The sequence below is a fragment of the Pinus tabuliformis genome, chromosome 8, assembly GCF_031772625.1.
Source record: "Pinus tabuliformis cultivar Carrire ecotype Pingquan chromosome 8, CPIR1, whole genome shotgun sequence".
Taxonomy (NCBI): Eukaryota; Viridiplantae; Streptophyta; class Pinopsida; order Pinales; family Pinaceae; genus Pinus; species Pinus tabuliformis.
The window spans coordinates 1,284,645,285-1,284,717,373 of record NC_142294.1 but is presented as its reverse complement, the minus strand read 5'-3'; the positions used below and the strand labels follow the sequence as shown (position 1 = coordinate 1,284,717,373).

Genomic DNA, 72,089 nt, shown 5'->3' with positions numbered 1-72,089 from the left:
TACATACATACATGTATACATATAAACATCAACATAAAAAAATCATGATCCCTGATGACCCTGTCAGATAACAATGTACATACATACATATATACATATAAATATTAGCATAAAGCATTCATGATCACAACATAATTACTAGATCTCAAGGTCAAGGTTAAGAGAACTTCCTTTATTCATGCACCACATGCAAAATATTGAGAATAGTTGTTCCCAACATAGCCAAGGAATCATATGCCTCACATCCATTCACTTTACCTTTCTTGTTAGCTTTCTCATGATTTTCCTATCACTGTCCATTTACCTCAATGGACCAAACCAATCTAACTAGGTGTCATACGCTTGCCTTTAATATCTCTTATACATGCACTGAGCTTCAACCAAGCCTTACATCACCTATTGGGTACTGCATAGCTCTCCCCGAACTCTGTTAACTTCCTTTTTCCCAAACTAGTTCCCAAGATTCAAAACATAAAAGTCAATACAAGAAACAAACAAGAAGTAAACCATGAAAATCAATAACACTATGACACCGCAAACAAAGTGGCAAGGCCTTGGATTAGATGCAATCAAAACCCATAAATCAAGCTCAACACATCACAAAAGACCAAAATCACAAGACTCTCAACAGGTTTCATGACTCAATCCCCTTGGGTTCCTAATGCTTCAAAGGGAAAGCTCAACCTGAAACTTCTTCAAGATTCCATGGAAATTTCCTTGCCATGCAATTCCATGTATCATACTGCCACAACACATAATTGTCACTGCATAGATAGATGTAACAATATAGAAATTATTTTACCTTTTTGTGCCAATCACATTGCCTTGCAAATTCTCACACATGCCAACCACATGTTCCAAATATCAAGACAATCACATCTTATCAATTTGAAATCAACCTTTATCAAGACTAAAAATCATGTCATTATCCATAGTCAACTCATAGTCATTAGACATAATGCTAAAATTTTCACTTACTTACACTCAAGTACATATCACCTATCTCAACACATATGTGTTACTACAATATACATGGCTGAACCAAATATTTATTTCATCCAATCACGCTTGTGCCATATTCCAAGCATGAATATGGGATCTCATGGACAAAACAATCCAAAAACAATCAAGGGAATCCAGAGGTTAAACCACCTCCACCTTCACCAAACCGTGATCTCACCAAAACCGACACCGAGATCACAAAACCAAACCAAGCTAGGAATGCCTCCGGACTCCATCACTATCCTTGAGGAATTTTTCATTTCCTTGTCTCTCAAGCTTTACCACAATCCACACTGGATCACTAGGCCCTAAATCAAGACACCTGTCTCTTAGGCTTTACCATAATCCACACCATATCACTAGGCCCTAAACCACCACAAGAGTCTCTCAAGATTTATCGCAATCCACACTAGATCACTAGGCCCTAAACTGAGACTCCAGCATCAGGCTTTAACGTGTATCCTGCCAAAATCGTTTAGGGATTCCTAGGCCTTTGGGAATTTTCTAGAGACCATGTCCACCCCAAATTCTGAAACCATCCGACAATTCCAAAGCTCAAAACTGAGAAGAAAATCCCATCACACCATGGTTATCCAGAAAAAGGAATGGAAAGGCTGAAAACCACTCTCATAACTCGACAAAACCATGCCACTGATAAAAAAGGAAACATATACCAACATGTAAAGCCATGCATGTCAAAACTGGCTAGGAAATCACACATGCAATGTGTTACCTGCAAGTATTCCTACTGAAGTTGCTTGATCCTGCTCCTCCTTGCTTGAGCTTTTCTTTCCTTTCCTTTCCTTGTCCTTCATTTACTTTCTTTTCCTTTCCTTGCTCCAAAGCAAACTTGAGAAAAAGCTTGAGCCAAGCCTTCGAACTGATCCTCAGAAGCTGTTTTATCAACGAGGCCTCTATTTTCTTCATTTTCCATTATTTTCTTTCAATTTGCTCCTCACATGCAATATGTGACCTTTCACCTTCCTTTTCTCCTGTTTTCCTTTATTGTCATAAATAAATGTGCCAAAATACATTTTTTCCTTTTTAATTCCTTTGGAATTTGTTGGAAACAATGATAATATTGTGGGAGGGGGGGGGGGTGTGAATCAATATTCAGGGTAATTTTAAACTTTTTATGCTAAGTTTCTTTTCTTATTAAAACTTGGCGAACACCCATATAATCAACAGAAACATGTAATATGGAAACAATATCAAATCAACATACAAGCACACACCATCAACATCATACACATGAGACACAAGGATTTACGTGGAAACCCTTTCAGGAAAAAAACCACTAGATATTTTTGTTATTATTGATGTAAAATAAGAGCACCTACTCTATTACATCAATCTGTTTTTATGAGCCACCACTCACTGGAAGCACCAAATCCCTTTGATTGTTTGCTAGAACCCACTAACAAGAAGCACCAACTCCCTCTTTTTGTAGATCCATGTCCAGTTTACCAGAAGCACCATGTGAAGCACCAACTTCACAGATTTTTTGCAAGTACCAACTTACAGCTCCTTGGAATTATGCAAGCACCAACTTGAAGGAGGCACCAACCCCCAAACATTCTCAAGCACCCACTAAATATGGAAGCAACAACTTCCTGTATATAGGCTCCAACCTACAGTCAAATAGGAACTAAATGTTCTCTGTAATTTGGCACCCACTCTGCTTGATTTCAACTCTGTTCTCTTCATAGCCTTCAGCCCACACAACACTCTCTACACCTCTACTTGCTCTGCTCACTCTCTAGTAGCACACTTATCTGCTCAACAACAGTCACTCATCGCAACTCCTTGCAAAAATCTAATTTTCTTGGCCCTTTGCATGATCTGCAACAACACGATGTTTCACTCACAACACTCACAAGCTCAATCAGGCAACACAATCCTCTCTTCTCTCTTCTCTTCAACTACATACAGTCATCTATAGGCCTTCTTTTTCTACATAGGAACCTTTAGCCTTACTCACAGCAACACAACTTCTCTCGGGGTATCTTACCTCTACATAGGCACTCTCGACCTTTCTCTGCATAACTGGCTATGTCAGCCTTACACAACAACACACACACACGGATTTTCCCACTTAGCTCTCTAGCAACAATGTTGCTTCCCCCACACATTGCTCATCTGAGCTTTTGGGTTTTGTTCCTCTATTGCCCACTAATCGATGTTGTCACTCTTGTCCTGTATTCACACTGCCCAAGTGTACTTCAGCATGGCTTTTCCATTCTGTTGTTGTGTCTAACTTGGTCTCTGCCAATGGATTAAACATGAGAATGGCCACTTGACTATTTTCTCCATAATGAGAATTAATTCTTATTCCACCTCCACACTCCAACCAGGTTCAATCCTCTATGTGAACAACTCTCCTGTCACTCAGGCTCTCCATGCTTTAATCATGTTTTCACACATATTAGTTTTACTTCGGGATGACTTCTTTGTGGACTATTTTTTCCTCATTTCCTTGTCTTAGAGTTTTCTGCAGATCCATCTGACTCCATGAACCAACTCTGTTGATCTGCATTTTCTCTTCGGTAGCCAACCCATTCATGTACCTAACTCAATGAGACGTGAATCAGAGCACAGAGACAACTTGTCTCACCTCAAAGCAAACTTAACATTCTTTCCTGAAGATCATGGTCCTTGTTGCCTTGAACCAACAATCTTTGACAATTTCCATTAATATTGAGACCAACTCCTCTGCTTCTGCATTCAATCTTGTAGCTACCAACCCATATGCCTTTAACTCTGTATACTGTCCTATCAAAGAAATTCCACATTGTTACTCCATATTGGTACAATGTTCTGATACTCCTCAGTCCTTTGGCGCTTGGCTCCCTTGGCATTTACTCTCATATGTCTAGGCTAGTGTCTATCCGCTTAATGCCGTATCGGAGCCCCCTTTGTATTGTAACTTCTGCGAAGTTCTGATTTCATCTTGGCTCCTTCTGCTTAGCCCTCACAAAATTTCTCATCATACGACCGAGAGCTATGACCTGCCACTTAGCTTCAAGGTGCTAGGCCTTTAGACTCATGTCGAGGGACCATTCTCCCTTTTCTAACTACTCTGCACCCTTGGTTCTTTGAACTCTTGTGACCATGTGCTAGCCCAAATATTAGAAGCCCCCTTTATCAAAACTTTTCCAGACTCCAACTATTCTAGAGTTCTGATATCTTAATCCTCTGATTGTCGAGCTCTGGTATGACTTCATCACTTTCCACGTGGCGAATCCTTAGATGTGACACATGTCACTTAGTTCTCGTCTATTATACTGCCCAATATGGTTAAATATGCCTGCTACGTCTCCTGTTGTACTACCACGCCATGCTGACATCAACTACCATTGTAGCTTATCGGAACCACTCATACGCTGCCATGTGTCCTACTGGAGGAGAGAGAAGAGGGCCCATCAACCTTTGGTTTTGCACCAAAATCCTTCATTAATCTTCATTTGGCATTCCTCAATGTTTTTTAATACTTTCGGCACTTTATCGTTATTGCAACTTTTAAAGGTTCCTCACTTCAAGATGTTTCGATACTACGATACCCGATATGTTGATGTTCTGATGTGTTGATCTTTGGGTTTGCGATATCCTCCAACCTCTGATACAACTTGCTCTGATGTATCGATCCTACGATATTTCGATATCATGATGTGTCAATGCACCGATACATTGACCTCTGATATTCCGATGCGTCGATATGTTGAACCTCCGACATTTCGATCTCCGATATGCCGATATTCCTTCCTTCCTAAGGCTTAAAATCCATGAACTTTAGCAAACTAGACATTTGATCCAGGAGTCCACCTTTGGAATTCCAAGTCTTTGGAAATCTTGTTCATAACACTTTCTAATGGAGATGGTCTGATGTAGGCTTTGAGTCCTTCTATTGCCTATAAAATGATCGCAAACTCTCAACCACTCTTTTCTCCTTCACGCTTATTCGTGCCTCTAGAATCCTGAACTTTTAATCACCATAGTCATCATTTTATGGCTTCTCTAGTAAGCCTACTACTCTGATGATTCTCTACATGAAGCCTGCAGTTACCATGGGATTCCATCTTGACCATCACAATAGTCGTCATTTTATGTCTTTTCCAATAAGACTGCTACTATGATGATTCTCTACATGATGTCTGCAACTACCATGGGATTCCATCCTAACCATCACTGTGATCATCATTTTCTGGCTTCTTCAGTAAGCCTGCTACTGTGATGATTTTCTACAAGAAGCCTGCAGCTACCATGGAGTTCCATCTAGCCAATCATTGTAATCATCTGTTATGACAATTATCTATGCTAGTCTGGTTGACATCAATGCCAACAGTTAGGCAATGCTAACTACCCAACACATCTCCCCAACATGATTGTTGACATAAATTCCAACACACTTGCAAATATCTTCACTAGCCCATTGACCATCCAGATAATGCCAACTTTCCAACACCATTACCTTTTCCAATTTCCCTTAGCCATAAAAACATCTAGTGATGCCCACTAGGATATCTTTTCCAAACATTCAGCTTGGAATACATGTCTCTTAACTGTGGTCTTATTTTACCTTTATTAACTTTTATTACATGAACTTTTAACCACGAGTTGTTGCATATATGGATGATTTTCTATATATGGTGATTCATTTCCCAAATCCCTACAAAATTTAGAAAAGGTTTTAATTATATGCCAAGAATATAACCTTTCCCTAAGTAATATTAAATGTCATATAATGCAAAATGCAGGGATTGTTCTTGGCCATGTCATTTCTGATGTAGGGATACAAGTTGATCCTACAAATATTGAAGTTATCCTACAACTTCCAGTTCCAAAATCCCAAAAAAAGGTAAGAAATGTTTTACGTTATGTTATTCATTATAGGATATTCATAGAAAATTTTGCTAAGATAGTTGCTCCCTTATATAAATTACGTCCAAAGATGCCATTTTTTCCTGGGATGATTATTAAAATAGTTTTTAAATGCTCAATGATAGGCTTAGCATGACACCTATCTTAAGGGGAAATATTATTCCCTTCCCTTTCATATCTCCATGGATGTGTTTAACAAAACCATTAGGGAAGTTCTAGGAAAACATGATGATCAATCATCTTATGCTGCCTACATTATCAGTAAAAGTATAACACCTACCAAATTAAATTACATAGTTACTAGAAAATATTTCTTAGCAATATTCTACATGATCAATAAATTCATACATTACGTTACTGAATATGAGATCTATATTCATACAATTCACTCCACCACTAAATACTTAATTAACAATCATATAACCAATGGTATGGTGGTTAGGTGGATATTGTTACTACAAGAGTTTAATATTACCATTCTAGATAAACTTTCCAAGCCAACCTTGTAGCAAATTCCCTTTCCATAATTTATAATGAAAAACAAGGAACTTCTATACATGACACTTTTCCTGATGAAAAATATCTTTTGTCTACTAACTCTCCATGGTTTGCAGATATAGGCAATTATTTAGCCACAACTAAGCTACCAAAACATCACTCTTTTTAGGACTCATCATATTCATTTCCTCCTACTCTTGGATTGGAGGAGTCCTCTTTTGTACTTGACCTAACTTGATCATAAAAAAATTCATATATGAAGATAATATGTTTAATGTATTAAAAGCCTCCCATGATGAGCCATGCAGGGAAAGGTAGGTTAGTAGTACCTTGAATGAAGGAATTTATAAATTGTCCTTTTGTGAGTGAAATTCCAAAGAGTACATCCAAAAGTGTGATAGTTGTAAGAAAATGGGCTTCCCAGTATAGTTCGATGAAATCCATTTGCAACCCTAGGTACTTATTGAGTCATTTGAAAAATGGGCACTTCATTTCATGGGAGCTATCACAACAACACCTAAAAGGAAAAGGTATATCTTGGTTTGCACAAATTATGTAACTAAATCGATATAGGCTAAGGATGATTTTCATGCTATTGAACAAGCAATTGTTGATTTTTTATTTGATGATATTTTCACTCAATTTGGTGTCCCACGGGAGATTGTAATAGATAAAGGAGTTTAGTTCACCTTAAATCATATGCATACCATCACACAAGAAGAAAAAAAATTACACCATAATTATTCACATTACCATCAATGTAGTTGCATCATAAAAACTGGGAAAATAAGATTTATGAGGTCCTTTAATCCTATAGTACCACATGGAGGAACACAACTGGGCATACTCCATATGAGCTAGTGTATGGAAAACATGTTATTTTTCCAATAGAATTCCAAGTGATGACATACCAAAATTACAACTCACCTAGGTATGAAGCTCTCTAAGGCACAACATATACTACTCCAACTCAATGAATTGGATGAAATGTGACAAAATACTATCCAAAAAATCATTATTTTCCAACACCAGAGAAGAAGATTGCATTATAAATTTGTTAGAAGGAAGCATTTCTAGCCAGGTGACTAGGTTCTCCTCTTCGATTCCAAGTTCAAGCATTTTAAGGAGAAGTTCCATATATGATGACTAGGCCCTTATGAATTTGAGAATGTCTTTAAAAATGGATATATAAAAATAAAAAAAAATGATGGGTAGGGAACTTCATTTCTAGTCAATGGGAATAGATTAACATTATATCAATAGCCTATTAGCTGTGAAGAATTTGTTCAATGAATTTTGCAGCAATCTAGATTAAAAGTGCTAGGTAGGGAAAACTACCAACCTTATACAAAATCATAACCTTTTTTTCTTCCTTTACCCACACACACATAAAAATGTAAAAAAAAAAAGTTCAATTGAGAAAACCTGTTCTTTGGCACAATTGAACCAGAATTATACTTGAAAACTAAGCGATTGGTGGGTAGACATTCCTAGACCCTTTTCCATTTATTTTTCTTAATAAAAGGGAGGCCATTAACTATTAGAGAGGTAGATGGCGTGTTTCAAAAATGGGTAGATTTTATATCATTGACATTTCTTGACAATAATTGATCAACAACAAGACAAGTCCATGAAAAGCTTCCCCTATACAGAGCTTGAAACAACCACTCTACCAATATTTCCATAACAATTGACATAAGCCTCCATTGCAAGTATTTTTTGACCTCCATCGACATCAACATCAACATAATTATCAACATCATCATCAAGATCCTTATCAACATCAACATCATTATCAATACCAATATTGAAATCATCATCAACGGGAACACCAATATCATCAATACTAATATGATCATCAACACCAATAAACATAAGTATGAGGATTTTATTTTCTATCTTTCTCCTTTTGATTTTCTAGTTTCCTTAGGACTGACAAGTTCCTGAATATTCAGGTTTGCATTCAACCATGTGACAATTGTTACACGATCTAAATATTGATTACATGACTATCCTTTTTTTTCAAGAGATCACTTTGAAAATCCATGTTCAATTGGAAACAAAATCTTATAGGTAGGGATTTGGATTTGTTAAACATCTCTAACTTCCTTTTCTTTTCCTAACTCTTAGGAATTCATCAAGCAATCAAATCATTCAAATTCCAAGCTGCCAAGTCCAAGTCAACATAAAATTTTTCAGGTTCACAAATTCACTAATTACTTGTACCATCATTTTGGGTCTCAAGTTTGTTTTAAAATGACGTTACAAGAACAATTTAGTATAATGATCAAGATGAGGTGAGCAAGTTATTTTTAAATTTCCTTTAATAAATTTGAAACATGGGCTTATATATATATATATATATATATATATATATATATATATATATATATATATATATATATAGATATATAGATGTATATAGATATATACATACATATATGTATACATATATATATATATATATATATATATATACATACATATATATATACATATATATATAGATATACACACACACACACACACACACACACACACACACACACACACACACACACACACACATATATATATATATGTATATATATATACATATATATAGATATAACCTTAATACTATATGCATATAAAAAGTTTGGTTTTCCCTTAAGATTCATTTTTTCACAACCTTGCGCAATAATTAAACCATGGAAATTTTCTTCTACATCATTTTGATATCATGACACCCCCCACTACTCCAGTAAGCACTGACTGTTATTGATTAATGAGGCCCATGTCTATGTTGATTAGTCGTATCATAGTTTAATCCAATCAACCCACTCTCTATAGTTTGATCCATGACCTTGTCCTCCATTCGAGAATATCCCTTTCTTATTTATAACCCTAACTCATAGTAGGATTTTACAGAGACATAAGCCCTAATATTAGCTCTTGTGAGAAATAGGGAAGCTTGAATGAGTGCGATAGGAAACCTAGTCTTTGTCAGCCCTGGAAGGATATCCTGAGTATAATGCAAGTAAGCTAATCCTCTAGCAACATGTTGGATTCCACTCCTTTGGAAGCTCCAAGGATATGACAATATTATGGAAATGGAACTTGCACAAGGTTTTAAAATTAATGTGGTTCGAATTGGCAATTTCATAACGACAATGACAAAGGATTCGATGGCTCAAGCCACAAGGCTTCCATAATTAGGTGATTATTGGTTCAAGAATAAACAACTAGAAAAGGGGGCTTGGACTAGATTCCTTAACTCTCCAAAAATGGAACCAGACTAGGGTCGATGTATAGCATGCTCCATATTGTGGATAAGTGGAAAACCTATTTTTTGTTTTACAAAAGTTTGTAACTTTTGAAGGAAATTATGCTATCATGTTCCTCTATCATATTCAACTGCTCTTGCATTTTGAAGTTGGTAAACACATCAACTTTCTCGATTTACTTTACAAAAGTATAATTCGTATAGAAAAAGGTGTTAAGTGAAACCCTAGAATTGTTAAACATAGTCTCTACCACCATGGTATTATCAAAATTATGATTGTGGATGGAATACAAAAAGGATAATATAATTGAGACACTTTCTTAGCTAGGAATCGATTTGGTGACCCCTTCCTAGTGCCACAGGAAGTGACACTAGAGGAACTCATTGGGGAAACCCCTAAAGGAATTCCTAATATGGAAGGAGAAAATTATAGGGACATTGATAATGGTGGAAAGGGTAGTGCTTAGGAGGCCGAATATTTTAACCCCAATAAGGAAGATCCCAAGAAGGCTAGAAAATTGAATAAATGGCCTTTTATTGAATCAAGGAAGGCAACTAGAATCATGGTAAGGAGGAAATTTCTTGAACAAGTTCCCTTATATTCTCATGCACCCTCTATCACACTCCATGATACTCCCGATGAATTAACTCCTTTGCCTTTTGCGAGCCTTGTGTATCTTTCCTTCTCCTAATTTTTCTAATGAGCCATTGAACCCATGCAAATCCTTCTATTCTAGGCATATGACTACTATGCATAGTCTTATTAAAGGAAAGGGGTCGGTCACCTCTTCACTTAAAAAGACAGGAAGGTAATTTTCAACAGCAAGGGTTCCCAATTATCACAACTCTACTAGTCACTCAGCCTAGGATAACTTTGAGTATGTCACTAATGTTTATGAGCCGTAAACCCCACCATGTCTTTTTTTGTACCTAGAAGACCTTTCACTGAGGAGCCGAGGAAAAAAAAATAAGAAAAATGAGAAATTGAGGATTAAAATAGAAGAATTTAAAGCCTTGATCGATAGTTTAAAAATGAGAATACTATTTTGAAGATAAATAATGAAGAATTGGATGAGGAAGTTGTTAATCTAGAAAAAGAAGATAGAAATATCCTTAATATAACTAGGAAACAATATATGGAAAGTTTTTACATGTAGATATGGAACCTCTATAAAAGAAATTATGAGCAAAACAAAAGAAAGATGGGGCCAATGCAAATATCAACATTGGAAATTAGTGAAGTTACAAAATTATAATGTTGCAATTTTAATTAATTTTGCTAAAGGAAGTGCTCAATATTGATTTGGTCATATCAATACATTTTTGTTGTGTGAGGACACACAAATATAAGATTTGGGGAGATGTTGGGGTCCAGAATTGAAGTTGCCTTTGTTATCAGTTGAATTCCTTATACCCTCCATATACCCCCATTTTTTTTCCATAATATACCTTTTCATTGTGTCTACTAAAGGAAAATCATGCCAGATGTAAAAAACATTGTTAATCATTAACTATCCATAGTTTTGAATGTGTTAAAAGGGCATAATTTATATTGTTTGCACTAGCGAAGGTTGATGGTGACAGGTCTTGTAACCCATTTAACTTCCTACAACCACACTCCATGGTTACCTAGGCATGCACTCTCGAGATTAAAAAAAACACATGGGTTCTTTTCTGAACATCCTTGAGAAGCTCTCTCATCCATGTGGACTGATTGTCATCCATGGAAGCATAAGCTAACAATTAAACTAGCTCACATATTCAAGAAAGATAAATAAAGAAGAGTATAAATATACTAGATAGAGTTGAATTTAAAGAATACGAGTTATTGTTGTTTTCCTCTATATTATTCACTACATTACATGCTTTGGTTTTGATTTCTAACATCAATTTAACTATAAATGTGTTATTAGTATTGACTCTATCTTATTTTTAATATATAATATTAATAATAAATTTGTGCATGTGCGAATTGTTTGCGAGAGAAATGAAAAAAATTCAAGTTAACCAATAAAAAAATTAATCTTCATAACATAATTTTTTTTGTATTTTAATATTTGGAAATGGTTGTTTTACTTCTTTTGACTAGATTTCTTAAAAAACACATAATAATATACATTAATTTTGTCTTACTCGTTTTCACTAAATTTCTCTCCCAAAAATATAAAACATAATGTTATACTTGGTTGCAAATTAAAATGTTTGAGTAAGAATTTCATTGGCCCAAATGAAATGTCGCTACTTAAGAGCAATGAGGAACTTTTGAAAAAACAAAGTAATATAGAGTAATTTAACTTAGCTCAATGATAAAAATTGAAAAAGTTCTATCTATCTTTTGAATATCTTTTGAAAATTTTGTGCATTTCTTAAAAGAAAATAAAAATATTATCGAGAAAAAAGTTTAAATTAAAATCTACATTTTATAGATTATCCAAAAAAACACTCTTCTTTAATCATATGTGTATGTTAATTTTAACCGTATTATAATTTATTATTATTATTATAAAATTTTAATTTAATCGTAAATTTTATGTATATTATTATTATAAAATATTAATTAAATTGTGATTGAGTATGTTAATTTTAACCGTATTATAATGTATTATTATAAAATTTTAATTTAATTGTAAATTTTATGTATATTATTATTATAAAATATTAATTAAATTGTGATTCAGAGATCATTTAAATTTGATTATTATACTTTTCCAAAAACTATATAAAGGGGTAACTAATTTAACTATAAAGTTTTTAAAACTCAAAACAGTATTATGTACATCTTTGTTGAATTTCTATTCATACATTTAAAAAATATATTAATATAGATATAATTGCTCCATAATAATAAATATTTTATTTTTAAAATATGAGTTTTAGTATATTTTGTTAAAATTTAAATTCATGTTATTGAACAACTCAGTATGAGGAGATGTGTAAATTTGTTTGTCTATTGGTGCTTGTTTATTGAGCCGAGTGGTTCATTCTACAACCCAGTATGAGGGGATGTGTAAGTTTGTCCGTCCGCCCATGGCCATTTAAATTTAAAATAAAATTAAAAATTATGTTCTAATAGAAAAATAATGTCCATTATAATTTTTTAAAAATGAATGTTCTAAAGCCAGCATAGATCCATCTTAAGTATGAATCTAACATGCTGAGAGGGATCAAATTTTTTCACATGCAAACTTCTTTAGAGTGCAAAATACGATGTGTTGATTTTCATTGTTTAACTTATATTTTCGAATGCTAAATAGAGTATATATAGAACAAAATAAAAGTTTTAACCATAAAAACTAATTTTTTCATGATATATACATATTTTACATAACATGTACATCCATACATTTTATTAGGGAAATTAAAATGATTTTTTTATTATTAATATATTTTTAAGTATATGTTAATATTAATTCATATTAAAATATTTTATTGAGAATCTACATTAAATATTTTGTTAGATGCTATATATATATATATGAAGTTCATATGGACATAAATTAATTAATATAGATCTTCAAATAGTTTATTTAAGTATTTTGTTGAGATATTTTGAAAAGTGTAAGATTTAAACAATTTACTCACATATTTTTTTTACTTCTAATTACTTTACAACATATTTATTTTTTTATTATTATGAAGGACATTGTTTTTCTATTTAAAACACAATTTTTATTTTTTATATTTATTTTAAATAGTGATGGATGGACATACATACTTACACATCATGTCATATTGCAATGTAGAATGAGCCTCTAGGCTCAATAATTAGAAGTAAAAATAATGTGTTAATCATATGTTTAAATCTTATACTTTTCAAAAATATTTCAGCAAGAGATTTAAATAAACTATTTGAAGCTCTATGTCTAGTTTATGTCGATATCAAATTCATATATATCTATATATAGAACAAAATTAAGTTTTTATGGTTAAATTTTTTCTTTGGTCTTATATTTAGTCTATTTAGCATTTAAAAATACAATTTAAATAATTAAAAATAACACATTGTATTTTAATTTTTAAAAAAAGTTTACACCTAAAAAAATTTAATCTCTCACCATATTTTAAATACATACTTAAAATAAATATATACTAATAAATAATACAAATTTAAATATTCACGTTACAAATAATATCAATGAAAAATAATATTGATGAAAAGACTGATTTCACTTTACACCTAGATTAATAGTACTGACGATTTACACTGTTTGATATTTGATGTCGGGTACAGATATCGCCCTTTCCCTTTTATTATGGATGAGTCTTATATTTATGTACTCTGATTTGTTCCAAATGAATCATCTAGCGACCCTTACAAAAACAACCAGACTAAAACTCATAATTCTAACATAATCCCAAATAAAACTCATAATTCTAACATAATCCCAAATTCCAATTAAATTTGTGACCAAAGTTGTGTGTAAAAAAACTGTCGATGCGTGATATCCGACGCTATCATTCATACACTTAGTTAGCTCTGCAAGTATGTGAGTGATAATCTGTTGTTTTCAGTCCGATTGAAACAGGGGATAGTGAGGTTGCCTCAGTCTTAGAGTGTTTGGTTGGTGAAATTTCAATATTTGGCATCCATAATTCCAGTTGCCTCAGTCTACATTGTTTGGTTGGTGCAATACATAGAGACGATATTGGTAATCAATAATTAGAAAAATAATGTTTTTACTAATTAATAAACAAAATAAGTTATTATGGTAAGTAAGGAAAAAATTTAAAACATAAATTATAGCATTGTTGTCATACTTCCATAACACATATATAAATAAAAAAATTTCTTACCATAGTAAATGCCATCATAGCAAGTATACATTATACGGATGAATATAACCTTAGTCATTTCAAGAAATTCTAGTTTTATGTTAAATGTCTTATGGTAGTTAGGCTCTAATGTGCCGTGCAACAAAGGACCATATCTCAATGGTCTCTGACAGGCTCAATTACTCCCACGATAAGATTTACCATGGCTACACTTCTGGTTTAACTTACAATTGGATTTAGTATTTATTATGTGCTCTGCCATGGTAACGTGGCACAAGCAAGCTTGTCCTCCTGCAGCTGCCCGCCTCGAGACTCTCATCTCATCGATGGTGGAAGGTTTGAGTCCTTGATCCAATGGTTGGGCTTTCTTCAGAAAGTTATACCGTCTCGTTCACAATAGACATTCCTCATTTCACCCCTTCACTCCTTGGCGCTCACCCCTGCTTCTTGAACTCCCTCTCTGGTAGGTTTGGCTTGTAGTCTTAGGGTTTCGTTTCTTGGGGCTTTGATGCAGTCGAATGACTCTAGCGCCAGAGCTATTGGTTTTGCCTGATCCGAGTGATATGTTTTACGGTGAGTTGTTTTTCTTTTTTTTCTTTGTTTAAGATTCGACTCTACAAATATTTTCGTTGTTTCTTCAAAATTTAAACCCCAGCTTTAATGAAGTTTGCTATTATACGCTATTTGCAGGTGTAATGGAAGTTGGACAGATGGGCTCAGGAGGTTTTCAGGGGGAAACCATGGATCCCCTTACTGCTTCCATCGCTCGAGGGTTATCAAGTAAGCTTAACAAGCTGCTTAGTTGTTTTATCGACTATATGGGTACACCAGTAGATGATTTGTGGCTTGATGCACCAGGCTTGAGAGATTTACTAAACATTTCACAATTTTGAAGTCGGATGGGGTTTTTTTTGTTAAGTTCATGACAGTTCTTTTCTATGCAGTTCCCTCCAGAAATATGATCCACTTCCACCTAATCAAAGGCTTTCTTAGTTGGGCTGCGAGGCCTGTAACTAAGACTATACCAGCATAGTTTTTTTTTTTAAGTTATAGGAATCACAAGAAATTCTTAACCATTGCTCTTGGCCTGATGGCTCGGTTTGGCTGACCTCTCGGGGTCTGAAGCTATTTAAGTTTCTCTGGTTTCTATGTAAAAACTGGTTTTCATTTTATGTAATTAAAGACTCTCTAGTCTCTATGTGTATATGGGGGTTCGATTTTTTTTAAAAAACACAATGCTACATTTATGTTCAAATAGTTTTGCATTGAATTGTGCAGTGCTTGTATGCTGTGTGAACATTAAGATGTGGATTCCATATATTTAATATATTGTTGCCTCTTGTTAATTTGCTGCTCTGTTCTAAAGTAATGTTGAAATTCGTTGCTCACATGGTGTAGGCTTACTTCTAGTCTTCCAATGTCGGATAAATCATAATGCTCAGTTTTGGTAGAACGAATATCTGAGTTTCTCCGATGATATATCAAAATTCTTTTATTTAACTCTTCAAGGCTACAGTAAGAATCCTTCTAGGTTTTCTAGATTTTATATATATTTGTTTAATAGTTTCGGTGCCCAGCTAATATTAATTTTTTTCTAACTCTGTTGGCGCTCTTCTTTTTGTGTGATATCATCTCTGTAAAGGGTTTCCGGGAAAGATCTTACAGAGCTCCTTGAACTATATTAAAGCAATCTTTTTTTAATGTCCTAGCTCAGTTTTGTTCTTATATATATATATATATATATATATATATATATATATATATATATATATATATATATATATATATATATTTGTTGCGAGAACCATTTGTTTCATTCATTCTTACTACGGTTCTCTGAGGTATAAAACTATGCTACTTTCCCTATGAATTTAGTTTTTCCTTTATTCTTGGTACTAGCATCTTTTAGTTTCTTTCTCTTCTTAATAAAGAACTTGAACAGGTCCTTTTCTAAGTCTAAATTATATCACAGTTTTTAAGATAATACTGATCCGATTAAGTAAATAAAATAACCAGTTCTGCACAGTTAAAACCATACTATTAATGATTTCCAATTATTAACTTTTCAGTATCAACTGTTCCAGTTCAGTGTTTTCCAAATTACATTTAATGACACATATTATAGATTATTCAACAGATTAGTTTCAGGAAGATACCACCTACGTGAGTTGTCTTAAGAAGGAAAAACCTCAGTGGTAGGAATCACCTTTGCTACCTGTTGTTTTCATCCACCCGACCATGAGATTTGCCTTCAGGACCAAATCTCCCCCCAAGCTTGCTCACAAGACCACTATCTTCTGCAAGTTTTGCACTGAGTGTTGTAGCTATCTGGTCATCACCAAACTTAGCTTTCCCTTTTTCCGTCTGACTTTTCAGCACGGTTTTTCCTCCCCTACTCCTTTTTCTTTGGAGCATTCACAACTAGGGGAGGTAGTTAGGGTTTTTGGCAACTGCCTTTTCTAACTTCCTTGTTATGAGAAGTTACAAGATCTGTTAATATTCAAACCATTTCCTTCTTCAATAATTAACAATATTAATCACCTCAAACAAATAATAACAATAATATCCAGTTTTGTTTCTTATTGTGGTAAAATAAAATATTTACAGTTTTCTAGGGACATTACATCTCCCCTCCCTGAAATCAAACATCGTCCCGATGTTTTCCGGCCACAAACAACCCTAGATATGCTTCTTTCATGAGCTGTTCATCCTCCCAGGTGGCCTCATCCGGCCCAAAGTGCTGCCATTGCACTTTAACCTGGGTGATAGCTCGTTTCCGCAGCATTACTTCTCTCTGATCGAGTATATTCAGCGGCTCGACCAAGAATTCTCCTTCCGGCTCGACCTGAAACAAACAATAATTAAATCAATTTTTCTTAATCATAGAAATTAATTGGCCTACCTAAGATACTTTCTTACCTATATGTCTTGCCAACTAACTATGTGCTTAGGATCATAAACGTATCTTTTTAATACCGACACATGGAAGACATTGTGGACCCAAATATGGCTTGGTAAGGCGAGCTGGTATGCCACTGGCCCAACCCTTGCTAAAATTTGAAATGGTCCACAAAACCGGGGTGCCAGCTTAGCACACCCACTCCATTGTAACGTACTCTTTTTAGCTTATATCCTCACATATACATGGTCCTCTACCTGGTATTCTTTGAAATTCCTCTTCCGATCGGCGAAATTCTTTTGCCTATCTTGGGCCGCCTTTAAGTTGGAACGTACCTTCTCAACCATTTCCTTCATCTCTTTTAACATCTCGGGTGCCAGCATCAACTTGTCCTCTGGTCCCCCCCAACTGGATAGTGTGCAGCATTTACGTCCATACAACACTTCAAACAAGTTCATCTGTAAGGAAGTATGATAGCCATTATTATAAGCAAATTCGACCAAGTGCAGGTAGTCTTCCCATTTAGATGGTTGCTGCATTACATATGATCTTAGCATATCTTCTACTACCTGATTCACCCATTCTGTTTGTCCGTCTGTTTGAGGATGATAGGTGGTACTGAAATTTAATTGAGTACCTAACCCTTCAAATAGGGTTCTCCAGAAGGCTGATGTAAACTTTACATCGTGGTCAAAAATTATAGTTTTTGGTAACCCATGCAGCCTAAAAATGTTTTGCATAAAAATATTGGCAATCTGTACCGCTCTAAAGGTGGACTGTACTGGTATAAAATGGGTTGATTTGCTTAATTTGTCTACCACCACCATGATTGAGTCGTTGTTTTTTTTGGATTTGGGTAATCCTGTGATAAAATCCATAGAGATGGTCTCCCACTTCCATTCCAAGATTGGTAGTGGATGTAATAACCCAGCAGGGTGTTGATGTTCTATTTTAACTTGCTAACATTCCAAGCAACGTGTCAAATATTCTGCTACATCTTTTTTCATGCTGGGCCAATAGTACTCCTTTTGGAGTGTGGTAATTAGCTTTTGGTACCCTGGGTGTCCTGCATAGGGACTTTTATGAAATTCATCTAAAATCAAACTTTTAATATTATTTTGGTTAGGTACATATAGTATTTTCTTATAACTCAGCATACCTGTGGCATCCATCGCATATCCTTGCTGATATTCATAACTGGTTGAATTTTGAACTTGTTGTCCTATTTGCTGATATTTTTGATCTTTCTCTGTTGCTTTTTTAATCAACTTGTCGAAAGTAGTCTGCCCTTCGCTGTAAGAAATTTCATAGAGACAATGTACCTTTCGACTTAAAGCGTCAGCTACCCGGTTCTCTTTCCCCTTCAGATGTTTAATCTCGAAATCGAATCCACTTAGGAAATCTACCCACCAAGCCTGCCTAGCATTTAAAGTAGGCTGATTGAAGTAACTAGTCAAACTGTGATGGTCTGTCATTAACATAAACTTTTTACCCATCAAATAGTGACGCCACATCTTCAGGGCATGAATGACGACTGCCAACTCCAAATTGTAAGCAGAATATTTGTGCTCGCGTTCTTTTAATTTCCTAGACTCATAGGCGATTACCTTTCCATCCTGTATTAGTACTCCACCTACCCCTTCCTTGCTCACATATGTGCACACCACATAGTCCTTACTTGGATTTGCTATGCTTAAAATAGGCACGGTGGTGAGCAGATGCTTGAGCTGCTCAAAACTTTTTTGACATTCTACAGTCCATTTAAAAGTTTTTCCCTTTTTCTATAGGGAGGTGATAGGATAGGCCACTCTAGAGAATCCTTCCACAAACTGTTTATAGTATCCTGCCAATCCCATGAAAGATCTTATGTCCACTACATCCTTTGGCACTGGCCATTCCATTATGGTCCTTATCTTCTCGGGATCTACCGTGATTCCATATTTAGTAATAATGTGGCCTAAGTACTGAATTTGTTCCTTAAAGAAATCACACTTGCTGTATTTAGCATACAATTGATGTTCCCGGAGAGTTTGCAATACTAGCCTGAGGTGTTCCTTGTGTTCCTCAATATTCCAGGAATATATTAGTATATCATCAATAAAAATTAACACAAATTTATCTAAATACTGATGAAATATACTGTTCATGAAACACATAAAGATGGCAGGGGCCTTGGTTAACCCAAAGGGTAATAATACAAACTCTAGTGTCCACAACGAGTCCTAAAGGTAGTTTTAGCTATATCTTCCTCCTTGATCTTGATCTGGTGGTATCCCGATCGTAAATCAATTTTTGAAAATACGGTTGCCCCTTTTACTTGGTCAAGAAGTTCATATATACGGGGTAAAGGGTACTTGTTTTTAATTGTCAACTTATTCAACTGACGATAGTCCTTGCACATACGAAGGGTTCCATCCTTGTTTTTGACGAAAAGCACGAGGGCTCCCCAAGGCGACACACCGGGGCAGATGTAATTTTTATCCAGCTGCTCCTGCAATTACATTTTCAGTTTTGTCAGTTCTGGTGTGCTCATACGATAAGGAGCTCGGGACACCGGGGCTGCTCCTGGCACCAGTTCAATAGTGAAATCTATGTCTCTCTTGGGTGGCAGTCCTAGTATTTCTTTAGGGAACACATCTGTAAATTTTTGAACCACTGGAATACTTTCTAGGGTGGCAGTCTTGTCTTTTGAGTTGGCATATCCAACTTGAATAGCATAAACCTGACATATTTTCCTCATGCACTTTGCCAATTGAGAGGCGGTTATTGGCCAAATCTGTAACGGTCTCAGGATGCCTTACATCTCCTGCTTTTCTCCTTGTTCATTCTTATAACAGATAGTTTTTGTTTTACAGTTTATAATGGACCAGCGTTTTTCCAACCAGTCCATGCTTATCAACACATCATACGATCTAAGGGGAAGTATGCTTAGATCTACCATCAAAGGCTAACCTACTATTTTCAAAGGACAGTTATCGACCTTGGCCAACACACATCTCTTTGCCCCTGTTGCTAGCTATACTAACCAAGGTTTTTTTAAACTTGACAGTCTATAATTTACATTGTTCCACAATTTTAGGACTAACATAACTTAATGTATCTCCAGGATCAATTAAAACAAATACAATATGATCAAATATTTTACCTTCAAAATCCAACATAGTCGGCTAGTATTCTGCCTGATGATCTTCAAGAGTAGCATTAATTTTCGGAATACTCCGGGCTACGTCGCCTACCATATATGCTTCGTGGATTTGCAAAATCTGTTCAGTGCCTTTTCGATTAGGACAGTTTTTAACGTAATGTGGCCCTCCACATCCCCAGCATTGTACTGGAGGTCTTGCTATCACTTCGTTTTCAATTTTACCTGATTTCTCACTGGATCTGGGTTCTTCAGGAGGTCTAGATCTAGACTAATTTCTATGCAGATTTCTGTTGATTTGTCCTTTGGGAAATCCTTTGCTGATATTGCCACGATTTCCCTTATTGCCCACAGAAACCTTATTACCTTTCTTGTCAGCCCATTTCTTTCCCATAATTTCTCCTTTCTACTTGCTTTGCTGATAGCATATCCTGGCCTTTCGTATAACCTCATCCATCGTTTTTGGGTTATCAAATTCAATTCGCTCTCTCATAGACAAGGGTAAACTACTGACAAACCACTGTACCTTTGCCTTTTCCTCTCGTATGTAAGGTACATATCGAAGTAAAGAGGTAAATCGGGTAATAAACTCATCCATTGTTTGTTGTCCAAGCCGCAGGTCATGGAATTCTTTTGCCTTCTCGTCGTAAAATCGTTCAGTCAAATATCTTTCCTTAAAATATCTTTGGAACTTTTCCCAAGTTATATTTTGTTCACTTACCCCTCGTACAGTCTTGACCTCCTCCCACCACAGGGTGGCCTTCCCTTGTAGCTGAAAAATGGCCAGACGAGCTTTTAAGTTGTGATCATATTCATATAATTGGAAATATTTATTCATGTTAATAAGCCAGGCTTTAGCTGCCTCCTCCAGCTCTCCATCGAAGAGTGGCAGTTTTATTTTTCGAAACTCCCCTTGTAATTTTGTCCGCTGCCTTTTTGATGTTGGGTGCTCAGAGGCATTATCCGACTTCTCCTCTTGATTTTCTTCCCCTCCTTCTGTTCCCACATATTCCATGTGGTAGTCTTGTTCTCCTGACATACGTTCTTGCTCAAGACTGGGAATCGGCTGGTGTTGATTTTGCGTATCAGACAGGCTTTTCATAATTTTTTCCTATTCCAGCGTTAATCTTTCATTGTCTGCCCATAATTGGGCCATCTCGTTTTTTAATTCTTAGACCGTTTCCAATATCGTAAGATTGGTGTTGCGAGGTTCTTCTCCTAACTGCACCCATACTTCAGGATTGTTTTCAGAAAATGTTGCAGGTCCTAGGCCTGCCAAATTTCTGTGTGGAAGGCTGTCCGTTCTTCTCATAATCCACTATTGTTATGTTTCCTGAACTGAACCTTAATGAGTTATGGGTTAACAATAAAAAAACCAAAAAAAAGTTAAAAGTTCTCACTAGTATAATGCCAGAGGCTACAGTTTGGTAACCTTGGATCTGATACCACTTGTCATACCTCCATAACACATATATGTAAAGAAATAAATGTTTTTCTTACCATAGTAAATACCATCATAGCAAGTATACATTATACGAATGAATATAACCTTAGTCATTTCCAGAAATTCTAGTTTTATGTTAAAAGTCTCATGGTAGTTAGGTTCTAATGTGCTGTGCAACAAAGGACCATATCCCAATGGTCTCTGACAGTCTAAATTGCTCCAGCAATAAGATTTACCATGGCTACACTTCTGGTTTAACTTACAATTAGATTTAGTATTTATTATGTGCTCTGCAATGGTAACGTGGCACGAGTAGGCTTGTCCTTCTGCAGATGTCTGCCTCGAGACTCTAGTCTCATCGACGGTGGAAGGTTTGAGTCCTTGATTCGATGGCTGGGCTTTCTTTGGAAAGTTATACCGCCTCGTTTGTTGGAGACGTTCCTCATTTCGCCCCTTCGCTCCTTGGCGCTCGCCCCTGCTTCTTGAAATCCCTCTCTGGTAGGTTTGGCTTACAGTCTTAGGGTTTCATTTCTTGAGGCTTTGATGCAGTCGAATGATTCCAGGGCTAGTGCTGTTGGTTTCACCTCATCCAAGCGATATGTTTTACGGTGAGTTGTATTTCTTTTTTTTCTTTGTTTAAGATTCGACTCTACAAATATTTTCGTTGTTTCTTCAAAATTTAAACCCCATCTCTAATGAAGTTTGCTGTTATATGCTATTTGCAAGTGTAATGGAAGCTGGACATATGGGCTCGGGAGGTTTTCAGGTGGAAACCATGAATCCCCTTATTGCTTCCATCACTCGAGGGTTATCGGGTAAGCTTGACAAGCTGCTTAGATGCTTTATTGACTATATGGGTACACCAATAGATGATTTGTGTCTTGATGCACTAGGGCTTGAGATATTTGCTAAACATTTCACAGTTTTGAAGTCAGATGGGGTTTATGTTGTTAAGTTCATGACAATTCTTTTCCATGCAGTTCCCTCCAGAAATATGATCCACTTCCGCCTAATCAAAGGCTTTCTTAGTTGGGTTGCGAGGCCTATAACTAAGACCATACCAACATACTTTTTTTTTTAAGTTATAGGAACTGCAAGAAATTCTTAACCACTGCTCTCGGCCTGATGGCTTGGTTTGGCTGACCTCTCGGGGTCTGAAGCTATTTAAGTTTCTCTGGTTGCTATGTAAAAACTGGTTCTCGTTTTATGTAATTAAAGACTCTCTAGTCTCTACGTGTATATGGGTGCTCGAATTTTTTTTTAAAAACACAATGCTACCTTTGTGTTCAAATAGTTTTGCACTGAATTGTGCAGTGTTGGTATGCTGTGTGAACACTGAGACGTGGATTCCATATATTTAATATATTATTGCCTCTTGCTAATTTGCTGCTCTGTTCTAAAGTAATGTTGAAATTCCTTGCTCACATGGTGTAGGCTTACTTCTAGTCTTCCAATGTCGGATAAATCTTAATGCTCAGTTTTGGTAGAACGGATATCTGAGTTTCTTCGATGATATATCAAAATTCTTTTATTTAACTCTTCAAGGCTACAGTAAGAATCCTTCTAGGTTTTCTAGATTTTATATATATTTGTTTAACAGTTCGCTGCCCAGCGAATATTCAATTTTTTTTCTAACTCTGTTGGCGCTCTTCTTCTTTTGTGATATCATCTCTGTAAAGGGTTTCCAAGAAAGATCTTACAGAGCTCCTTGAACTATATTAAAGCAATTTTTTTTAATGTCTTAGCTCAGTTATATATATATATATATATATATATATATATATATATTTGTTGCGAGAACCATTTGTTTCATTCATTCTTACTACGGTTTTCTGAGGTATAAAACTGTGCTACTTTCCCTATGAATTTAGTTTTTCCTTTATTCTTGGTACTAGCATTTTTCAATTTCTTTCTCTTCTTAATAAATAACTTGAACAGGTCCTTTTTTGAGTCTAAATTATATCATAGTTTTTAAGATAATACTGATCCGAATTAAGTAAATAAAATAACTAGTTCTGTAGAGTTAAAACCATACTATTAATGATTTCCAAGTAATATCGTTTCAATATCAATGGTTCCAGTTCAGTCTTTTCCAAATTACATTTAATGACACATATTATAGATTATTCAACTTTGCCTTCAGGACCAAATCTCCCCCCAAGCTTGCTCACAAGACCATTGTCTTCTGCAAGTTTTGCACTGAGTGCTGTAGCTATCTGGTCATCACCAGACTTAGCTTTCTCTTTTTTCGTCTAACTTTTTAGCGCGGTTTTTCCTCCCCCCACTCATTTTTCTTTGGAGCATTCACAACTAGGGGTGGTATTTAGGGTTTTTGGCAACAACCTTTTCGAAATTCGTTGTTATGATAAGTTACAAAATCTGTTAATACTCAAACCATTTCCTTCTTCAATAATTAACAATCTTAATCACCTCAAAAAATAATAACAATAATAGTGATATTTTTTTTGGTAAAAAAAATATTTACAGTTTTTTTGGAGATATTACAATTTTTTTTTTTGTAGTTTCTAAGTGTTTTTTAGGTTGTTTTTTTTTGTGGTTTTTTAAGTTGGTTTTTGTGGTTTTTTAAGTTGTTTTTTTGTGGTTTTCTAAATTATTTTGAAGGGTTTTTTTTTTTATGGTTTTTTGTGGTTTTATAAATTGTATTGAAGGGTTTCTTTGATGGTTTTCTGTAGTTTCATGGTTTTTCTATGGTAAGTAATTTTTTTTTTCAAATTAATTTATTTAATTTTGCAAAAAAAATAAAAAAATGATAGAATACCTACCTTTGTTTGAGCCTCTAGGTCGTTTGTGTTGCTATTGGCAAGGTTGGTTGGATCGTGCCATGCTCCAATTGCTCGATTGAACTCCAATATTCTAGGTCAAGCTGCTCAAAAACACTTGGCCGAGCTATTACTTGTGGCTCATTCTGTGCAAAATGAAAAAAAAGGCTCTGTGGAGCCTTAGGGCTATCGAGGATTTGTTTTTAACCCTTGTCCGAGCTATTTTTTTAGGGCTGGGAGAGCTCAATCAAGCAGTTAAATTGCTCGATCAAGCCCTCTTTTTTTCCACCTAAATGTGCCCTCTCTCACCAAAAGATATAACCAAGCTCCATGCTATTACCCTAATACGGTTCATCATCATAACAGCGTGATTAAAGTTAATAAATTTAATTAGAAAAAATTTGTATAAAAATGTACTTTTGATTGATATTTCACGTTTTATAATTTTAAACTTCCTTAATCTTACATGTATATAAAATTTAACATAAAATATATAAAAATGTACTTTTGATTGATATTTCACGTTTTATAATTTTAAACTTCCTTAATCTTACATATATAAAATTTAACATAAAATGTTAATTGAAACATAAAATGTTAATTGAATTGTGATTGGAAGATAACTTAAATTTAATTTATTGTACTTTCCCAAAAACCATATAAACCTACGATATATAAAACTATATATCTATCTTTAGGTTTTTTAAACTTAACGCTGTACACCTCCCTTTGATTACTACTACAATCCCAGTAATATATGTAACATATATAACTGTTTAATAAAAATATATATTTTATTAATCCCAGTTATATACGTAACATGTATAACTGTTTAATAATTATATATATATTTTTCCGAATATTAGTTGTAGGCAGCTTTAACAAAATGTATTAAAATTCAAATTCACGTGTTGATATTACAGATTTAAATCTCCACTTTACAAGTATGAAAGTATGAAACACGTATGTGGGTACTCAGATTTCCCTTTTCCTTTCTTATCGACGAGTCTTATGTATTTTGCTTTTTTCCAAATGAATATCCGGCTACCTTTACACAAATAACATGAGTGAAACTCAGAATTCTATCATTTACACGCTGAGTTACTTTGTCCTGTACTGATTTGACTGATAATCTGCTGTTTTCAGCCCGGTTGATATGGGGCACAGTCAAGCCTCTAAATTTCGATTTTGACATCCATGATCCCCAGTGATTATGCCTCAGTCAAGATTGTTCCAGAGGGTTTGGTGTAATAGACGGAGACGATATTGCCGGCCAATAATATACCGGAGATACAAACGGCAGGGGAATTGGCTCATATTCACCTGGCCTCCACAACGCTAGATGAACAAGCAGCACCTTCAGAATGGACATCGTGACGTGTCAGGTCAGATGCAACCACGCTTTCCACATCTATGAAAGTAGGCTTTGTGGGAGAGAGAAGATGTTCTCCGTCACTTGTCAGCATCCACACCACGCGGGACATTGAAGGTCGCAACGCTGCAGCTGCTTGCGTACACAAAAGACCAATTTTAACCACTCGAATCCCCTCCTCCCACGAATAACTGCCTTTCATTGTAGGGTCCGTAAATTCCAAAGCCCTCTCTGCTTTATACAATCTCCACGCCTGCTGATTGGCCAAAATCAACCAAACATAAAATTCTAGTTACACAGGGATCTTAATAGTACGGAGATTTTAGAAAATTCCCACTCCAAAGATGAGAACCACATGAGCCATACATTTTCGATGAGAAATTCGTCTTCACCCGCATTCTGATTCCTTCTTCCGCTGATAATCTCAAGTAGAAGCACTCCAAAGCTGAACACATCTGCTTTCTCTGTCAGCTGTCCACGTAAAGCGTACTCCGGGGCCATGTAGCCTCTGCAACGACATATCTAAGCAAATCTCCATATCTCAAAATGATATGGTCTGTATGCAGCTGTATGAATTGTAATTGGTTCACTTTATACTATAATTAATTCAATGATGTTATGAACCTCAAGAGGCAGAACGGTTGAGAAAATTCTTACATAGTCCCTGCAACTCGAGTACTAACGTGGCTCTGATCCTCCGCAAAGAGTCTGGCTAACCCAAAATCTGCTATTTTGGGCCTGTGTTTATGATCCAGTAAAATATTGCTCGCTTTAATATCTCTGTGAATGATCCGAATCTCAGGTTCCTCGTGAAGATATGCCAACCCACGTGCAGTTCCAACAATGATTTGATACCTCTCTTTCCAGTCAAGTAAATGTCCTTTTCTTGTATCTGCAAACAATGTTTCAGTTAAAGTAAAAACATTAACGAGCTACTCAAATAAAAGAGACCCAACATTAGCAGCGTTAAGTCGTTCAAGGACAAGAAGAGACCAAATAAGAGTTTGTCAAGACTGCCCACTGGGAGGTACTCGTAAACAAGTAGTCTTTCTGAGTTTTCAACAGAACAACCAAGCAATTTCACTAGATTCCTGTGCTGAACACGACTGATGAGATTTGCTTCATTCAGAAACTCAGCTTCCCCTTGCTTTGAACCTATATTCAGTCGTTTAACTGCAATCCCCCTGTTAATTAATGTACTTCATCGTTAGTCAAACTAATCTTATTATGTATGATTTTTCATTGAATATTTAATGGAAATAGTTGTTAAATACTCACTCTAAAAACACATCCAAAACCTCCTGCGCCAAGCTTATTCTCCATTTTAAAGTTGGAAGTAGCTTCTCTCAAAATATCGTACTTGAAAATGAGCTCCGGATTGATTATAGTTTCAGATATGATAATTTCTGTGCAAAAATAATAGCGTGAGGGTATGTATATATTCATGCAGTAAAGAAATAGACAAACAATTCATAAGACACACAATTCAGTGTTAAAATGTTAATTTGAACAGCGCGGCGGTGGTTTTTGAAAACCAGGCCGGTCTCCCCGCACCGCCATTTTCAAAGACTGTACGAGCAGGAGGAGGCTCCGAACACATTCACTCTCCGCCACGCGTCCCATGTACGAACGCCCCAAAACCACTTTCCCCGGACGGTAAAAGTCGTTTGGTTTGCCGGAGGAGGGTGTGCGAACCACGTTGGATCGGCTCAGCGATTTGATCGCGTGATCTCCGCCGTTGACTTCCAGAATGTGCTGTCCGCCCACGTCACATCAAATTTTGTCATTGTTCCGTTGACCGCCGTAGGTGAAAACGTCGTGGTTTTTAAATGCCTTTACATGATTTTGGTGGCGGCCTTTAATATTATGATGGGCATACGTCCCATGCTTTTAATATTGTTATGGGCATGCTTTTAATTTTGGTTATGGGCATTGTCCCATATGACATACGATTTATATTTTTTTATGTGTTTTTTTTGTATACGTTGTCATATGTTAAAACATGGCTACGTGCTGTAGTGTGTAGTTTCTTTTTGGTGAGTGGTGCATGCGCACGGTGTCATGTAAGTTTTTTTTTGTTTGTTCTTCTTGCTGTAAGCACAAAACGCACAGCAGTGCGAGAGATAAAAGGGATGTAATGTTTTATTTTGCTGTTGTTGAAAAACAGAGAGTTGTTTTTATAATATCCACAGCAGTGGAAAATCTGTGAGTGCAGCAGAGATTTTTGTGATTCCCTCTTTGAACAGAGGAAGAAATATGTAACAGAATGTTTGTTTTTAATTAATAGAAATGCTTTGTGACTGTGTAATGGTGTCTTCTGAGTCATTTTGATTTTAAGAGGTTCTTGTCAAAAGATCCTGGACAGAGGAAACAGAGTATTGTCTCTGTGGTGAATTTTTATTTTGTTGGTTTTGGTATTTCTCCATTTAAAAATACCCAACAGTGGTATCAAAGCAAGGCTTAGGCTCTTTAAAGAAGTTAAAGAAGCTAAAGGGAGAAGGTTGTTGCTGCAGCAAAACTTCTCAGGCAAACAGAAGACTCAGACAGCGAAGGATTCAGGTATTCCCCAAAAGCATTTCTCTTGTTATTGCTGAAGACAGTCAGTGTTTTAAAAAAAAAATCAGAGTCAAGGATTTAAAACCATAGTTCAAGATGCAAGGAATGGCAAGCACAAGCATGGGTATGTTCAACACCCAGCTCCCACACTTTAATGGGAAGAACTATGACTACTGGTCTATAACCATGAGAGCTTTGTTCATCGCTCAAGATATATGGGAACTAGTAGAATATGGGTTTGAGGAACCAGCAGATGAAACTGAGTTCAATGCATTAACTCAGGGAGAGAAGGATCAGCTGAAGCTCAATAGGAAGAAGGATGTAAAGGCCATTGTCTTGTTGTATCAAGCAGTGGACCAGAGTATATTCCCAAGGATAGCAGCAGCTACAACATCACATGAAGCATGGCAAACTCTCAAGACAGCCTATCAAGGCATGGAGAGAGTGAAGACAGCAAAATTGCAAATGCTGAGAAAGGATTTTGAAAACTTGAACATGAAGGAGTCAGATAACATTGACTCATTCTTCACTCATGTGATTGGTGTAATCACACAAATGAGAACTCATGGAGAAACAATTGAAGATAGAAGAATAGTGGAGAAAATATTGAGGGTCTTACCCTCAAGGTTCGATGCCATAGTCACCACCATTGAAGAGACAAAGGATCTCTCAAAATATTCAGTTGATGAGCTACATGCATCACTGATAACACATGAGCAGAGGTTGAGTAGGAATGAAAACTCATCTCTTGAGCAAGCCTTCAAGACCCAGATGTCCTTTAGAAGAGGAAAAGGTCAAGGAAGAGGAAACCGAAGAGGAAGAGGCAGAAGCCAGAACAGAGGTGGAAGGAGTAGCACAGCAAATGCACAAGGAAGAGGCAGCAATACAAATCAGAACCAAGGTCAAGGCAGCAGCCAACAAAGAGATCAGTATCAGGCTCAAGGAAAAAGCTATGATAAATCTAATGTTCAGTGCTATTATTGCAAAAAGTATGGACATTATGCTAGTGATTGTAGAAAGAAACAGCATGATATGAACAGCAGACAAAATGCAAATGTTACAAGAGAAAACAGCAATCAAGAAAATGTCCTGTTAGCTTGTAACATGGCTGAAACACATAGTGAGGATATATGGTTTTTAGACTCAGGTTGCAGCAACCATATGACAGGGAATATAGCCCTCTTTTCAGCCTTAAATCAGAATTTGAAATCAGAGGTCACACTAGGAACTGATAGTAAAGTGTCTGTTATGGGAAAAGGGGAGGTAAAAATATTTACAAAGCAAGGAGAAAGGAAAACCATAGCAGATGTCTACTATGTCCCCGGAATGAGATGTAACCTATTGAGTGTTGGACAGCTTATCCAAAAGGGTTACAATGTTTACTTTGAAAATGATGTGTGCACCATCATGGATATACCACCCAGCAAAAGATGCATTGCTGAAGTGAAGATGACAAGGAACAGGATGTTCCCTCTCCGGATCCGGGCAGACTTGAAGAACAAGAAGGAAATGGCAGCAGTCACCCAAGAGGCCTTCCAAAGCGTGCCAAAGGATGAGAATTGGTTATGGCACTTGAGATTCGGGCATTTAAATTTTGGAGGTCTAAACTTATTGAGCAGAAAAGGAATGGTAAAGGGATTACCATTGATAGAGAAACCGGACAGCCTATGTGAAGGCTGCATTTTGGGAAAACAACATAGAGAAAGTTTTCCATCAGGTAAGAGCATAAGGGCAAAGGCACCCTTAGAGATCATCCACTCAGATTTGTGTGGACCAATGCAAGCTCCATCATTAGCTGGCAGCCTATATTTCTTGACATTCATTGATGATTTTACAAGAAAGACATGGATATATTTCCTCAAGAACAAAAGTGAAGTCTTTGAGAAATTCCAAAACTTCAAAGCACTAGTGGAGAACCAAAGCGGGCTGCACATAAAAGTATTGAGAACTGATAGAGGAGGTGAGTATATCTCAAATGAATTCCTAAAGTTTTGTAGAGAAAATGGAATACATAAACAGTTCACAACTCGGTACACCCCACAGCAAAATGGAGTTGCTGAAAGGAAGAACAGAACCATCATGGAGATGGCAAGGAGCATGTTGAAGGCAAAGCATTTGCCAAATGAGTATTGGGCTGAAGCTGTACATTGTGCAGTTTATATTTTGAACAGGTGTCCTACAAAGGCAGTCATGAACAAAGTGCCAGAAGAGGCATGGAGTGGGAGAAAGCAAGGAGTCACCCACATGAGAGTTTTTGGGTGTGTGGCCTATGCACACATTCCGGATCAGCTAAGGAGGAAGTTGGACAGCAAAGGGGAGAAATGCATCTTCATTGGATACAGTGATGAATCCAAAGCCTACAGGCTGTACATTCCATCTACCAAGAAGTTCTTTGTCAGCAGGGATGTTCAATTCATTGAAGAGGAAGCTTGGGATGGAAGCATAGAGAAAACAATGAATGTTAAAAACTGTTTGTCTCATGATGAGGATGAAGAGGAGGTGGCTGAAATGAATCCCCAAACAGCAGCACCAACACAAGAACAGCAAGGTACACCATTGAGGATCAATGAGAGTGCTTCTCCAAGCACACCACAAGGAGGAAATTCAAGTGCATCTTCAAGCACTTGCACACCAAGTGAAAGAGGTAAGAAATTTAGAAATCTAAGTGAAATTTATGAAGAAGGAATGAATTCCTTATTTGCCTTGTTTTGTCATGTTGATGATCCTATTCATTTTGAAGAAGCTATTAAAGATAGAAAATGGATAGAAGCTATGGATGAGGAGATGAATGCCATAGAGAGAAACAAAACATGGGATTTGGTTGAATTACCAAAAGGCAAAGAAGTCATTGGTGTGAAATGGGTCTACAAGACCAAGAGCAATGCTGAAGGCAAGATTGAAAGGCATAAAGCAAGGCTGGTTGTCAAAGGCTACAAGCAGCAGTATGGGAGAGATTATGAGGAGACTTTCGCCCCGGTTGCAAGAATGGAAACCGTGAGAGCAGTGCTGTCCATAGCAGCTCAAAACAAATGGAAAGTCTACCAAATGGATGTGAAATCAGCATTCCTAAATGGAGTGTTAAAGGAAGAGGTTTATGTGGAACAACCTCTCGGATATGAGAAGAAAGGTGAAGAGCACAAAGTGTGCAAATTGAAGAAAGCTCTTTATGGGCTGAAGCAAGCGCCAAGAGCATGGTACAGCAGGATAGATTCATATCTATTGGAGAATGAATTTGACAAATGTGAAGGAGAACCCACAGTCTACATCAAGGAAAATGATGGTAAAATTTTAATTGTTGTCTTGTATGTAGATGATGTTATTTTCACTGGAAATGATATTTATCTTATTGAGAATTTTAAATCAGTCATGAAGAATGAATTTGAAATGACTGACATGGGTTTGTTGAGATACTTCTTAGGCATAGAAGTAGATCAAAATGAAAAAGGAATTTTTATATGTCAAGCAAGATATGTAAATCAAGTTTTGGGCAGATTTAAGATGGAAGAATGCAAGGCAGCAATCACTCCCACAGTGATGGGATTAAAACTCAGCAGAGAGGACAGCAGCAAGGATTTTGATCCTAGCTTGTATAAAAGCATTGTGGGCAGCCTTATGTATTTAACAGCAACTAGGCCTGATTTAATGTATGCTGTTAGTTTAATTTCCAGGTTCATGGAGAGGCCGAAGGAGGCACATTGGCAGGCAGCAAAGAGAATTTTGAGGTATGTCAAAGGTACCAAAATGTTTGGAATTCTATATCATGCCTCAGAACATTCAGATTTGGTTGGGTACACAGATAGCGATTGGGCTGGAAGTGTAGATGATCGGAAGAGCACTTCCGGTTATGTTTTCAATATGGGTTCAGGAGCCATTTCATGGGCTTCTAAGAAGCAATCCATTGTAGCGTTATCTACAGCAGAGGCAGAATATGTGGCAGCGACAGCAGCAGCATGTCAGGCAGTATGGATGAGAAGAATGTTGAGAAGCTTAGGCCAAGAGCAGGCAAAAGCAACAGTGGTCTTTTGTGACAATAGCTCAGCTATTGCCTTGTCAAAGAATTCAGTGTTTCATAAGAGAACGAAACACATTGATACAAGGTTTCACTACATCAGAGAATTAGTGAACAATGGAGAAATCGTCCTAGAACATTGCAGGACTCAGGAACAGGTTGCAGACATCTTGACAAAGCCACTAGTTCAGAAGAGTTTCGAATTTTTGAGGAAGTGTTTGGGAATGACTGAACGTGCGGCTGTTAAAATTAAAGGGGAGTGTTAAAATGTTAATTTGAACAGCGCGGCGGTGGTTTTTGAAAACCAGGCCGGTCTCCCCGCACCGCCATTCTCAAAGACTGTACGAGCAGGAGGAGGCTCCGAACACATTCACTCTCCGCCACGCGTCCCATGTACAAACGCCCCAAAACCACTTTCCCCGGACGGTAAAAGTCGTTTGGTTTGCCGGAGGAGGGTGTGCGAACCACGTTGGATCGGCTCAGCGATTTGATCGCGTGATCTCCGCCGTTGACTTCCAGAATATGCTGTCCGCCCACGTCACATCAAATTTTGTCTTTGTTCCGTTGATCGCCGTAGGTGAAAACGTCGTGGTTTTTAAATGCCTTTACATGATTTTGGTGGCGGCCTTTAATATTATGATGGGCATACGTCCCATGCTTTTAATATTGTTATGGGCATGCTTTTAATTTTGGTTATGGGCATTGTCCCATATGACATACGATTCATATTTTTTTATGTGTTTTTTTTTGTATACGTTGTCATATGTTAAAAACATGGCTACGTGCTGTAGTGTGTAGTTTCTTTTTGGTGAGTGGTGCATGCGCACGGTGTCATGTAAGTTTTTTTTTGTTTGTTCTTCTTACTGTAAGCACAAAACGCACAGCAGTGCGCGAGATAAAAGGGATGTAATGTTTTATTTTGCTGTTGTTGAAAAATAGAGAGTTGTTTTTATAATATCCACAGCAGTGGAAAATCTATGAGTGCAGCAGAGATTTTTGTGATTCCCTCTTTGAACAGAGGAAGAAATATGTAACAGAATGTTTATTTTTAATTAATAGAAATGCTTTGTGACTGTGTAATGGTGTCTTCTGAGTCATTTTGATTTTAAGAGGTTCTTGTCAAAAGATCCTGGACAGAGGAAACAGAGTATTGTCTCTGTGGTGAATTTTTATTTTGTTGGTTTTGGTATTTCTCCATTTAAAAATACCCAACATTCAGCCGCATCTTGGATCATAACACTGAAATATTAATAACAATTTCAGGACCTTTGGTTCCAGAAATTTGGTCCGGACTGTGAGCGGAGAAATACCACATCCAAAGGCCTATGGTTGCAGTTAATCCAATCACAGCAACTATTAAGCCCAGTGTTATACCAAGAATCTTGCATTCTGCAAACGTTATCATGACATGTCAGTATATAGTGTCTTAATTCACCAAAGTGCAATCTTTATAAAATAATATATTCCTAATCATTGCAAACTATGTGAAAGAAAATACTGGATGCTGGAAGGCCTTTTCTCGGCGAGAGATTGCTCCCATTTTTGCTTTCTGCGAATTTGCCAAGGAAATATCAGTAAATTGGCTATGTTTTAGTTCACGAAGTTAAAATCGTTACACAATCATTATACCTATACGAGAAAGATACCTGGCAAACGAGGACTTTCGCTTTGGGGTGTTGAGGAGAAAACGGAAGTGTTGAAAAATTCAAAAGCCTCGTATCGCAAATGGCATCTGTCACGCGCGATTTGTGCCCCAAGAGCTCCAGTTTGGCATAAGAATATATATTCCAAGGCAGATGTTAGGCATGATCTGCAGCTTGTTTGGGACAGATGTCCCCAACACTGCGCTAAGCCGTAGATATGCCCTGTTAAATTTGGAGGCACACCCACTAAATTTGCAGCGAAAAATTTGGGAGTCCGCAGGGCTTCAGTGATAATATTTGAGAGCAGGACCTTCACAGTTTTTTTGAACACTTGTGGTTGATTGCTCTTCCCACTGTTGCAAAGAACCTCCGATGGGGTAATCTGCATATTCTCCAGATAGTCGTAAATACCATTATTGCCGTAGCGTAAGAAGCAGCCGTCTAGGTGAATGACCCCAGAAGTATTGTGGCATTGGTCAACAATAATTTCTTTGGCCGTCAATGCGCACTGTTTGCAAGCGGAGGAACCTAAATCTCCCCTGCACTGGACTATCCCACAAACCGCACTATTGTTGTTTGCCCCCTCAGCAACACTGGAAGTATTGAATCCTGTGGGATTAGCGTTCTCCACCAATGATTCCAAAACTTTGTTTAGACTTTGCTGGAAGACGATACCATTTGTATTTTCGTTCTTTCCACAATAAGACCAAACTTGAGCAGTAAAAGTCCCTGGTCTGTCCCTAGATTCGTGGTAAAAGTAATGATTGTCGTAACGTAAGAGGCAGCCGTTTAGTTGAATGTATCCATAAGGGCCACTGCATCCCTGAAGGAGCCGTGTCTTCGCTGTAGTTACGCAGCGTTGACGATCAGAGGGACCTAAATCTTCTCTACACTGGACAAGCCCGTAAACAGCACTGTTGAATCCCACATCACCAACACTAGAAAAATCGAATGCGCTGTAATAAATATCCGTCACCAGTCTTTGCAGAACCTCGTTTAGATTACGCTGGAAGGCGCTACCGTTCCTATATTCACTACCATTCCCGCAATAACTTGAAACAATATTGGTGTACGGATCAGGCACTGAGAGAAGCATACGCATAGGCACACTTAGGGCGAGTAACAGGCTCATGATTAGTGGTTTCATCTTCATGGTCATCGCCCCTACCGCAGGGCATTCTTGTCGCTCTACTCTCTTTTCTATTCTCAGCTTCTGCAATCCAACGGCCTCGTAATTGAAAAGATTAGCTGAGTTGCTACTTAATCCAAGGGCATTAAAAAGTCAGTCATTCATACAACTCTAGCTAAATGAGTAATGTATATTCCGACCATTGGTGACGGTCGGTGTTAACAGTTATGCCGACAACGACGACGCCGGCGTAGGCTGTCCTGCTTCCGATGACTGTGCTTCCCACGATTTTACCTTTGCGTTTGTTCACACTATGGTAGAGTAAGAATTAATCACCATACAATAATTTGAAGCGTGATTTTTTGGAAATTTTTTTGGTTGGGTCTAATTTTTCTAAAATTTATTGGAATTTATTGAAATCATAAGTTTGATGGGAAATGTCTAAAGATTTTTCAAAGTACCGAATCTAAATATATAGTAAAAAACCAATTTAAATAACACAAATTAAGATTTCACCTCAAATTTTCAAGGGGCTGAATCCATATATAGTAAAAAAATCTGTGTAAATAACACAAATTAAATTTCACCTTAGATTTTTCCACAAAATTCGTGGAAAATCCAAAAAGTAGCTTAATGAATCTATTAGTTTTTTTTTATAAATAAAATAATATTCAATATTTAAGTACCCCATTATAAGTCAATAAATCTAATTAACAGAGGAAATGATTTTTTTCACTATTTTTTCTAGTTAATTTTAAACAAAATCTACATAAATTTTGAATTATTTGAAAATAAACTGTTTAATTGATTCCAGTGTTTTTTAGATTTTTCATGGTACTAAATATATTTATACATTCGAAAATATAAAAAAATTACAACATTACTCAAAATTATATTAAACATTTAAAAAATCTATTTCATCTGTAATTAATTAATTTTTTTTAATATTTCGCTTGAATTTTTTAATATTTAAATAAAAATAAAGTAATTAGGCCGATAGGCCTTCCTTTGAAAGGGACTTTCGTCGTCCCTTTGTCCCTCAGCCTGACACGTGGCATCGGATTCCGAATGGCAAAACGAGGCCCTCAGACTGACACGTGGCATCGGATTCCGCATGGCAAAACCAGGGGTTTTTCAGTCTCGTGTGACAAGTAGAGCGGGACGGTTCTGCGAGGGAGTGGCGTCAAAATAGAGCGGAACAGGCGTCGTGGATATTTATGTTCTGCGAGGGAATGGCGGCGTCGTCTAACTGTTCTGGGGTTCCTTTGGATGTTAGAGCAGTCTGTGATTCACGGTTTGTTTTCCAGTTTGTTCGACAGCCTGACGCCCTGAAGACAGTCCTCACATTTTGCAAGCGCAAGGAAAAGTTCATCAGCCCATTTTTACCTGTGACAGAGGTGATCGCTATTTCTGTGTTCATTTTCTTTTCATTCATTCTATCCATCGGTCTGTTGAATGCAAGTATTGCTGCTGCGTCTTTTTTGGTTATGAAGAGAGGCGGCTTTCTCCACTACAGCTAGGGTTTTGACCCCTGCTGCCAACTCGCTGCAGGTAGCTTTCATCACGTGGTCAATTTTTACCCTAAATCCCTGACGCCCTGAAGATTACCTGCAAGTTTCGCCGTGACAGAGGTGATCGCTCCAGGCAAGTTTGTTCATGGCTTCTTTCTTAGTCTTTGGATGTTTATTTATATATGAAATTTTTTTGTTCCACAATAATGTTGTAATGCCCATCAGCTTTACAATGAATTGCGACAAATTGTTTTGTGGTTAATGCCCATCATGCCTGTGTGAATTCATTTTGCTTTTGAAGTCGTCCTGGAAGTTTTCCAGGCACACTGTTATTGAAACTAGTAACTGAAATTCATGTCCTGCAACGTGGTAAATTTGCAAAGCCCTTCAAGTTAATTCTTGGCTGTAGCAAAAACCAGCCTGCAATTTAAATCCAGTGCTTGTTGTTGTAATTATATCATTGTGATGCCAAGCTATCAAAAAATATTATCTTAAGGCGGAAGATTGTCCGCCATCAGAATGTTGACTGGCATGCCCCTGATTTGCAAGTTTTAAAACTGGCATATTCGTTATATAGGAGGTGTTTTTTATCTTCGGCATTCCCCCAAAAGATGGGTCTATTGAGTCCTGTCGGTATCTTGTGGAGTTGTTGAGCTCTATTAGCAAACACGATATTAGTACTTTGTTCCTTCTGCCCAGCTTACACCAGATTTTGTTGAAGGAACACTGGTTTTTCTAAAATAATTCGGTAAAGCCTTGGGTGCAGTTATAAGTGAGTGATCTCAAAACTGATTTCCAGATTGTAGGAGATGAGGTCACCCTTGACTGTTTGGTGAGGCCATGGGAAAGGATTAAGCAAGTGAAGTTTGTCAGATATTTATGGATTAATTTTGGTAATAATGTTTCCCCTGCAGAGATTTGGGATCACTGTCTCTAGAAGTTGCATAGCAAGCTTCTGTTTGGTACTTGAAATATCTTCCATTGGCGAGGAAACTTTGTTGGTAAGATCGTCCAAGCCATTCTTGTTTTTTTCAGCATGGAGCTCATCAACCAGAGAGAGTATGTTTCCTCATGAAGTTATTAGAAGTGTCAAAGAAAATAACTATTCCATTTCCCAGGAGTAAGGCTCTTTTATTTGTTCAAAAGTTTTTGGTTGATAAGTTGATGGGCCAGTGGCTGAATCACAAGGTTTTAGGGCTTTGACTAGAAGAAAAACTACTGCTGATGAAAGGATCCTTAAGTTTCATCCTTTATGGAGACATATATATTGCTTTCCTGTTTGAATGAAGGAGGAAAGAAGCTTAATATTTCACAGTGGCCCTTATTTTACGCGCTATTGAGGGTTTTATTTGAATTGCAGAATGCTGGAATTCAACACTTTTACCTTTCATTTTCACTTTAGTGTACTTTCTTCGCTAAATTTGTTCCAACATCTGAGCCTATCTCATGCATATTTCTAGATAATGTTAGAGCCCATGGTTCCATGATCAGTTGTGTCATCGTGATGATTTGTATTATGTATCATGGTTAGTCAAAAGTGTGACCATTGTACTAGACCATGCTTAGTAATCTATGTAAACTGTTCTTTTCATCCAGATGGTTTCTCTAGACCTTTGAGGTTTGTATCATCTAACTGGGCTGATCTGTTTATTAAATATGAATTGGGCCGACCTGTGCATGTGAGACTTGGGGTTGGCCCCTTTGGAAATTTCAAATTTGTTCATGAGTTCTACGGATGTTACAACAAAAAACTTTGAAAGTCCACTTACCCATTTTGGAGGATACATAGAGATTGTACTTACTGGTTTTGTGGAGGAAAGGAGCGCTTGGGAGGCCTTTAAAGGCTGGATGTGGCATCTTGAAGGGCCTTCTTTGCATCATTTGTGGAGAGAGAAACTGACATACTAACAATTCCACACCTAAGGATAGTTAGGAGGTGAGCTCACCAACTTAAAATCGGCTTCAATAAATCATGACATTTCATCCCCGCCCCATACTTAAGCATGCCAAAGCCTCACCAGCTTAAAATCTGCTTCTATAAATCATGTCCCATCCCTGCCCCATACCTAAGCATGCCACAGCCTCACCAACTTAAAATCTGCAGAAATTTAACTGTGAGATGAACAAGCTATGGCCTGTTGGTAATTTTAATCTCAGTTGGGTCGTCTCATCCCAAAACGTTTGCTGGTGCTTCAAATGCAATGATAAATAAACATAAATAATCAGCTTTTAAAAAGGTGTATATTCAATATGGTGAGTTAAAATAAAATTAGATGGTGATCCTATTTAATTTGCCTTGCTAATGTGATTCTGTTCTCTTAGGAGAATTTTCCATCTCAATGAATGTTATCATGTTGCCTTTGTTTTTCCTAGTAAACAGTGTTTTCATTCACCAGGAATATTTTTCTTCATGGATCTGCATTTAGCTTTAAATTAATTAAAGTTTACAATGGCATATTCTGGACACTGAGAGATGGACCAACACATGACAAATTCCAATCTTGGATTCAAAGTGATGCCAGACTTCTCTTTTGCCTTCAACAACAAATTTTTTTCAGAACGCAAACTGCCGATAGAGCTTATGCAATATTTACAAAGACAGTCATATGATATTTCTTTCCAATTACATAATAAATTTCCCTAACATAGGAGAAATCAAGTACTTCAGATCACATCCTTAAATCACACATCAGAATTTGAATTTTGAAATTCTTTCACAGTGATATATTTGGCTAAATTGTTAAATGGACTATACCTTCTAATCATCTTTTTCTACATCACTTTTCCATGCAGACAATAAGGATGCAATTAGCCATGTTGGTAATGGTGCTTCTAGAATCTAGAGTTCGCATATATATATATATATATATATATATATATATATATATATATATATATATATATATATATATATATATATATATATATATATATATTGATTTCCATTATTTGCTCAGTTTCTTCTTTCTTTTTCTTAGAAATTGATTTCCATTATCTGTTCAGTTTGTTCTTTTTTGTAAAAATGGTTTGGTCCTTTTAACACTTCTCCTTAAGATTTGAATTAATAATCTATGGGACTAAACCTCACACAAACTAAGTAATCTACAACATTTCTATTCACAACCCCATTTTTCCTTGACATCTCATCCCTGCCGTATGCCTAAGCATGCCAAAGCCTCACCAACTTGAAATCTGCTTCCATAAATCATATTTCATCCCTACCCATACCTATGCCACAGCCTCACCAGCTTAAAATCTGCTTCTATAAATCAGGACATCTCATCCCTGCCCCATACCTAAGCATGCCACAGCCTCACCAAATTAAAATCTGCAGAAATTATACTGTGGGACGAACAAGCTATAGCCTGTTAGTAATTTTAATCTCTGTTGGGCCATCACATCCCAATGCTTTTTCTGTAGCTTCAAATACAGTGATAAATAAACACAAATAATCAGCTTTTAATATAGAAGGTACAGATTCAATATGGTGAGTTTACAATTACAATAGATCCTATTTAATTTGCCGGGCGAGTGTGATTCTTGTCTCTACATGATTTTCCATCTCAATAAATGTTTTCATGTTGTCTGTGTTTTTTCTAGAAAATAATGCTATCTTCAAACCATCTTCCAGTAACCTTAGCTCTCAAACCATGTTGGAAAATCAAGGAAATTGTAGATGAAGGTTGATTTTCCTTACTTGATAATTACTTGTGAATTTTGTTGGCTTCTTTTTAAATTCTGTGTTCTTTTTCTTCATCAAACAATTGCCAAAATATAAGCATGAAGATCACAAGAGATAATAAACACAAGATATAGGCTCCACGCTAGGACAAAACCCCACAAATGGGAAAACCCGAACAATTATCTTCTACAAAGTACTTGATTTCTCTTTTGTTAGGGAAATCTGATTATGAAATTGAAAAATAATACCATATGACTGTTCTTTGTAAATCTGGCATAACCTCTATCAGTAGCTTGCGGTCTGAAAAAATTTTGTTGTCGAAGGCAAAAAAGAAGTCGGGCATCACATTTGACCCCAAAGTGGAAATTTTCATATGTTGACCCATATTTCGGTGTCCGGAATCTGCCATTGTAAATTTTCATTAATTTAAATCTAATTCATATCCATGAAGAAAATATTCATGGTTAATGAAAGCATTATTTTCTAGAAAAAACACAGACAACATGAAAACATTTATTGAGATGGAAAATACAAGCTCCATGCCTATGCATTGTCCCAACTTTGTTAGATAGCTATGCCAGTTAATATATCTCTAACGTGCCAGGTTTTGAACATATATGCAGCATGAATTATTACAACTGGGAGTTGATGGCAATGTTGGGTCTCAGTACAGCTGCAAGGTATACATTTATGATTTATAGTAATATATTGTTTTATTGGGGCATTTTTATGGCTATTGCAGATTTTGGGAATATCTTTAAATCTGACCATCGCCAGAGGGGTCAAACAATTGACCCCTCTCCTGGAGGTAGGATTCTCCAATATTGGGCAAAACTGCAATTCACATAAATTCAGTGGTTTTATATAGCATGGTATACCTTTTTTTTCCCATTTGCTGTATCTAGAAATTGGTTTTCTTTATTGTGGTATTTATATTATTTGCAGTATAAGAGTGGGTAATGAGCTGGGAGCCAGGAGACCTAAAACTGCAAGATTTTCAGTTATAGTTGTGGTGGTCACTTGCTTCATAATAAGTGTCATACTTGCCATTGGGATTCTGATACTGAAGAAAGAACTCGCCATGGCATTCACAAGCACCACTGTGGTTATACGCGCAGTCTATGCATTGATACCTCTACTTGCAATATCTGTTCTCTTGAATGGCACCCAACCTATTCTCTCAGGTTGGAATTTTCAGTATCAACAATTTATTTGCAGCAGAAAGCTGGTAGTTGATGTTTGCTATATTTAGGTTATATTTTCGTTGACATCATAAAGGTATTGTGATTGCAGGGGTGGCAATTGGATGTGGATGGCAAGCTGTGGTGGCATATGTGAATTTAGTGACATACTATCTTGTTGGCTTACCAGTTGGAATTACTTTAGGATTGAAGACCAGTCTTGGAATCGATGTAATTATTTGAAATACATAGCTAGCTTTTTCTACTTTTATTTATTTTTTTCAATATAATTAGATTGTCCATGCTCAAAGATGCAAAATTAAAAGATAACAGAGGAATAAACTTATCCTTATATCTGGGTGTTTACATAATAGCTTAGCCTGTTTTGACAAGTTTTGTTTTGTTCCACACCTGATTTTGCAGTTTGTAAATATGGTACATTGAAGTATTGGTGCCTGTATCGGGTTGGCTGACAAATGTAGAGGTCGCTCTGGATTCCATTTCTGTTTGGTATGAGACTTTCCCATTTAAAGCTAACTAATTTAAAGCCAAATACAAGCTCCATGCCTATGCATTGTCCCAACTTTGTTAGATAGCTATGCCAGTTAATATATCTCTAACGTGCCAGGTTTTGAACATATATGCAGCATGAATTATTACAACTGGGAGTTGATGGCAATGTTGGGTCTCAGTACAGCTGCAAGGTATACATTTATGATTTATAGTAATATATTGTTTTATTGGGGCATTTTTATGGCTATTGCAGATTTTGGGAATATCTTTAAATCTAACCATCGCCAGAGGGGTCAAACAATTGACCCCTCTCCTGGAGGTAGGATTCTCCAATATTGGGCAAAACTGCAATTCACATAAATTCAGCGGTTTTATATAGCATGGTATACCTTTTTTTTCCCATTTGCTGTATCTAGAAATTGGTTTTCTTTATTGTGGTATTTATATTATTTGCAGTATAAGAGTGGGTAATGAGGTGGGAGCCAGGAGACCTAAAACTGCAAGATTTTCAGTTATAGTTGTGGTGGTCACTTGCTTCATAATAAGTGTCATACTTGCCATTGGGATTCTGATACTGAAGAAAGAACTCGACATGGCATTCACAAGCACCACTGTGGTTATACGCGCAGTCTATGCATTGATACCTCTACTTGCAATATCTGTTCTCTTGAATGGCACCCAACCTATTCTCTCAGGTTGGAATTTTCAGTATCAACAATTTATTTGCAGCAGAAAGCTGGTAGTTGATGTTTGCAATATTTAGGTTATATTTTCGTTGACATCATAAAGGTATTGTGATTGCAGGGGTGGCAATTGGATGTGGATGGCAAGCTGTGGTGGCATATGTGAATTTAGTGACATACTATCTTGTTGGCTTACCAGTTGGAATTGCTTTAGGATTGAAGACCAGTCTTGGAATCGATGTAATTATTTGAAATACATAGCTAGCTTTTTCTACTTTTATTTGTTTTTTTCAATATAATTAGATTGTCCATGCTCAAAGATGCAAAATTAAAAGATAACAGAGGAATAACCTTATCCTGTTTCTGAGTATATTGTAGTATGTTTCTTTCTGACATTGGCAATGGCAGGGAATCTGGTGGGGATTAATCCTGGGAGTGGCACTGCAGACGTTAGTACTCATTATTCTTACAGCACGTACTAATTGGAACAAAGAGGTTTGTTGCATTTTCACTTCCTGAACATTTATAGAAAATAGATAAGAAAATGAATGAGCTAACGAGGTTTAGTTGCAGGTCCAATCGGCATCGGAGAGAGTTGAGCGTTCCCAATATGGGGAGTCTGCAGATAACTCAAACGGAGTGGTGGTTCCATAAGTTGCATTATTGAAATTAAGAGTGAATCGCATTGCAAAGAAAAGGGCACGTGTGCTCGGCTTTGCGTGACATTACATGTTCCCATCCGAACTCCACTATGGTGAGCTCCACTGTGGTGAGGGAGGGCAGAATATCCATGGATTAGTACCAGGTGGGGTGACCCCTGAGAAGTTCCTTCTGCCTTCTGCTCGCTCGCGCTTCAACATTATCATACATGTTTTGTTGCAATCACAGGTTGGCTAATTCTATTCTGTCATTTATTTGCTATTCATCTGCACAATTGGTCAAAATGATATTTTTTAAACATTTCCCAAACGTTTTATTAAGAGTGGTGTATCATTTGTGTGATCTGTGATCATATTGTTGTAGGATGAAATCCCCGACATTTAATAAGCCACATTGGTAGTTACTATGCTTGGAAATAATAAGGCTTCACAATGACAACAATCAAAATGGGATTAACAAACATTTCCCTACCAATTTATTAAAACTGATGTATATGTGTGTGAGTGATCATATTATTAATGGCTGAAATTCTGAGAAAATTTCCAATGTTAATATTTATCAAGTTTGTAATTGCTTTTTTTAATATTGCAGAGAACCTTTGTTTGCCCAGTGGATGGTTGCTACATGGCTCATCACCTTTCTTTCCAGAAAAATGAATTCCCCGAACTGTTCCATTAATTTTTAATAGGTCTTGATTCTGCCAAACACAAATTTCAAACATGGCCTTACAGATACACAAAAATTTGGCCATATGCTTTTTCAATATCACCACTATAAACAAATAATAATGTATTAAAAGTTAGCAATTGTCTATGAAGGGATAAGGTACACAAAAAATGACTTCAACTTCATAACATGTAGCAATTGAACTTATAGGACCGTTGGCCTGCAATATAACCTTTATTAGCTCTTCAAGTGTACTAATTTCTGACATCTATTTCTCTTCATCACTGCAGGTTACTGAGAGTGGAAGGCAGGAGCGCCATGTAGTTGCCACTGTTGGTGAATTTTCTGTCATCTGGAACTTCCGTCAAGTAAAAAACAACGATCATGTGTGTTACAAGGGCCAGAATGGGCTAAAAAGCTGCTATTGCTACAAGATTGTTCCAAAAGATGTATCCATTGTGGATAGCAAATTTATGCTTGTTGTAATCTGTGTAAAGTGATGAACAGGAGCTATGCTACTTATAAGTCTGTGTAAAGTTATGAATTGATTTTGACACCAGATGCTAACTCTGTCACTTAATTCTTATTTTGTTCAAGTGGACGGTCAGTATTGACATTTTATATAACTATTGACAGTTTATAATGGAGAAATTCGAGGAAATGGAGAGGCTTTTGAATGGTATGCATATTTTTGTCGTGAAAATTCAGAAGAGATGCATTTGATGGCGATCTGGTAGATTGAGTAGCATGCTATTACTAGCTATAAAAGCTTAAGTTCATGGTCACATGGGAGGGAGCTATATTTTATTCTATTGATTTTTTTCTGCTTCTTAACCGAAGCCTCCATTCTGCCCGATTTTATAAGAAAATAAGCTTGAGTGGAAGATTTCATTGCTGTGATCGACTCATTTTTATTGAACAGTTTGTTTATACACAATTTATCCTATTAATATATTCATTGTTTTTAAGGTTTTATGTTTTAATTCTAAGAGTTTGGTTATGTAATTTTTTATTTCATATTTGTTTGTGTAATTTTTTACTCCATATTTGTTTGTATAGGTCTAAGAAATGTGTATGCCAAAAATTCTTATAGATGCATTTAATTATTTATGATCTGTTTCTAGTGCTTGTTTTGTCACTGCAGAATGATGATATATATGTGGTAAAAACACATATGATTTACCACATATGATTCATGTATAATGATAGTTTTAAATATAATATTAATAAATTTATATGTTATGAGTAATTGTTTAATTATAATATTAAAATTTTAGAGGTAGGATTGCTATTTTATTTAATAGAATTGACAGGTTTTTTTGGTTGGTTTATTTGTTCTTTAATTATTTTCTGTTGATGATCATTATCACTTTATTATTGTTATTATTACATATTATTATTGCGTTGAGAGACGTTCTACAGTTTAGTATGGGGTAGATTTCAGCCAGCTCAAAATGCTCATCCGTTAGGTTTGAACTAACATTTTTTCTAGAGAAATTCAACAATTTTAATTTAATAATCCTATCGGCCTCTCTTTGTACCTTTTGGGACAATTGCTAGTTAGACAGCTATGCCAGTTAATATACTCTAACGTGCCAGGTTTTGAACATATATGCAGCATGAATTATTACAACTGGGAGTTGATGGCAATGTTGGGTCTCAGTACAGCTGCAAGGTATACATTTATGATTTATAGTAATATATTGTTTTATTGGGGCATTTTTATGGCTATTGCAGATTTTGGGAATATCTTTAAATCTGACCATCGCCAGAGGGGTCAAACAATTGACCCCTCTCCTGGAGGTAGGATTCTCCAATATTGGGCAAAACTGCAATTCACATAAATTCAGCGGTTTTATATAGCATAGTATACCTTTTTTTTCCCATTTGCTGTATCTAGAAATTGGTTTTCTTTATTGTGGTATTTATATTATTTGCAGTATAAGAGTGGGTAATGAGCTGGGAGCCAGGAGACCTAAAACTGAAAGATTTTCAGTTATAGTTGTGGTGGTCACTTGCTTCATAATAAGTGTCATACTTGCCATTGGGATTCTGATACTGAAGAAAGAACTTGCCATGGCATTCACAAGCACCATTGTGGTTATACGCGCAGTCTATGCATTGATACCTCTACTTGCAATATCTGTTCTCTTGAATGGCACCCAACCTATTCTCTCAGGTTGGAATTTTCAGTATCAACAATTTATTTGCAGCAGAAAGCTGGTAGTTGATGTTTGCTATATTTAGGTTATATTTTCGTTGACATCATAAAGGTATTGTGATTGCAGGGGTGGCAATTGGATGTGGATGGCAAGCTGTGGTGGCATATGTGAATTTAGTGACATACTATCTTGTTGGCTTACCAGTTGGAATTGCTTTAGGATTGAAGACCAGTCTTGGAATCGATGTAATTATTTGAAATACATAGCTAGCTTTTCTACTTTTATTTATTTTTTTCAATATAATTAGATTGTCCATGCTCAAAGATGCAAAATTAAAAGATAACAGAGGAATAACCTTATCCTTATATCTGGGTGTTTACATAATAGCTTAGCCTGTTTTGACAAGTTTTGTTTTGTTCCACACCTGATTTTGCAGTTTGTAAATATGGTACATTGAAGTATTGGTGCCTGTATCGGGTTGGCTGCCAAATGCAGAGGTCGCTCTGGATTCCATTTCTGTTTGGTATGAGACTTTCCCATTTAAAGCTAACTAATTTAAAGCCAAATACAAGCTCCATGCCTATGCATTGTCCCAACTTTGTTACATAGCTATGCCAGTTAATATATCTCTAACGTGCCAGGTTTTGAACATATATGCAGCATGAATTATTACAACTGGGAGTTGATGGCAATGTTGGGTCTCAGTACAGCTGCAAGGTATACATTTATGATTTATAGTAATATATTGTTTTATTGGGGCATTTTTATGGCTATTGCAGATTTTGGGAATATCTTTAAATCTAACCATCGCCAGAGGGGTCAAACAATTGACCCCTCTCCTGGAGGTAGGATTCTCCAATATTGGGCAAAACTGCAATTCACATAAATTCAGCGGTTTTATATAGCATGGTATACCTTTTTTTTCCCATTTGCTATATCTAGAAATTGGTTTTCTTTATTGTGGTATTTATATTATTTGTAGTATAAGAGTGGGTAATGAGCTGGGAGCCAGGAGACCTAAAACTGCAAGATTTTCAGTTATAGTTGTGGTGGTCACTTGCTTCATAATAAGTGTCATACTTGCCATTGGGATTCTGATACTGAAGAAAGAACTCGACATGGCATTCACAAGCACCACTGTGGTTATACGCGCAGTCTATGCATTGATACCTCTACTTGCAATATCTGTTCTCTTGAATGGCACCCAACCTATTCTCTCAGGTTGGAATTTTCAGTATCAACAATTTATTTGCAGCAGAAAGCTGGTAGTTGATGTTTGCTATATTTAGGTTATATTTTCGTTGACATCATAAAGGTATTGTGATTGCAGGGGTGGCAATTGGATGTGGACGGCAAGCTGTGGTGGCATATGTGAATTTAGTGACATACTATCTTGTTGGCTTACCAGTTGGAATTGCTTTAGGATTGAAGACCAGTCTTGGAATTGATGTAATTATTTGAAATACATAGCTAGCTTTTTCTACTTTTATTTGTTTTTTTCAATATAATTAGATTGTCCATGCTCAAAGATGCAAAATTAAAAGATAACAGAGGAATAACCTTATCCTGTTTCTGAGTATATTGTAGTATGTTTCTTTCTGACATTGGCAATGGCAGGGAATCTGGTGGGGATTAATCCTGGGAGTGGCACTGCAGACGTTAGTACTCATTATTCTTACAGCACGTACTAATTGGAACAAAGAGGTTTGTTGCATTTTCACTTCCTGAACATTTATAGAAAATAGATAAGAAAATGAATGAGCTAACGAGGTTTAGTTGCAGGTCCAATCGACATCGGAGAGAGTTGAGCGTTCCCAATACGGGGAGTCTGCAGATAACTCAAACGGAGTGGTGGTTCCATAAGTTGCATTATTGAAATTAAGAGTGAATCGCATTGCAAAGAAAAGGGCACGTGTGCTCGGCTTTGCGTGACATTACATGTTCCCATCCGAACTCCACTGTGGTGAGCTCCACTGTGGTGAGGGAGGGCAGAATATCCATGGATTAGTACCAGGTGGGGTGACCCCTGAGAAGTTCCTTCTGCCTTCTGCTCGCTCGCGCTTCAACATTATCATACATGTTTTGTTGCAATCACAGGTTGGTTAATTCTATTCTATCATTTATTTGCTATTCATCTGCACAATTGGTCAAAATGATATTTTTTAAACATTTCCCAAACGTTTTATTAAGAGTGGTGTATCATGTGTGTGATCTGTGATCATATTGTTGTAGGATGAAATCCCCAACATTTAATAAGCCACATTGGTAGTTACTAAGCTTGGAAATAATAAGGCTTCACAACGACAACAATCAAAATGGGATTAACAAACATTTCCCTACCAATTTATTAAAACTGATGTATATGTGTGTGAGTGATCATATTATTAATGGCTGAAATTCTGAGCAAATTTCCAATGTTAATATTTATCAAGTTTGTAATTGCTTTTTTTAATATTGCAGAGAACCTTTGTTTGCCCAGTGGATGGTTGCTACATGGCTCATCACCTTTCTTTCAAGAAAAATGAATTCCCCGAACTGTTCCATTAATTTTTAATAGGTCTTGATTCTCCCAAACACAAATTTCAAACATGGCCTTACAGATACACAAAAATTTGGCCATATGCTTTTTCAATATCACCACTATAAACAAATAATAATGTATTAAAAGTTAGCAATTGTCTATGAAGGGATAAGGTACACAAAAAATGACTTCAACTTCATAACATGTAGCAATTGAACTTATAGGACCGTTGGCCTGCAATATAACCTTTATTAGCTCTTCAAGTGTACTAATTTCTGACATCTATTTCTCTTCATCACTGCAGGTTACTGAGAGTGGAAGGCAGGAGCGCCATGTAGTTGCCACTGTTGGTGAATTTTCTGTCATCTGGAACTTCCGTCAAGTAAAAAACAACGATCATGTGTGTTACAAGGGCCAGAATGGGCTAAAAAGCTGCTATTGCTACAAGATTGTTCCAAAAGATGTATCCATTGTGGATAGCAAATTTATGCTTGTTGTAATCTGTGTAAAGTGATGAACAAGAGCTATGCTGCTTCTAAGTCTGTGTAAAGTTATGAATTGATTTTGACACCAGATGCTAACTTTGTCACTTAATTCTTATTTTGTTCAAGTGGACGGTCAGTATTGACATTTTATATAACTATTGACAGTTTATAATGGAGAAATTTGAGGAAATGGAGAGGCTTTTGAATGGTATGCATATTTTTGTCGTGAAAATTCAGAAGAGATGCATTTGATGGCGATCTGGTAGATTGAGTAGCATGCTATTACTAGCTATAAAAGCTTAAGTTCATGGTCACATGGGAGGGAGCTATATTTTATTCTATTGATTTTTTTCTGCTTCTTAACCGAAGCCTCCATTCTGCCCGATTTTATAAGAAAATAAGCTTGAGTGGAAGATTTCATTGCTGTGATCGACTCATTTTTATTGAACAGTTTGTTTATACACAATTTATCCTATTAATATATTCATTGTTTTTAAGGTTTTATGTTTTAATTCTAAGAGTTTGGTTATGTAATTTTTTATTTCATATTTGTTTGTGTAATTTTTTACTCCATATTTGTTTGTATAGGTCTAAGAAATGTGTATGCCAAAAATTCTTATAGATGCATTTAATTATTTATGATCTGTTTCTAGTGCTTGTTTTGTCACTGCAGAATGATGATATATATGTGGTAAAAACACATATGATTCATGTATAATGATAGTTTTAAATATAATATTAATAAATTTATATGTTATGAGTAATTGTTTAATTATAATATTAAAATTTTAGAGGTAGGATTGCTATTTTATTTAATAGAATTGACAGGTTTTTTTGGTTGGTTTATTTGTTCTTTAATTATTTTCTGTTGATGATCATTATCACTTTATTATTGTTATTATTACATATTATTATTGCGTCGAGAGACGTTCTACAGTTTAGTATGGGGTAGATTTCAGCCAGCTCAAAATGCTCATCCGTTAGGTTTGAACTAACATTATGGGGTAGATTTCAGCCAGCTCAAAATGCTCATCCGTTAGGTTTGAACTAACATTTTTTCTAGAGAAATTCAACAATTTTAATTTAATAATCCTATCGGCCTCTCTTTGTACCTTTTGGGACAATTGCTAGTATTTAATATTGAAAAGGCACTGAGCCCATATATTTGACATGATGATAAATTGCTGCCTTAAACACGCCCGTTAAATGCGGCAGCATATGACGTGGAAAGACGGATCAATGGAGTTCATAGAGATTTCATCAAATCGGGACAACGCTTTTAAAATGTGTGCACCTTTCCCTAGTACCGGTACTAGTAACAATCCTAGGAAAGAATGGGGACTTAGAGTACCTGTCCGGCATTTAGTTCTGTTCATGACGTGGAGCACGCTTGGGACGCTGCAGCGGCACTGTACACAGCTGGTTAGTGTAACAAAGAAAGTGTTAGAAAATAAGTAGTTTGTTGATGGGCATGCTGGTTTGTGTAACAAAAGAAGCGTTGAAAATAAGTAGTTTGTTGATGGGATGATGGGGCTGGACACGGCTGGTTGGTGTAACAGAAGAAGTATTAAAAATAAGTAGTTTGTTGATGGGCATGTTGGTTGGTGGAACAAAGGAAGTGTTGAAAATAAGTAGTTTATTGATGGGACGCTGGGGTTGCATATGTTTATTGTCGATTTTTGCTAGATATAAAGTCAGTGATTTCTGATGCTGTGGTCAGTGATTTGGTAGGTATATAAAGCTTTAATTTATTTAATATTTATTGGCAAACCATTTATTTGTTGTTACGAAATAAAAGTTATCCATTATACATAATATTTTTATTATAGTTGTTAATATAAGGTTGGTGAAACTGTGAAATATGATTGATAGAATTTTGTAATTTACAATGAAGGCAAAGTGGAACAGTGAGATATGGTTGGTAGAATTTTGTAATTTACATTGAAGACAAGTTTGTATAATAGATAATAGTTGGTGGAACTGTGAGATATGATGGGTAAAATTTTGTAATTTACAATGAAAACAAGGTAGAACAGTGAAATATGATTGGTAGAATTTTGCAATTTAAGTTAAAGATAAATTTGTATGACACTTTTTACTTAAAAGCTAATATTGACCAGATTTATATGACACTTTTTACTAGTCAAGTTGTGTGGATTTTAAATGAAGAATTTTATGTACAATTGAGTCTCCAAGTATACAATAGATGACACTAGTTTACTAGTATTACAATCTATATAGAAATTATATGGAGGGAATTTAATAGGATTATTTACTTACCATCAATATGTAAATCATATGGAAGACATTGAATTGGACCATTTACTCTTTCCTCCCATAGATGTTATTATTGTACAATGACATTGTTTTCCTTTCTTACATATAATTGACTCCATCATTTAAACAATTAAGCTTTTCAAAAGTAATCAAAATATGGTATCATTTTATACATATCATTGTAATCTCCAATAAATAAAAAAAATAAAAAAGCTATTTAAAACCCGTAACAATGCAATATTACATAAAACAAATATAGCTTACAAAAACCTTTTGCCATAAAAATTATAGGCCTAATGAGTAGTGCACATGTGACCTAATAATTAGTGCACATGTGTACTATGAGGCAAGAGACCGTCTACAAAAGCACATAGAAATAATTTTTTCTTTTCTCAACAAGAATGAATGAATACTACTTATTCGACATTGAATTTATGATAATAAGGAATCATACTTGCATTGAATTAATTGTTCCCTGGGGCCTCTTGTCACGTCTTCATAATAAATAGGCATAAAGAAGACATGTAGGTGATATTCATAAATAGAAGTAAAACAAGTAGTATGCAAGCAAGTCAAATAAGGAAAAGTAGAGTAGCAAAGTGAGAAGATCTACCAACGGATCCATAGATAATTGGTAGCTAATATTTGTAAATTCAAGGATAAAGAGGATGGGGAGTTGATTCAAATTAAAGTTGATTACACTTAGAATTGTTTCTTCTCCCCAAACAACAAAATGATTCACCACAATTAAAGCTTCTGATCTTCCATTTCCACTACTAAGATGTGATTTGGGGATACATGGATCTATCAACTCCATAACAATAATATTCTATTGTGTGTGTGTGTGTGTGTATATATATATATATATATATATATATATATATATATATATATATATATATATATATATATATATATATAACATTCAATTTTTTAAATTGGTATGATATATAAAAAATGATTAATAAATAAATAAATAAACTATAAAAATAATAACAAGTAAAACATATTATGAAAAGTTTCTTTAATTTTTAATTGAAAAAATTCAAAATGAATTTTCATATCAAATTTGACAAGCAACTTTTTATTTTAATTTTCATTTATATGAGAAATAATTTTATACTCTTCTATGAAAAGCTCAAAAAATTTTAAAGGACAATGACAATTTTAAATTTAAACTCTGCTCTCCATAAAGTTTAATATTTCACCATCTATACGAATCTAATTACATTTTACTTAATAAAAAATTAATTTAAAATAGAAAATATGTATTTACTTTTAGAAAATTAATTTTAAAAAAAATTTACTCTTATTAATTTATTTACAACTCATTTATTTTTATTTATATTTATATTTATTTATTTATTTTTATTTTTATTTATTTTTATTTTTTTTTTATTTTTTAATTAATTAATTTATTTTTTCTAAATTGATATATCATATGAATGACAATACAAAATTGGTATATTATATGATTTACTACATATTTTTTTTTTTCTAAGTAAAATTATTCTATTGAGATTAAGAAAAATAATAATACATCGAGGCTCTCGCCTTTGCGGTGCGGAACAACGTTATGTCATAATTGTCAAAAAATAAACTCAACTGCCCTTCGAGCGGAAACCAGTCTGAGTGAGATTACAATAGAAAGCCCACGCAGGGGTCTCAAAACTTAACTTTAGAAAGCCCACACAGGGGTCCTAGTTCAAAATCAATCAAAACATACCAACATGTTTGAAAAAATAGGGGTAAAAAACTTTAGACATCAAGCTTGTAAAACCTCCGTTGATCTGCAAGGCGACACTTAACGACTAGACATATGGGTTGGGCGCTCTGACCATGCAAGGGACCCCCTCGATGTCATATGGGTTGGGCTCTTCCACAATGTGACACGCATACTCATCCTCTGCTAACGTGTCGCGCGGGATGCCACTTGTTGTTTGAATGCCTGTTGAGCTGCCCTCCGCTACATGCATGCCTGATGTGTCGTCCGGGGTGCCACCAACAACCTTCGTGCCACCCGCTCTGCCCTCAGCTGCATGCTCGCTTCCAGCCAGCTCCTTGCCATGCAAAATTTCAATTTTCCCTGCCTTCTGCTGCTTTCCTGGTTCACTGTCATCCCTGTTCCTCTTAGCTGCCTTCTGCTTTGCGCCACTGTTCCTTTTCCCTGGTCTAAAGTCATGGGTCTGAGCATCTTGCTCAGCCTACGAACTAGTTTCCTCACTGAAGGTTATGGTAACCGTGGCTAAGATTTCTGGCCAAATCAGCGAACTCTGGAAGTGAAATTGGGTGGTATGGTGAGAGGGGTGGGGGGGGGGGGGGGGGGGGGTGGGGGAATTCTCTGTTTGGGTAGCTGTGTTTGCGCTTTGGATGCCATGGGCCTGTGACTGCCCTCTACCACTGTGCATATCAGGGTATCTTCCGGAGAAGGGACCACGAGAATGAGTGATGGATGGGAAGGAGAATGGAGCAGTAGAATCAGGGTTGGGCATTGCGGGGGGGTGTATGCTTCCTCCTCGACTACCCCCGCGTCTGCAGTGCATGCGATGGCGATTACGTGTCATGACTGTGATGATTTCAGGATTTGCAGTTGGGGAGGCAGAGGTTTCTTGGGGATTGAATTGGTTATGCCGAGGAAAAACAGAGGAATTCTTAGCGTGATTCAGCACACAGTGTGTCGTTTGGGAGAAATGGAAGCTATTTCCCAAATTGACACAGTTGCGTATCCAACACCTCTTGCCAGTGATGGTGTGTGAGCTTGGCTTTGCTGCGTGAGGGGGACAAGAACAATTTAGTAAGGGAGGGATGAATGAAATGTGGCTTGCTTCCGCCATTGCCTTATGCTTGCTGCATATTTCTTGACTGGAGCATCGGAGTAAATGTGACTGCAAGTCGACTGGAATTTACCATAAATTGGCGTGGGGAGGGACGTGGCTGGCCATGTGGCCGAGCCACCTGCCGTCTTGCCATCTATTCTTCATTAATGGCCTCATTATCACCCGTATCTGGGTATGATTTTACTAAATATTAACATGAGCGTTTTTTTTTTCAAATTCATTTCTTATATAAATGTAAATAAAAAAATTGGTTTATTATATGGTATAAATATAAATTAGTTATATAAATTAAATGGTTACTAAATAATTTTAGATTTCAATTTAGAGTACACATCAAGTCACCTACCTAATAATATATTTTATATTTCCAAACTTTAAAAAATCATAAAATTTAAATCAAATTTAACTTTATTTTAAATTATTATAGTTGTTAATAATTATTAAAAAGTTAGTATATAATTTAAACACACATATAGGTAACATACATAAATAAAAATATGATGGGAATCAAATTGTGGACATGATATTTTTTAATTAAATTGAAAAGCAAAAAAGGTATAACTATCTTTAAGATTGATGTAAACCTTTTATTGAGTGGCTTCTACTAAAAATATTCCATGAATATCCATGGAGGTTAAATTCTTATCATTCATATAATAATTATTGATAATTAAATAAAAAATATTATCATAGTCCTATTGCTAAAAGGACATGTTTAGAGTAGAAATTGTTTGAGCCTCTAGGTAGTTGGTGTTGTTGTTGGCAAGGTTGGTTGGATTGCACCATGCTCCAATTGCTCGATTGAACTCCAATATTCTAGGTCAAGCTGCTCAAAAACACTTGGTCGAGCTATTACTTGTGGCGGTGCAAAATGAAAAAAAAGCTCTGTGGAGCCTTAGGGCTCGATCAGGATTTGTTTTTAATCCTCCTTCGAGCTATTTTCTTTTAGGGCCCGGAGAACTCAATCAAGCAGTTAAGTTCGATCAAGCCCTCTTTTTTTCCACCTAAATGTGCCCTTTCTCGCCAAAAAATGTAACTAAGCTCCATGCTATTACGCTAATCGGATTCATCATCATAACCAAGCTCGATGATATTACCCTAATGCAGTTCATCATCATAACACACAGTGATTAAAAAAGCAAAATCTCTAAATAACTCTCTTCATAAAAACCTCAGTTTATAAATTTAACTGGAAAAAATTGGTATAAAAATGTACTTTTGATTGACATTTCACATTTTATAATTTTAAACTTCCTTAATCTTAAGTGTATATAAAATTTAACCTAAAATGTTAATTGAATTGTGATTGGAAGATAACTTAAATTTAATTTATTATACTTTCCCAAAAACCATATAAACCTACAATATATAAAACTATATATCTAACTTTACGTTTTTAAAACTTAACGCATGTACGCCTCCCTTTGATTACTACTACAATTCCAGTTATATATGTAACATATATAACTGTTTAATAATATATATATATATATATATATATTTTCGAATATTAGTTGTAGGCAGCTTTAACAAAATGTATTAAAATTCAAATTCACGTGTTGATATTACAGAGCTAAATCTCCACGTTACAAGTATGAAAGTATGAAACACGTATGTGGGTACTCAGATTCCCTTTTCCTTTCTTATCGACGAGTCTTAATGTATTTTGCTTTTTTCCAAATGAATATCTGGCTACCTTCACACAAATAACATGAGTGAAACTCAGAATTCTATCATTTACACGCTGAGTTACTTTGTCCTGTACTGATTTGACTGATAATCTGCTGTTTTCAGCCCGGTTGATATGGGGGACACTGAAGCTTCTAAAATTTCAATTTTGACATCCATGATCCGCAGTGATTATGCCTCAGTCAAGATTGTTCCAGAGGGTTTGTTGTAATAGACGGAGACGATATTGCCGGCCAACAATATACCGGAGATACAAACGCCAGGGGAATTGGCTCATATTCACCTGGCCTCCACAACGCTAGATGAAGCAGCACCTTCAGAATGGACATCGTGACGTGTCAGGTCAGATGCACCCACACTTTCCACATCTATGAAAGCAGGCTTTGTGGGAGAGAGAAGATGTTCTCCGTCACTGGTCAGCATCCACACCACGCGGGACATCGGAGGTCGCAATGCAGCAGCTGCTTGCGTACACAAAAGACCAATTTTAACCACTCGAATCCCCTCCTCCCACGAATAACTGCCTTTCAGTGTAGGGTCCATAAATTCCAAAGCCCTCTGTGCTTTATGCAATCTCCATGCCTGCTGATTGGCCAAAATCAACCAAACATAAAATTCTAGTTACAAAGGGATCTTAATAGTACGGAGATTATATAAAATTCCCACTCCAAAGATGAGAACCACATGATCAGCCATACCTTTTCGATGAGAAATTCGTCTTCACCCGCATTCTGATTCCTTCTTCCGCTGATAATCTCAAGTAGAAGCACTCCAAAGCTGAACACATCTGCTTTCTCTGTCAGCTGTCCACGTAAAGCGTACTCCGGGGCCATGTAACCACTGCACAACGACATATCTAAGCAAATCTCCATATCTCAAAATGATATGATCTGTATGCAGCTGTATGAATTGTAATTGGTTCATGCTACACTGTAATTTATTCAGTGATGTTATGAACCTCAAGAGACAGAACGGTAGAGAGAATTCTTACATAGTCCCTGCAACTCGAGTGCTAACGTGGCTCTGATCCTCTGCAAAGAGTCTGGCTAGTCCAAAATCTGCTATTTTGGGCCTGTGTTTATGATCCAGTAAAATATTGCTCGCTTTAATATCTCTGTGAATGATCCGAATCTCAGATTCCTCGTGAAGATATGCCAACCCACGTGCAGTTCCAACAATGATTTGATACCTCTCTTTCCAGTCAAGTAAATGTCGTTTTCTTGTATCTGCAAACAATGCTTCAATTATGGTAAAAACATTAACAGGATACTCAAATAAACTCCAATAAAATAGACCCAACATTAGCAGCGTGAAGTCGTTCAAGGACAAGAAGAGACCAAATAAGAGTTTGTCAAGACTGCCGACTGGGAGGTATTCGTAAACAAGAAGTCTTTCTGAGTTTTCCAGAGAACAACCAAGCAATTTCACTAGATTCCTGTGCTGAACACGACGGATGAGATTTGTTTCATTCAGAAACTCAGCTTCCCCTTGCTTTGAAGCTATATTCAGTCTTTTAACTGCAATCTCTCCGCCGTTTGGTAGAACCCCCTGTTAATTAATGTACTTCATCGTTAGTCAAACTAATCTTATGTATGATTTTTCATTGAATATTTAATGGAAAGAGTTGTCAAATTAATGTTAAATACTCACTTTAAAAACACATCCAAAACCTCCTGCACCAAGTTTATTCTCCATTTTAAAGTTGGAAGTAGCTTCTCTCAAAATATCGTACTTGAAAATGAGCTCCGGATTGATTATAGTTTCAGATATGATAATTTCTGTGCAAAAATAATAGCGTGAGGGTATGTATATATTCATGCAGTAAAGAAATAGACAAACAATTCATAAGACACACAATTCAGCCGCATCTTTGATCATAACACTGAAATATTAATAACAATTTCAGGACCTTGGGTTCCAGAAATTTGGTCCGGACTTTTCAGGTGAGCGGAGAAATACCACATCCAAAGGCCTATGGTTGCAGTTAATCCAATCACAGCAACTATTAAGCCCAGTGTTATACCAAGAATCTCGCCTTCTACAAACGTTATCATGACATGTCAGTATATAGTGTCTTAATTCACCAAAATGCAATCTTTATAAAATAATATATTGCTAATCATTGCAAATTATGTGAAAGAAAATACTGGATGCTGGAAGGCCCTTTCTCGGCGAGAGATTGCTCCCATTTTTGCTTTCTGCCAATTTGCCAAGGAAATATCAGTAACTTGGCTATGTTTTAGTTCACGAAGTTAAAATCGTTACACAACCATTATACCTATATGAGAAAGATACCTGGCAAACGAGGATTTTCGCTTTGGGGTGTTGAGGAGAGAACGGAAGTGTTGAAAAATTCGAAAACCTCGTATCGCAAATGGCATCTGTCACGCGCGATTTGTGCCCCAAGAGCTCCAGTTTGGCATAAGAATATATATTCCAAGGCAGATGTTAGGCATGATCTGCAGCTTGTTTGGGACAGATGTCCCCAACACTGCGCTAAGCCGTAGATATGCCCTGTTAAATTTGAAGGCACACCCACTAAATTTGCAGCGAAAAATTTGGGAGTCCGCAGAGCTTCAGTGATAATATTTGAGAGCAGGACCTTCACAGTTTTTTTGAACACTTGTGGTTGACTGCTCGTCCCACTGTTGCAAAGAACCTCTGATGGGGTGATCTGCATATTCTCCAGATAGTCGTAAATACCATTATTGCCGTAGCGTAAGAAGCAGCCGTCTAGGTGAATGACCCCAGAAGTATTGTAGCATTGGTCAACAATAATTTCTTTGGCCGTCGATGCGCACTGTTTGCAAGCGGAGGAACCTAAATCTCCCCTGCACTGGACTATCCCACAAACCGCACTATTGTTGTTTGTCCCCTCAGCAACACTGGAAGTATTGAATCCTGTGGGATTAGCGTTCTCCACCAATGATTCCAAAACTTTGTTTAGACTTTGCTGGAAGACGATACCGTTTGTATTTTCGTTCTTTCCACAATAAGACCAAACTTGAGTAGTAAAAGTCCCTGGTCTGTCCCTAGATTCGTGGTAAAAGTAATGATTGTCGTAACGTAAGAGGCAGCCGTTTAGTTGAATGTATCCGTAAGGGCCCCTGCATCCCTGAAGAAGCCGTGTCTTCGCTGTAGTTACGCAGCGTTGACGATCAGAGGGACCTAAATCTTCTCTGCACTGGACAAGCCCATAAACAGCACTATTGAATCCCACATCACCAACACTAGAAAAATCGAATGCGCTGTAATAAATATCCATCACTAGTCTTTGCAGAACCTCGTTTAGATTCCGCTGGAAGGCGCTACCGTTCATATATTCACTACCATTCCCGCAGTAACTTGAAACGGTATTGGTGTAAGGATCAGGCACTGAGAGAAGCACACGCATAGGCACACTTAGGGCAAGTAACAGGCTCATGATTAGTGGTTTCATCTTCATGATCATCGCGCCGACTGCAGGGCATTCTTGTAGCTGTACGCTCTTTTATATTCTCATCTCCTGGAATTTCTGATATGTTGAGCTGCTACCTAATCCAAGGGCATTAAAGAGTCACTCGTTCGTTCAGACAATAGAGGCAATCGTTCACACAATAGAGTCAGTCGTCCATAGTACATACAATAGAGTCAATCGTTCATACTCTATTTAAATGACCAAGGTACCTTTAACGTTTTTCTAGAGGAGGTTATATCTACGTATAAATCATTCACAGAATAGAATCAGTCGTCCATACAATAGAGTCAAACGTTAATACTCTATCTAAATGACCAAGGTATCTTTAACGTTTTTCTAGAGGAGGCTATATCTAGGTATAAATTTGACGCGTATTCCTATCAGTTGGTAAATTTTAAATTTTTTTACGATGCCTTGTTTCGTCTTTTATATGATGTTTTATATATATTTTAGAGCGTTATTTATTTTTAAATAAGTTATTTATTTTATTTTATCAATTCTAACTGGATTATAAAATAAAATGAAAATTTTTTAAAATTATATATATAATAAATAGTAATTTTATTTTGAAAATTTTGTTAATGATTTAGAAAAATTATGTAAAGTGGTTGTTTATATAATTTCAAACTTTTTAAAGTTATATTAAATTATTTAAAAAATAATAATTAGCATGTCTGATTCTATTAACTATAAATAATAAAAAAAATTGACCTAACTTTCACTTTTAAATAAGGACTTGGGAGGCTTGGTCTGTTGTGATGGAAACCATCCAAACACGTATTAACTCATAACACGTATTCACCTACTATCTAGTGTTTCGTACCACTCATAATTCATTCAAGTCCTCATCTATCAAATCTGTAGCGACCGATAATTCGCCCTTTATCTAGAGACTAGCCTTTCGTATTGAGGATGACACGTATTTAAATCTGTAGCACTTGATAATTCTTGCTTTTTATCTTGTTTTATTTGAATTTATATTATTTTTTACCAAAAGGAAACCCATGAGATCCATACAAACAGCTGGATGCGAACAGCTGTGCCGAGTGCCCACCACTACGATGACGCGGCCGTACGCTATGATGACTGTCCTTCCCACGACTTCTTCACGGTTGAGGGAAAGCGCGTGAGCGGTGACAGTTTGCTGCTTTGGCCACGTGATTGAATGTTGCGCTGATAATGGGATCCATCTCCAGAGTTTCAGACCTTATTTACGCACCTTATTTACGCCGAAGGTGTTCTTTTAGCGGACGGATCCCCACCGACCTTCGTCGTCTCTCAACGACCTCTCAATTTTTGTCAACTTTTTTATTTACAACCAATTATAATCTTCCACCTACGACCAATTATAATTTTTCACCTGCTATCCAAAAATAGTGATCTAGTTGGGTAAAAAGAAATATTATATTAAAGAATTCAATCTTACATGTGAGCATTTCATGGAAGGCAAAGGTTTTTATTGCTCAATTAAGTATCAACTCACATCAATTTCGGTGTGAAAAGGGACGATGGAAAAGGCTTAAAGAAGCTTGGGAAGAATGAGTGTGTACAGTTTGCATATTGGCCCTGTGGAATCAGAAAAACATTTCATTTTGGAATGTGGTGCATTCAAAGACATCGAAGAAAGTTATGCGAACATGTTAGCATCAGTTTCTTTGCGTTGTCTTTTTAGTGAGGGGATTGTTGGAAGGTTGGGCCAGTTAATCATCAATTTGAATCGTAAAAGGATTGAAATGCAAAAAGCCGGAACTAAAGGTCTGTTCATGACGTGGTGCATGCTTGGGACGAGGATTGAAATGCAAAAAGCCGGAACTAAAGGTCTGTTTATGACGTGGTGCATGCTTGGGACGCTGCAGCGGCACTAGTGGAACAAAGAAAGTGTTGAAAATAAGTAGTTTGTTAATGGGCATGCCGGTTTGTTTTGTGGAACAAAAGAAGTGTTGAAAATAAGTAGTTTGTTGATGGGATGTTGGGGCTGGATACAACTAGTTGGTAGAACAGAAGAAATGTTGAAAATGAGTAGTTTGTTGATGGGCATATTGATTGGTGGAACAAAGGAAGTGTTGAAAATAAATAGTTTATTGATGGGATGTTGGGTTGAATATGTTTATTGTTGATTTTTGGTAGGTATAAAGTCAGTGATTTTTGATGCTGCGGTCAGTTATTCGGTAGGTATATAAAGCTTCAATTTATTTAATCCTTATTGACAAACCATTTATTTGTTGTCTAGAAAAAAAAATTATTCATTGTACATAGTATTTTTATTATACTTGTTAATATATGGTTAGTGGAACTGTGAAATATGATTGGTAAAATTTTGTAATTTACAATAAAAGCAAAGTGGAACCGTGAGATATGTTTGGTAGAATTTTGTAATTTACATTGAAGACAAGTTTGTATCATAGATAACGGTGGGTGGAACTTTGAAATATGATGGGTAGAATTTTGTAATTTACAATGAAAACAAAGTAGAACAACGAGATATGATTGGTAGAATTTTGCCATTTACGTTAAAAACAAATTTGTATAATAGATAAACTTTGCTTTGGGCAAATTGGTGGTCGGTTTGATTTGATGACTCTAGATAAAAACATGGCAGGGAGCAAAAACAAAAGACATGGGCGGAATCTGACGGCTCACGTTTAAGATTAATTTGTATAATAAATAGAGGTTGCCTATTGGTCAAATTGGTAATATGTTTGATTTGACGACTCTCAGTAAAAACATCGTAGAAAGCAAAAACAGACCCACACCCACTGGTGAAATTTGACAATTTTGACATCACTCGATTCGTTCTTACAGTTAAAAAAAAAAGGCATACTGATTATATGTCAAATATTTTGATGGTATTTAACGAGAAAATCATTCAATGATGAACAATTTGCTCATAAAAGATTCCATCGCTATAGTAGATTGTTTTTTGTTCTAATATCGAAATCTATGTGTAAAGTTTCCGAACGCTATGGGAAATTCCATAATTCCTGCAAAACATGATTAGATGGAATCAGATTCGATGTGAACAGGCTGCCTAGCACCTGTTAAATTTCTAGAGATGCGTAATCATATTATGTGGCCATGTCGTTTTGGTGGCATGGAATCCGTGGTTGGAGTAAGCTCAAGCACAAAAGGTTTGGAAGGAATAATAAAGCTTTGTATTTTTTCTGGAGATTAAAGAAATGGTTATATTTTATTTTGAAGTGTTAACTTTATTTTTAATTTAGCATTCTAATATTGACCAGTTAAATTATTTTTTTCATATGAAAATAAAAAATATTTTTAAATTTTATGTATATTTTATATAGGACACTTTTTACTGTGTCAAGTTGTGTTGATTTTAAATGAAGAATCTTATTTACAAACAGGATCTATATTAGATGATACTAATTTACTAGTATTACAATTTATATAGAAATCATATGGAGGGAATTTAATAGGACCATTTACTTATGGTCAATATATAAATCATATGGAAGGAATTGAATTGGAACATTTACTCTTTCATCTCATGGATGTCATTGTCGTACAATGACACTATATTCCTTTCTTACATGTAATTGACTCCATCATTTAAACAATTAAGTTTTTTAAAAGCAATTGAAACATGGTATCATTTTATATATATCATCGTAATCTACAATAAAAAAAATAGAAAAACTATTTAAAATGAGTAACGATGCAATATTACATAAAAGAAATATAACTTACAAAAATCTTTTGCGATAAAAATTATAGGCCTAATGAGTAGTGCACATATGTACTACTACCCAAGATACCATCTACAAAAGCACATAGAAATAACATTTTTTTTCTCAACAAGAATGAATGAATACTACTTATTCAACATTGAATTTATGATAATAAGGAATCATACCTGCATTGAATCAATTGATCCCTAGTGCTTAATGTCATGTCTTCATAATAAATAGGCATAAAGAAGACATGTAGGTGATATTCATAAATACAAGTAAGTAAAACAAGTAGTAAATGCAAGCAAGTCAAATAAGGAAAAATAGAGTAGGAAAGTGAGAAAACCTGCCAATGGAGCCATAGATGATTGGTTGGTAATATTTGTAAATTCAAGGATAAAGATGATGGGGAGCTTATTCAAATTAAAATTGATTACACTTGGAATTGTTTCTCCTCCCCCAACAACAAAATGATTCACCACAACTAAAGCTTTTGATCTTCCATATCCACTACTAAGATGTGATTTGGGGATACATGGATCTATCAACTCCATAACAATAGTTTTCTATTGTATAAAAATGATATCTATATATATATATATATATATATATATATATATATATATATATATATATATATATAAACTACTATGATAGAGAGAAAAATAGTTAACATTCAATTTTTTAATTGGTATGATATATATAAAAATTGATAAATAAATAAATAAACTACAAAAATAAGAACAAGTAAAAGATATTATGAAAAGTTTCTTTATTTTTTAATTGAAAAATTCAAAATGAATTTTCATGTTAAATTTGACAAACTATAATATCCCCGTTAATATAAATATCTATATTTTTACTGCAACCAAACAAAGTGTTACTATTTTTAAACTATAACTATTTTTGGAATTTAGTTAGTTATGGAAACAATTATCTATTCCAAAACTAAATCCTAGAGTATTTTTACTGAAAAGATCCAGAGGATAGGGGTATCTAAAATCACAAGGATGAAAGGAAACTGTGCTGAAGTCTATTATGGCTATGTCTTGTTAAGACCAGATAGCTAGATAGGGGTATCTAAAATCACAAGGATGAAAGGAGACTGTGCTGAAGTCTATTATGGCTATGTCTTGTTAAGACCAGATAGCTGGTAAACATTAAGGTCTCTGAGGAGAGAGAGAACTACTGGAATCAAGAGTAGCACGGGGGAGATTTACCGAAGCAGGTAATCTCACGACAGGTAAACATTAATGTCTCTGAGGAGAGAGAGAACTCCTGAAATCAAGAGTAGCACGGGGGAGATTTACCGAAGCAGGTAATATCACGACAGGGATGAAAATTAAAGTGCAGGCCTTGTTTTAGACTTAGACTTGGAACAACGTAAACAAATAAGTTAAGTAAAGAATTTCTTGTATAATTTATTCTCTGAATCTAAAGAACAATACCTTTACAGATTCGCTAATTTAAGGAGATAATATTAGTAAATCACCGTTGAAAGAATTATAGGCAAGGTTTCCTATTTCTTGAAGTATGTCATTAGGGTTTCTTATTTTCTTTTTGAAATATTTCATTAAAAAGCATGAGTATAGTAAGTAATAGGAAACTGAGGAAAAACCCTCATTATATTCATAGAAAGAAACTATCGAAAGAATATCAGTAAAATTAGCAAGAACTTAGATGGAGAAGCAAAATTGGAAAATGATAAAGTTCTGTAAGCAATACTACCGCAATACTAGATAGGGTAAATCTTCTAATATAGTCTTCTATCTAAATCAGAAAAGCAGTTAAATTCGTCTTTCAACCAAAGGAACTTCAACACTGATAGATAAAGTAAATGAAGATCTACGTAGAATGTACAATCGAAAAAAAAGTATGCTTAAAGATCAGCACATTTAGAATTTTCACGATTCTGTACCATAATCATTCCCATGCCTAAAACCTTAGTCGATGCATAGAAAATACATTATTTAATTGTGAAAATCTCCACAACAAACAAAGAATAATAGAGAGAATCTAAGCTCACGAATCAACATGTAATATAAGAAATATCGACTTCTCGAGTTTTCAAAAAAAAGATTACAGTCTTAGCCCAGATATCAAAATTTAGCATTTCGAGCTTCTAAAGAAGCCGTCAAGATGTTTTTTCTTTAAATCATATCAAGCTGAGAGAAATTACCAAGCTATAACTAAAATAGTGCAGGACAACCTGAGGCGTACAATTCTAAGTTGTAGGAAAGCTCTGTATAGAACGATAACTTAAACAAAAAGCTATAAATAAATTGAGAGTTGATAACTCTCAGTTTCAAACTCAACGTTTGAATAAATATGGAAATCATTCTGAAACCCTGCAATTAAAATATGAAAACCCTCATCTCAACAAAGAAATATCGTATCAATAAGCTCCATTCATTCATTTTAAAATGGTCCAAATGTTTGTATAATACCCAAGGATGGCGGCCTGAGCGCATTGCCAAAACCTTCAACATTCGGCCGAAGTTGTAAGGTTTTTATAGCCTCAAACAAGATAAAGAAACAAAACCCTAATAGTGGATTCATGGCTCCAACGACCTTGAAAATCCATATAGAACTAATATCACAGTCATTTAGCCTTGGCAACCTGGTCACAAGACCCTGCCATAGAAAGATCTGAAGTATGTTAGAATACCCAGAGTTGGTCTTGAACGATGAAGTTGGTAGGAGTGTTTTGCCACAATGCCAAGCCAAAACTCCTGTTTTGGGAACCAAACCTTACACCATAGTAGAGAAGTTTGAGTTAGGAGTATGCATAGGAAAATAGTGACTGTAAATATTTTAACTCAGATAAACAAAGGCAAATATGTAGGAAAAAACTTAAGATCTTACCTTTGGAAAAGATGTTTGCAAACCCTTCCTCCACAGATTGAGTCCTAGGGTGTTGAAGTGGCTTCGGAACCATCAGAGTAGCACCAAGTTTCTGGTACACAGAGCGAATATTCCAGTAAACCAGGTTTGCAGGTAGAAACAAACACCAAAAACCAGAGCAGAGCCATAACCCCTCGAAATTTATGGAACGAAACAATGACAGAATGAAACTACACCACCGGGAAATGAAGGACATACATCTCAAGGGCCATCCAATCCAACAAGCCATGGTGAACCATCGATGGAGGATCCTGATCCCGAGAATAAAGTTTGGATGTGGACAGATTGGTGACCTTCAGGCAGCCACCTAGATCAAGATAGCCATAGTAGTAATTGCGCATGCGCTCCTATGGCGGGAATCGAGGCTAATGGCATGTTTTCATTTAGTGCATAGGCTAGAAATGTACTAAAACATTTAAATACATAAGATTGTATTTTAATTGAAATCAATGTCGCTTACAACCAAATTCAACCACAATCATCAAACAAAATATTCATAGTATCTAAAATCCATTCCTTTATCTTTCGTATGGGTATGGCAATAGAGGTTGTCATTGGTGCTTATAAGTTATTCATAGTAGTTTAATAATGACAATGTTTTTAACGAAAATGTGTATTTTTGGGGTGACTTATATTAGGTTTATATATATATATAATGTTTAAATAGATGGATGTGTTACATATGGTATCAGAGCACTCAGGTTCCAAAACTAAGGCCTCTGGAATAAGGAATAACAAAATCAGTATTGTGCACGTAGGAGGCAACAAATAGTCAGCATGAGGTGAGTTGGGAATCTACCACACGGTTCCATATTAGGAACAGGACCAACATCATTTTAGGAAGGCAATCCTAAGGTTTGGGTGCAGTTGGGCGATGATACGTAAAATCCCAACGCAGACATCCGGACAACTGTCCAAGAATTGAAGGGTGAGATTTCCCGACTCTGGGCAGACAATGAAAGATTGATGAAGGAACAAGAAAAGACTCTAAAAAACTTATCAGATAGACAGAATCATCAGCCACAAATCCCTAGTCCAGATCATGGCCACATGACCGGGGTACAAGAGTTTCGAACTGAAAATATGGAAACAGAAGGAGGAGAAGAAAACCAAGCGGAAGAATCAGGAAATGTGTCTGATCACAAGACGCAGAAGAAATAGAAAATTGAACTTCAAGGGGAGTTTCGTAAAATCAAGCCTCCTCTCTTTGATGGGGAGCAAGAAGAGGTTGTGGAAGCATGGTTAATTAATATGAACAAGTATTTCCAACTGTACGAATATGATTACAATTTGAAGGCCCGTCTGGCCATTTTCCAACTTCAAGGGAAAGCTACATTGTGGTGGGAGGAAGTAAAAACAGTCCATGGGGTCAATGAGCAAAACATAACCTGGGAGAAATTCTAGAAATTCTTTAAAGAAAAATATTTAACCGAGAGATTTTATGATGAGAAAGCAAAAGAGTTCCATGATCTCCACTTGGGCCAAATGACCATGGATGAATTTATAACAAAATTTACATCATTATTGCGATACGTTCCTTATATTCATGAAGAAAAAGCCAAATTACAGTGGTTCGTCAGTAGTCTTCCATTGTTCATGAAAGAATGGCTGGAATTTGAGAACCCAAAAACCATGGACGAAGTCATTCAGAAAGCACGAATCCGTTATCAACAAATAAACCAAAAGGAGATACGAGTAAAAGGTGGGCAGACAAGACGGGAAATACGTTTATTCCCAGCCACAAGGGGAATAAGGGCACCAACAAAAAATGATTATATAAAGGTCAAGGTAACCAAAATGTGAATAAACCCATATTTAAGGTGCCAGGAGAAACCAGGACAAATGAACAAACTAACATAAATGAAGCAGAATTAATTAACATACCACCTGTACAATATTGGGGATGCAGAGGCCCGCATTATGTCAAAAACTGCCCTCACCTTAGGGGAGCAGATCAGATCTCACAAGTTTAGGAGGCATCCACTGTGGGAGAAGCGGCAAGAAGCATCCCTAAGATCAACACAACTCTTGAAGATCACCAGGTAGAGTTTCAACCAACTATGGTTGAATTTGAAGGTACTATTTTTGACCAGACCTGCTCTATTTTAATAGATCCCGGGGCCACATTAAGTTACATTAGTCCCAGGGTAGTAGAATGATGTAAATTACAAGTTGTTAAATTTAAAAACCCATGATTAGTACAACTAGCCACATGGGAAAAAAGAAGAGTTTTGTCTAAAGTAAGTAACTGCCCTTTAAAATTAGATGGTCAACCTATTATAGCTGATTTGAATGTGTTACCCCTGGGGTCATACGACATTCTGATAGGCATGGACTGGTTAGAAAAGCAATGGTCCCTAATAAATTGTAAAACAAAATCTATTAGCTACCGAGATGAGGTAGGAGAGAGACAGGAAATTCAAGGTGTTCGGAAACATCAGCAATTAAGGCCAATAACAACCTCCCAATTAGCCAAATACATCAGAAAAGGTTGTCAAGTTTATGCAATACAAGTAGGGTATGCTGAATCTAAAGATAAATCTGTATCACTAGAGAACATACCTGTGATACAAAATTTTCTAGATGTATTTCCCGAAGAAATACCGGGCCTACCCCCAAAAAGAGACATAGATTTTACTATTGAGTTAATTCCGGGAGCTGCTCTAGTTTCTCGGGCACCTTATCGAATGAGCATACCCGAGCTAACAAAATTAAAAATGCAACTCCAAGAGTTGCTTGATAAGAAGTATATATGTCCCAGTGTGTATCCTTAGGGAGCTCCTGTATTATTTGTTAAAAAGAAAGACAGAACCTTGCAAATGTACATGGATTACCGCCAGCTAAACAAGATGACCATTAAAAACAAAAACCCCCTTCCCCGTATAGATGAGCCCTTTGATGTGGTGAAAGGTGCAACTTTATTCTCAAAGATTGATCTTCGCTCTAGGTATCATCAGATCAGAATAAAAGAGGGAGATATTGCAAAAATTGCTTTCAGGACGCGTTATGGACATTATGAGTTTATGGTTTTAACATTTGGACTAACTAACGCCCCAAAAACTTTCATGTGTCTCGTGAATAACATATTTCATCAGTTCTTAGATAAATTTGTATTAATCTTTATTGATGACATACTAATCTGTTCTCGTAACATGGAAGAACATAAGGAACATCTCCGTATTGTTCTTCAAGTCCTAAGAGAATACCAATTGTACGCCAATTACAGTAAATGTGATTTCTTCAAGGATAAAATCCAATACTTAGGCCATGTCGTCACTAAGGAAAGAATTTCCGTAGATTCGAAAAAGATAAGAACCATTATGGAATGGCCAATACAAAAGAATGTAGCCAACATAAGATCATTTATGGGCTTAGCAGGTTACTATCAGAGATTTATGGAGCATTTCTCCAGAGTAGCATATCCTATCACCTCTCTACAAAAGAAAGGGAAAACTTTCAAATGGACCACGATTGTCAAAGGAGCTTTGATCAGCTCAAGCATCTTCTTACCACAACACCTATTCTGAGCATTGTTGATCCCAACAAAGAATATGTGGTTTGTACGGATTCTAGTAAGGAAGGCGTGGGTGGCGTATTAACACAAGAAGACAGAGTGGTTGCCTACGAATCTAGGAAGCTTAAAGAATATGAACAAAAGTACTTAGCATATGACTTGGAGCTGACAACGGTCATTCATGCCTTAAAAATGTGGTGGCATTACCTATTAGGTAATAAATTTCTGTTGATGACTGACCACCATAGTCTGATTAATTATTTCAAACAACCAACTTTAAATTCTAATTAAGCTCACTGTGTAGATTTCCTGAGTGAATTCGATTTCGAAATCAAACATTTAAAAGGAAAAGAAAACCGAGTGGAAGATGCTTTAAGCCAGAAGGTAAACTGTTTATATGAAATTTCTTTTAGTGAATCACAAACTACCTTTTTTGAGCAGATTCAAGAATCAGCCATGCAGGATTTAACATATAAACATTTATGGCAGCAAACAAAAATTCCTAACAGCCATGAACAACAATTGGGTTATGAAATAAATGCAGAAAATTTGTTGATTTATAGGAAAAGGATATATGTGCCTAACAAGCAACATCTTAAAAATCTAATTTTTGATGAATACCATAAGATCCCTTATGTAGGCCATCCTAGATATCAAAAAATGATTTATGCCCTGTGGAAGGAATTTTTCTAACCTGGTATGAAGAAGGAGGTGGCAGAATACTTAGCCAAATGCTTAGAGTGCCAACAAGTGAAAGCTGAGAACCAAAATCTAGTAGGGTTACTTCACCCTCTGCCTATCCCAGAATGGAAATGGGAAACAATATCTATTGACTTTATTATTGGGCTGCCTAAATCGAGAAAGAAAAATGACTCCATCATGGTGGTGTTGGACAAATTGAGCAAATCTTCTCATTTCATACATGTTCAATCAACTTATAGAGCAATCCAAATTGCTAATATTTTTATGCAGAACATTTTTAAACTGCACAAAATCCCTAAGATGATTATTTCTGACTGAGATGTAAAATTTACATTAACCTTCTAGAAATCCCTCTTTGAAGGATTGGGCGCACAACTGCACTTCAGTATGGCATACCATCCGCAAATGGATGGGCAGACTGAGAGAGTGAATTAATTTTTTGAAGACATGTTGCGAACATATGTAATGCAGTAGCACACTAAATGGAAAGATTATTTACACCTGGTTGAGTTTGCTATAAAAATGGTGTTATAGACATTTTTGTGCCTTACAGCTTTGAGCATGAAATGTCCATAATCCAAGGGATCCAAAGTCCCTAAAAGTGTTGTTCCTGCCCCTAAAGGAACAAGGTCAACCAATGACAGCTTCTCCCAGAAGTTCTCCACCAAAAACTACTCAGAATCAGTCAAATCAGGATCAATTCAAGTGCTCCACTAGCTGCCTGCGTTGCAAAGCACCCCAGTACACTAGCTAGGTGTGTTGCAATGCACCTAAATGCACTACTGGGGTGCGCTGAGCGAGAAATTCCAAATGGCAGTGTCATTCCGCGAGGTGTACAGATAATGGAAGCTTCCAGAATCTTCCTCAATGACACTTGCCTCACTGAGTTCGACCAAGGATGAGTAAGAGGCTCTCAGCCTCCAAGTGGAAGCAAGAACTGACAGAGAGAAGCCACAAGTCAAAACATAAGCTGACTCATCCTCTCTGCTTACATCTATATATGGATCCCTCATCCCAGAGATCCAGGAGGTTGGAATTTTTTACTTTGCAGAGAATTGCTGTTGGTTTGAGATTGAGATTAGTGCATTGGGTGATTTATGCTTTGTTGGAGGTGAGGAAGGGATTCATTTGCTAGGAGGTAGATGCTAGATCGAGACTCACTTGGTTGTATCTCCTCTTGGACTTTCTTATCATATCAATAAAACTATTTGAGTTTCTCCTACATGCTGTGTATCAATGATGCTTTGTTATATTTGCATGTTTAGCTTAAATCTGATCCTAAGCTATTTATGAATGTAAATCTATGTCTTTTGTGTAGTTTTCCTCTTCTGTGATCTTGCAAGAACTTGGTGAAGCTGGGCCAGTAAGGGAGCACCCAGCGGGAAGCGAACAAAGAGGAGAGTGATTGGATCAACAAACTAGCGAAAGACACAGGTTAGTTACATCCTTCCTCTTCGTTTACATTTCATAAAGAAGAATACGAAAGTAGTTTTCCTTGTTTGTTGCTAAGGCACTGTCACACCTTAGAGTGGGATAGGGGCGTTCTGAATAGATACTTTTCCCAACAAC

At 36.1% G+C, this 72,089-nt stretch overlaps 5 protein-coding genes, 1 long non-coding RNA gene and 1 pseudogene across 6 annotated transcripts; 4 read left to right on the top strand and 3 right to left on the bottom strand.

The window, feature by feature from the left end:
- Window positions 1–25,929: 25,929 nt before the first annotated feature.
- LOC149240114 (cysteine-rich receptor-like protein kinase 42) lies at window positions 25,930–35,420 on the bottom strand. The gene is made up of 7 exons (XM_089370051.1): window positions 34,265–35,420; window positions 34,117–34,167; window positions 33,929–34,007; window positions 27,047–27,237; window positions 26,711–26,945; window positions 26,420–26,561; window positions 25,930–26,306 (listed from the first exon to the last, which is right to left on the bottom strand). The coding sequence occupies exons 1-7, from the start codon at window positions 35,418–35,420 to the stop codon at window positions 26,001–26,003; spliced, it is 2,160 nt and encodes a 719-aa protein (XP_089226177.1). The 3' UTR covers window positions 25,930–26,000.
- A 1,132-nt stretch (window positions 35,421–36,552) lies between these two features.
- On the top strand, window positions 36,553–41,665 carry LOC149240113 (uncharacterized). Its single transcript, XR_016246481.1, has 4 exons — window positions 36,553–36,787; window positions 36,942–37,034; window positions 41,207–41,263; window positions 41,529–41,665. It is a non-coding gene; the product is annotated as an uncharacterized LOC149240113 (long non-coding RNA).
- LOC149240112 (protein DETOXIFICATION 41 pseudogene) lies at window positions 41,208–42,007 on the top strand (annotated as a pseudogene).
- A 289-nt stretch (window positions 42,008–42,296) lies between these two features.
- Window positions 42,297–45,426, top strand: LOC149240111 (protein DETOXIFICATION 41-like). The gene is made up of 6 exons (XM_089373634.1): window positions 42,297–42,468; window positions 42,734–42,972; window positions 43,082–43,200; window positions 43,369–43,455; window positions 43,534–43,848; window positions 44,577–45,426. The coding sequence occupies exons 1-5, from the start codon at window positions 42,413–42,415 to the stop codon at window positions 43,612–43,614; spliced, it is 582 nt and encodes a 193-aa protein (XP_089229760.1). The 5' UTR covers window positions 42,297–42,412; the 3' UTR covers window positions 43,615–43,848; window positions 44,577–45,426.
- A 1,685-nt stretch (window positions 45,427–47,111) lies between these two features.
- Window positions 47,112–49,577, top strand: LOC149240110 (protein DETOXIFICATION 41-like). The gene is made up of 6 exons (XM_089373635.1): window positions 47,112–47,165; window positions 47,431–47,669; window positions 47,779–47,897; window positions 48,066–48,152; window positions 48,231–48,545; window positions 49,274–49,577. Exons 1-5 carry the CDS (start codon window positions 47,134–47,136, stop codon window positions 48,309–48,311), a joined length of 558 nt encoding a protein of 185 aa, XP_089229761.1. The 5' UTR covers window positions 47,112–47,133; the 3' UTR covers window positions 48,312–48,545; window positions 49,274–49,577.
- A 6,689-nt stretch (window positions 49,578–56,266) lies between these two features.
- LOC149240109 (cysteine-rich receptor-like protein kinase 42) lies at window positions 56,267–58,146 on the bottom strand. The gene is made up of 5 exons (XM_089367260.1): window positions 57,908–58,146; window positions 57,595–57,805; window positions 57,249–57,483; window positions 56,956–57,097; window positions 56,267–56,839 (listed from the first exon to the last, which is right to left on the bottom strand). Exons 1-5 carry the CDS (start codon window positions 58,073–58,075, stop codon window positions 56,537–56,539), a joined length of 1,059 nt encoding a protein of 352 aa, XP_089223386.1. The 5' UTR covers window positions 58,076–58,146; the 3' UTR covers window positions 56,267–56,536.
- Window positions 58,132–59,681, bottom strand: LOC149240108 (cysteine-rich receptor-like protein kinase 25). Its single transcript, XM_089370050.1, has 3 exons — window positions 58,553–59,681; window positions 58,405–58,455; window positions 58,132–58,295 (listed from the first exon to the last, which is right to left on the bottom strand). Exons 1-3 carry the CDS (start codon window positions 59,679–59,681, stop codon window positions 58,132–58,134), a joined length of 1,344 nt encoding a protein of 447 aa, XP_089226176.1.
- Between the last annotated feature and the right edge of the window lie 12,408 nt (window positions 59,682–72,089).

Bases quoted from the DNA above. Each gene is read 5' to 3' on its own strand.
- LOC149240114 (XM_089370051.1), bottom strand. From the start codon at position 35,420: ATGACCATGAAGATGAAACCACTAATCATGAGCCTGTTACTCGCCCTA. The intron at 34,168-34,264 runs GTATCTTTCTCG...GCAAATTCGCAG, and splicing joins CGAAAGTCCTCGTTTGCCAG to AAAGCAAAAATGGGAGCAAT. The intron at 26,562-26,710 runs GTAAGAATTTTC...ATGTCGTTGCAG, and splicing joins ACTCGAGTTGCAGGGACTAT to AGGCTACATGGCCCCGGAGT.
- LOC149240111 (XM_089373634.1), top strand. From the start codon at position 42,413: ATGAATTATTACAACTGGGAGTTGATGGCAATGTTGGGTCTCAGTACA. The intron at 42,973-43,081 runs GTTGGAATTTTC...TTGTGATTGCAG, and splicing joins CACCCAACCTATTCTCTCAG to GGGTGGCAATTGGATGTGGA. The intron at 43,201-43,368 runs GTAATTATTTGA...TGGCAATGGCAG, and splicing joins AGACCAGTCTTGGAATCGAT to GGAATCTGGTGGGGATTAAT.
- LOC149240110 (XM_089373635.1), top strand. From the start codon at position 47,134: ATGGCAATGTTGGGTCTCAGTACAGCTGCAAG. The intron at 47,898-48,065 runs GTAATTATTTGA...TGGCAATGGCAG, and splicing joins AGACCAGTCTTGGAATTGAT to GGAATCTGGTGGGGATTAAT. The intron at 48,153-48,230 runs GTTTGTTGCATT...GTTTAGTTGCAG, and splicing joins GTACTAATTGGAACAAAGAG to GTCCAATCGACATCGGAGAG.
- LOC149240109 (XM_089367260.1), bottom strand. From the start codon at position 58,075: ATGAATATATACATACCCTCACGCTATTATTTTTGCACAGAAATTATC. The intron at 57,806-57,907 runs GTGAGTATTTAA...ATTAATTAACAG, and splicing joins GTTTTGGATGTGTTTTTAAA to GGGGTTCTACCAAACGGCGG. The intron at 57,098-57,248 runs GTAAGAATTCTC...GTCGTTGTGCAG, and splicing joins ACTCGAGTTGCAGGGACTAT to TGGTTACATGGCCCCGGAGT.
- LOC149240108 (XM_089370050.1), bottom strand. From the start codon at position 59,681: ATGAGCCTGTTACTTGCCCTAAGTGTGCCTATGCGTGTGCTTCTCTCA. The intron at 58,456-58,552 runs GTATCTTTCTCA...GCAAATTGGCAG, and splicing joins CGAAAATCCTCGTTTGCCAG to AAAGCAAAAATGGGAGCAAT. The intron at 58,296-58,404 runs GTATTTTCTTTC...TAACGTTTGTAG, and splicing joins AAAGGGCCTTCCAGCATCCA to AAGGCGAGATTCTTGGTATA.